Source organism: Boleophthalmus pectinirostris, unplaced genomic scaffold, assembly GCF_026225935.1.
Source record: "Boleophthalmus pectinirostris isolate CB_2022bp ecotype Guang Dong unplaced genomic scaffold, ASM2622593v1 HiC_scaffold_10, whole genome shotgun sequence".
NCBI classification, from domain to species: Eukaryota; Metazoa; Chordata; class Actinopteri; order Gobiiformes; family Gobiidae; genus Boleophthalmus; species Boleophthalmus pectinirostris.
In genome coordinates, this window is record NW_026570971.1 from 2998727 (window position 1) to 3070815 (window position 72089).

General features: G+C 41.1%; 2 protein-coding genes across 3 annotated transcripts in view; both read left to right on the forward strand.

Moving 5' to 3' along the window:
- The first annotated feature begins 23137 nt into the window (after positions 1–23137).
- Positions 23138–44808, forward strand: vgll2b (vestigial-like family member 2b). The gene is made up of 4 exons (XM_055160348.1): positions 23138–23224; positions 26705–27059; positions 40049–40477; positions 44645–44808. The coding sequence occupies exons 1-4, from the start codon at positions 23138–23140 to the stop codon at positions 44686–44688; spliced, it is 915 nt and encodes a 304-aa protein (XP_055016323.1). The 3' UTR covers positions 44689–44808.
- Positions 44809–71379: 26571 nt separating this feature from the next.
- The window catches only part of ctsl.1 (cathepsin L.1), a 13493-nt gene continuing 12783 nt past the window's right edge, over positions 71380–72089 (forward strand). For both annotated transcript variants that reach the window (XR_008632691.1, XM_055157013.1), the window contains exons 1-2: positions 71380–71435; positions 71602–71702. Coding sequence is in view for 1 of the 2 variants with exons in the window: in XM_055157013.1 (XP_055012988.1) it covers positions 71603–71702 (100 nt within the window). In the remaining variant the exon portion in view is untranslated. The remainder of the gene's footprint in view (positions 71436–71601; positions 71703–72089) is intronic.

A 72089-nucleotide genomic window follows, 5' to 3' on the forward strand; every position in this document is an offset into this window, starting at 1 on the left:
TGATTATACAGTATCGATATATCACCAAGAGTATTTTTACGTGTGTTTTACTAAATTATTTTGTTACAGAGCTACAGTTTTGTTTCTTGTGGAGTGAAAGGAAACTCATTTATGTGACAGATTTGACATTTTGACTCTGTTTTGATGATTAAAATGTTTGTGTTTCATATGAACTTTGCACAAGAAGTGGTTTAACAAAGACTTTAGCCTTTATTTTTTACTCACCTGTATCAAATCGATTTGGAATACATCATATCGAATCGAAAGTGCACTGTATCGAGATATGTATCGTATCGTGGCCTGTGTATCGAGGTATGTATCGCATCGGCAACTTCTTAAAGGTTGTATGGAGGATTTTTTTTTGTTTCAAATTGTCAGTGATAGATTATAGATACAGTAGCCTTGTAATTATGATGACCAAAAAAAAGAGAATAAAAATTCATCAACTCTGGACGTGGTGGGGCTAAACATTTGCCAATAGATAACGACACTGCCTCGTTATCTGTGAGCTGACAGGCTGTCAATCAATCTCCCTACGTTTCTAGCGTAACTGACTTGCCTGCGCCGCCGGTACGTGGTTTACGTACGACTGTCACACAGTCCACAGACGCAAGACGCACAGACGCTGTTTACTCCACCAACGCAACAGTTCTTTTTTTGACCTATATCTTCCTCGCAGTTCGCACAAAGTTTGTTGCGATGGCGACAAGAATCCAGGAGCAGTTCGCCGCAAAAGAAAGTCCGTTTTTGAGGTCGCTGAAAGAAGAAGACAAGGGGAAAAGCAGCGAAGCCAAACTAAGGTGATTCTTGTAGATTCATTCCAGCGATGGCGCAACTGAAGCAGACGCAGGGTCTAAAGACTGAAGCACTGGTCCACAAATTACTCCTGGACAGGAAACTTCTGCTTATTATGGAAACGTACTTTATTTCCAAGAGCTACACAAACGTTTTTCAGGACACGAAAGCGATATCCTATGTCTGAAAACGTAATTTTCAAGGCAAAGAAAGAGTCCGCTTGCTGCTGCGTGTTGTAGCTAGTTCATTCACACTGAATCTCCGCGCAACCTTCTCTGCACCCCTTTCCTGCTCCTCTCCTCGCTCCCTGCTCCGCTCTTCCCCCTGCTCCTCACTTCTTTTCCGCGCACGAAATGTCCACGCACCGCTCCCCCCGCTCCTCACTTCTCCGTCTTGCCTAACCAACACTGTAGTTAGTTGTTTACAAGTCATGTGCAGCGCACCAGCTGTAAACAAACCTGTTTCTGGCGTAAAGAGGAGGCGGGAGAAGGTGTTTCTACGTAGGAGCTGTAGGGGAGGGGAGGTGGTTTCACGCATGCGCAACATTTGAAAAAGGACAAACAGTCGCTGGATTTCTCGTTCCTTGGAAAATCCTCTATACAACCTTTAAGGATACCCAGCCCTAATGGACAGTTTTAATTATGTAATAAATGTCCATTACTCTAAAGTGAATTTGTCAGCCGTTTGAGTCTTACTGAAGTAAAGTTAAAGATCTCAAAACACACATTTGAGTCTTGGTGCAGTAAACTCGGTGTACAGTGCGTCCAGTACCCAGGTCGTGCAGGCGGGTGGTCCCTGACAGAGCGCCGTTGTCTCGAGCAGGAGAACAGTGCCTCTTTCCCTGGAGGATTTGAGCACATGTGTTCCTGAGCTGTTCCTGGGTGGGTTCCTGACCTGTCCATGTGTCTTTGTGAGGCCTGTGCGCTCTGACGGCCCACGGCAGCTGAGAGCAGTGTGGGAGAGGACAAAGGCAGCTGGACACACACACTACACACACACTCTACACACTCTACACACTCTACACACTCTGCTGCCCTCTACTCTCTCTCCACACACATACACGCCTATTGGGTTTACAATGATTTACTTTCAGTTCCTGGAGACCGACCCTAACCTCCCCACAGCGTGATAATGACGTGACCAAACATTCACACACAGGGACAAAACAAAAGCGACGTTCAGACTGCAGGACTTAAAGCTAAATTCGGATTTTTTTGTGAGTTGTGAGTGTGTTTTTGCGAGGTCGTTCACATTTCCAATTAAATGCGACTTGTATGAACATTAAACGCCCCAAAAGTATCAGCGAGCGTGCTCTGTGTTAACGGAAGTCGACTGAACATGGACGAAGCATTGAGCACCTGGAGATTTTAAAGTTCCTCTCGTACCAGAGCCAGAACATGAACAACTTGTTTTAAGGAGGAGATTGAGAAGGAGAAGGACGAGGTGTTTTGTGGGGAAGCGGCAACAACGTCCGTAGAAAGAAGGAGCGTGTGAGTGCAGAGTCGAAGCCAAGAGTGGAGGGATTTACATGTGCTTCACTTCTGCTTCACTGACACGGAGTTCAGACACGATTTTCATCTGACGAGAAGAAAGTTTGTGAACATTTGTGAGCTCCTGCTTGTACCACTCTCGCGTGTAGGTGGGATGAATGTGACCTGAACGTTCAGACTGAAGTCGTGTGTCAAAAGATCAGATATGTGTCGGTGTTAGGAGCACATGTCCAAGTGTCCTGGGTCACATTTGAAAAAATCTGATCTGTGTCATTCAGACTGTCATTAAAAGATCAGATACAGGAACATAGGGGCGAAAAAATCTGATTTGGTCACTTCAGGCTGCAGTGTCAAAGATGAACATTTGATATTAAACATTTGAACTGTGTTGTGTTGCAGTCTTGAGTTTAGTTTTATTCACATTTTGAGTTTTCCCTCAGACTCTCAGGTCATTTCCGTTCACTCTGAGCGCGGTGCTTTGGCTTGTGTGAAAACAACAGTCACATTCTGATCCACAGTAAATGCTCTGAGAGTCAAACAGGAGGTGACAGAGCTGCTCCTCTCCCTGTGGAGCGAGGTGAGTGTGAATGAAGGATCACCTACACTAGTACTGGATAAATGAACTCTGCAGAGCTTCTGTTTGACACAATCGTCTGATGTGGTCTCCTCCTGGCTCTGTCTGCGCAGGTGAGTCCGGCTCTGTCTGCGCAGGCGAGTCCGGCTCTGTCTGCGCAGGCGAGTCCGGCTCTGTCTGCGCAGTCGTCTGTCTCGCAGGCGAGTCCGGCTCTGTCTGCGCAGGCGAGTCCGGCTCTGTCAGTGCAGGCGAGTCCGGCTCTGTCTGCGCAGGTCTCTGTCTGCGCAGTGAGTCCGGCTCTGTCTGCGCAGGTGAGTCTGGCTCTGTCTGCGCAGGTGAGTCTGGCTCTGTCTGCGCAGGTGAGTCTGTCTGTCTGCGCAGGCGAGTCCGGCTCTGCGCAGGTGAGTCCGGCTCTGTCTGCGCAGGTGAGTCTGTCTGCAGTCTGTCTGTCTGCGCAGGTGAGTCCGGCTCTGTCTGCGCAGGTGAGTCCGGCTCTGTCTGCGCAGGTGAGTCCGGCTCTGTCTGCGCAGGTGAGTCTGGCTCTGTCTGCGCAGGTGAGTCCGGCTCTGTCTGCGCAGGTGAGTCTGTCTGCGCAGATGTTGTAGCTTGGTCCAATGAGATTCATTTGGTCTTCCAATATTCTATGTTATTAGGTTCTTTTTTTCAGACCTAGACTGTTATTTCATACCTGACAGTTTCGACTGCTCACGAGCGTCTTCCTCAGGGTCACGTGATGTTGCTGTGACGTGTCTGGTCAGCTGATTTAAACAGGTGACCACTCTGAGGAAGACCCTAGTGAGCAGTCGAAACTGTCAAGTATGAAATAACACTCTAGGTCTGAAAAAAAGAACCTAATAACATAGATGTTGTAGCTTGTTGTCGTGGAAATAAGTTTGCTGCTCACCTGCTGCTTCTCATGTGGCTCATGGTTTGAGTTTGGGCTGAGTGATGCTCACGTGAACAAGACCAACCCAGAAGTAAAGACGACAGAACTAAGGATGCACTAGGGATTACTCATTTTTTTATTTTATTTAATTTATTATTATTATTTGTGTGTGTGTGTGTGTGTGTGTGTGTGTGTGTGTGTGTGTGTGTGTGTGTGTGTGTGTGTGTTGTGTTGTGTGTGTGTGTGTGTATGTGTGTGTGTGTGTTGTGTGTGTGTGTGTGTTTGTGTGTGTGTGTTTGTGTGTGTGTTTGTGTGTGTGTGTGCAAAAATGGCTTTATTTTCTTTACAAAAATCTATTTTATTTAAAAATTATTTTCCAGACATGATCTGATTATTCCAGCATAAAAAAACACTTACTTCAAATCATCTGTTCTGACTTTGATGCTGTAGATGTTTTTTATCGTCATATGATCTTCACATCTTTACAAACTGAAGCTGAATCCACTGCTCAAGTTGCTTCCACAACTTTGTATTAAACAAACATAATCTCCGTCTCACATGAGTCCTGGATTAGTCCAATGATGAGTGTATAAATGCTCTCTCGACTCTCACACTGTGCAGAGTTTTGACCTGACGGTAAAGCTAAAACAACTAGCATGCTAACACACACTTCCTGAAAAATGCTTTGTAATTAGACTCTGGCAGCACAGAGTGGAGTTATTTTAACCTCAAGAGCTGCTTAATAAAGATATCTGTACTGGGGCAAGACAAAGCTCAAACACATGGAAGCTACTGACTTTTAAGTCGGTCAGAGGTTGGAATTATAAAAAGCATTTACTCAGGTGATATAAAAGGTAAAAAGGTTGTGATTCATAATAATTAAATTTGATTTAATTTAACACAAAATAATGCACACAAAGTCTGGTATTTTCAAGTGATAAATCATAAGATCAGTGCAAGTAGACGCGTAAACTCACCAACCAAAACTTTTACTCAAACAATAATGTAAAATTTATTAAGCAGAAATATTAAGAAGTATGAAAACTACTGGAGAAGTACAAGTAAGTGCTGGTGAGTATGAACAGTTGTTGAGCAGGTGCTCCACAGGGACGCTTTTCCTGAGGAGCTGGATGTGTGAGAAGTTTTGTAGTAAGCCATCCCATGTCCATAATTATTATTTTTAAGCCTCTGCGCTTGGATCTGGTTTATGGGCCATAAAACAGCGGGCGCACACTTGTAGATATTTCTTTTATGTGCTTTGGTATTTCCAGCATAAACTATTAATGTCGCTGTTGCAATGTGAATAGGGCTCTAAATAAAAACCAGGTTGTTGTTACTACCCCAACCGTTCGCTCGCTCTCGGCCAATCAGGCGGCAGGACTGAGGAGTGATGTCATTGCGAGTATTTTCAGCAGTCAAACGTACATGTAGAGCGCACATACTGTCCAGGCCACTGCACAGGACCAAGCTCTCTGTTTCAGCTCTGTACGGGGCAGGATCAAAGCCGGACCGGGGCCTCCGCAGTCACAGGACGTTTCAGTCAGTATCACCGTGTCTGTCCTCGAGGAGCACGTGAAGCGCACTGAGCACTGACACACGCAATAAATATAGAAAACACAGAAGCTCCAGCAAAAGCCTCGGTGCAGCTCAACAGGTCGAGTCATCAGATCAAGTGTCGGGGCAGTGTGAGGAGAGTAACAACCCTCAGGACAAAAGTGCCCGTCCCCCGTGTCCTGCACCGTCACAGCAGCCGAGAGCCAAGGGGAACCAGGTGAACTCTGGACACACAACAGTAACAGAAATGTATTCGAAACTGCTCAAATCACACAATCTAATGCTCCTTAACTTCTGTCCTGCACTTTGGTCAAAATCCCAAATATTAGATAAAAAACTAGAAAAGCAGTCAGAGAGCGCAGACCTCCGCCAAGGACTACCCCCATTTTTTATATAAATTGCGATAAAATCAGTCTTCTGGATCAGATCCGGATCAGCCTTTGGAATATGAAAGAGGATCCCATTGTCCATCCCTGAGTCAAATTTCATGGGGTTTGGTCAATAATTAACCCAGATATTGAGAAACAAAAAATTTTGGCCCCATTTACCACAATGTTAACTAAAATTTCAAAGTGATCCAGAATCCAGGATTTCTTCCGGATCAGCCCCAAAATGAAATCAGTTCTTCCTTTTCACATTTCCAACAAATCCTGAAAATTTCATCAAAATCTGTCCATAACTTTTTGAGTTATGTTGCTAACAGACAAACAAACAAACAAACAAACAAACAAACAGACAAACGCCGGCAAAAACATAACCTCCTTGGTGGAGGTAATAAACATTTTAAGTTGGCAAAGCTTACTTATTTAGTTTGCTTATTTTAAATTCTTAGCTCTATGGACTTGAGAACAGTGAGAGGAGGTTAAGGAAACCTAAAAATGTCCTCTGCATTTGACCCGACCTTCCATGCAGCTGCTGGGGCAACTTCTCAGGAGCAGCGGGCAGGGACCCGTCTTCAGATCCCTCAGGACTACTTCAGATGGACGATTTGACCGATTGTGCATGTTGTGGGTTGATGGGGAACTGGAGAGCCCAGAAGAAACTCACTCAGACACAAGGAGAACATGCAATCTCCACACAGAAAGGCCTGACTTAAAGGTTGTATAGAGGATTTTTTTTTTTTAAGGGAAGAGAAATACAGCGACAGTCCTTGTGCGCATTCAGAATTACTGTTGAAGTTTCCTGTCTAGAAGTAATTCAGCGACCGACGCGTCAGTTTTTAGACCCTTCGTCTGCTTCGGTCGCGCCATCGCTGGACGAGATCTCCAAGAATCACCTCAGTTTGGCTTTGCTCCTTTTCCTCTTCTCTTCTTCTTTCAGCGACCTCAAAAACGGACTTTCTTTTGCGGCGAACCGGTCGTGGATTCTCGTCCGCCGTCGCGACAAACTTGGTGCGAAATGCGAGGAAGCGACAGTTCGAAAAAGCCTCTAAGAACCGCTGCGTAAACCACGTAATCCCCGCGCTCCGACGAGTCAGTTATACTAGGGAGTTTGATTGACAACCCAACAGCCAATAGAAAATGAGGGAGCCTCGTTTTCTAATGGCTGATGTTTATCTGGCCTCAACACGTCCACAGTTGATAGATTTTCGTTCTTTTTTTTTTTGATCATCATAATTACAAAGCTGCTGCGTCTCTGTAATGGTATTTTAATCTTTCACTGACAGTTTGAAACTAAAAAAAATCCTCCATACAACCTTTAAGAATTTAGCCCAAAACCTTCTTGGTTTGAGGCCACTCATCCCCTGTGCTGCATAGAAGCCAATCCTCCTAAAAACCTGCCCTGACCAAGATTGGCTCAAGATATGAACATGTTTCTTCGTCTTTTGACAGGCTGCTCCAGCTGTACTGAAGGCAAACGCACGGGACGAGTTTCTACCATGAAGAATGTGCACATAACATCACGTCTCCTCGTCAGTTGAGTGTCGTCGACTCTGTACACAGTGATTCAGTGAAACTCAACAGGGTCAGACTTTATGACGATGTACAGTTCATGAAGACACCAGCAGGTTAAGTTAAAGGGCACGAGTTTCATTTAAAAAACTTAAAATGTCAACTTAAAATTTACATGAAAGTCTTACTAAAAGTCAACATGGGGACAAAACACAAACTTCGTCAAACGTCTCTCACTGATGCTTTTGTCTCGTCTCTAAAAGGTTTTGGATCAGGCTCCTCACTTTCCTGTTTGTTAGAGTTTTTAGAGCTCAGAAACTACCAGAACAACCAACAAAGTGACGCTGTGCAGCTTTAAATTCTGCAGGATCATGTGGAATTTCAGTGTTTGTTTTTAGTAGTAGGACTGTAGTTGTTTAGTCCAAGAATCGGTCATATTTTGGCCTTGTGTGAAACTGAAAACATTCTGGACACATGTTGGATCAACAATTGGACAAATAAGCGGTTTCACTCTTACTCAGAATGTGATGACACTTTACACGGGGGATGTACCTGATTTACCAAACAGTGTCAGATATTTATTCAAAATCCTTTGTGCCTGTGCAAAAAAGACAATTACACGTAAATATCTTCAATCAGATCCACCTACGCTAAAAGACTGGATAAAAATTGTTGAAGAAACTCATAAAATGGAACGTCTGACACACATGCTAATGCTTCAACCTGATGTTTATTACGCAAGATGGGTTAAACGGTCTAAATATCGGAGTGTTTAGTTTAGTTAAAGGTTGTATAGAGGATTTTTTTTTAAGGGAAGAGAAATACAGCGACAGTCCTTGTGCGCGTTCAGAATTACTGTTGAAGTTTTCTGTCTAGAAGTAATTCAGCGACCGACGCGTCAGTTTTTAGACCCTTCGTCTGCTTCGGTCGCGCCATCGCTGGACGAGATCTCCAAGAATCACCTCAGTTTGGCTTTGCTTCTTTTCCTCTTCTCTTCTTCTTTCAGCGACCTCAAAAACGGACTTTCTTTTGCGGCGAACCGGTCGTGGATTCTCGTCCGCCGTCGCGACAAACTTGGTGCGAAATGCGAGGAAGCGACAGTTCGAAAAAGCCTCTAAGAACCGTAACTGCATAAACCACGTAATCCCCGCGCTCCGACGAGTCAGTTACACTGGGGAGTTTGATTGACAACCCAACAGCCAATAGAAAATGAGGGAGCCTCGTTTTCTATTGGCTGATGTTTATCTGGCCTCAACACGTCCACAGTTGATAGATTTTCGTTCTTTTTTTTTTTATCATCATAATTACAAAGCTGCTGCGTCTCTGTAATGGTATTTTAATCTTTCACTGACAGTTTGAAACTAAAAAAAATCCTCCATACAACCTTTAATAGACATGTACTTACTTGTTATATGGGTGTACACATATATGCAGTGTTGGGAAGGTGACTTTTAAAATGTAATCCCCTACAGATTACAGATTACACACCCCAAAATGTAGTTTGTAACAGAATCCATTAAATTACTTAAAGTGAGTAATGTAATCTGAATACTTTGGATTACTTGATTTGCTGTAGAGAAACAAAGACGAGGAAATCGTAACAGAAGAAGTTTTGTCTGATAAAAGAAAATAAAAAGTCCAGATTTTACTGAACCAAATTAAAAATATTATTGATAGAAGAAGAAGAAACACGTCCACACAGCAGGATTTAGTCCTGTTAAATCCTGTTTTAGTCCTGGTTTAGACCTGGTTTTAGATCTAGTTTAGACCTGGTTTAGACCTGGTTTTAGTCCTCTTTTAGACCTGGTTTAGATCTAGTTTAGACCTGGTTTGGACCTGGTTTAGTCCTGGTTTAGACCTGGTTTAGTCCTGGTTTAGATCTAGTTTAGACCTGGTTTTAGTCCTGGTTTAGACCTGGTTTTAGACCTGGTTTAGATCTAGTTTAGTCCTGGTTTAGACCTGGTTTTAGTCCTCTTTTAGACCTGGTTTAGATCTAGTTTAGACCTGGTTTAGACCTGGTTTAGACCTGGTTTAGACCTGGTTTAGTCCTGGTTTAGACCTGGTTTAGATCTAGTTTAGACCTGGTTTTAGTCCTCTTTTAGACTTGGTTTAGACCTGGTTTAGACCTGGTTTTAGACCTGGTTTAGATCTAGTTTAGACCTGGTTTAGACCTGGTTTTAGTCCTCTTTTAGACTTGGTTTAGTCCTGGTTTAGACTTGTTTTAGTCCTGGTTTAGACCTGGTTTAGACCTGGTTTAGACTGGTTTAGTCCTGGTTTAGACCTGGTTTAGTTTCTGGCAATGAGTGGAATTACCAAAAAAAAAAAAAAAAAGAAAAAAAAAAGGGGGATTTAGCCCAAAATGTGAAAACAGTAAAATCCCTCTGTGTAATCCATTTATTTCAACAAAGTAACTGTAATCCAATTACCACTCACTGAAACAGTAACTGTAACTGAATACAGTTACTCTGGTACATGTAATCTGTTACTCTCCAACACTGTGTATACATATATGTGTGTATATCATAATATATATTCCTTGTTTTTTTATATATATGTAATTTTCCCACCTCGACATATGTTAAATTCCTTCCTTGTACCTGTTAAAATACTTAAATAAAAATAAAAAAACAAAAGAATGAGTCAGTGGTGTTTTTATTGCTCAAAAACATTTTATTTAAAGTAGAAGCAGAGTCTTGTGAGTAGTTTGAAGAGTTGTTGTCACACCTGGTTTTAGTCCTGGTTTAGACCTGGTTTTAGTCCTCTTTTAAGACCTGGTTTAGTCCTGGTTTAGTCCTGGTTTTAGTTTAGTTTTAGACCTGGTTTAGACCTGGTTTAGTCCTGGTTTAGACCTGGTTTTAGTAGTGGTTTAGACCTGGTTTAGATCTAGTTTAGACCTGGTTTTAGTCCTGGTTTAGTCCTGGTTTAGACCTGGTTTAGACCTGGTTTAGATCTAGTTTAGACCTGGTTTAGACCTGGTTTAGTCCTGGTTTTAGACCTGGTTTTAGTCCTGGTTTAGACCTGGTTTAGATCTAGTTTAGACCTGGTTTTAGTCCTGGTTTAGACCTGGTTTAGACCTGGTTTAGACCTGGTTTAGATCTAGTTTAGACCTGGTTTAGTCCTGGTTTAGACCTGGTTTAGTAGTGGTTTAGACCTGGTTTTAGATCTAGTTTAGACCTGGTTTTAGTCCTGGTTTAGTCCTGGTTTTAGACCTGGTTTTAGACCTGGTTTAGATCTAGTTTAGACCTGGTTTAGACCTGGTTTTAGTTTTAGTCCTGGTTTAGATCTTTTAGACCTGGTTTAGTCCTGGTTTAGTCCTGGTTTAGACCTGGTTTAGATCTAGTTTAGACCTGGTTTAGACCTGGTTTAGTCCTGGTTTAGACCTGGTTTTAGTAGTGGTTTAGACCTGGTTTAGATCTAGTTTAGACCTGGTTTTAGTCCTGGTTTAGTCCTGGTTTAGACCTGGTTTAGACCTGGTTTAGATCTAGTTTAGACCTGGTTTTAGACCTGGTTTTAGTCCTGGTTTAGACCTGGTTTTAGTCCTGGTTTAGTCCTGGTTTAGTCCTGGTTTAGACCTGGTTTAGACCTGGTTTAGACCTGGTTTAGTCCTGGTTTAGACCTGGTTTAGGTTTAGTCCTGGTTTAGACCTGGTTTAGTTTAGTCCTGGTTTAGACCTGGTTTAGTCCTGGTTTAGACCTGGTTTAGTTTAGTCCTGGTTTAGTCCTGGTTTAGTCCTGGTTTAGACCTGGTTTAGACCTGGTTTAGTCCTGGTTTAGACCTGGTTTTAGTCCTGGTTTAAGACCTGGTTTAGTTTGTGTTTAGTAGACCTTGGTTTTAGACTGTTTAGACCTGGTTTTAGTCCTGGTTTAGTCCTGGTTTAGACCTGGTTTAGTCCTGGTTTAGACCTGGTTTAGACCCGGTTTTAGTCCTCTTTAAGACCTTTTTATTGTATTTAAAGTAGAAGCAGAGTCTTGTGAGTTTGAAGACTTGTTGTCACGCGCCTCTTTGTGAGTCGCTCAGCAGGACGCGTCTTCAGTCGCTCTTTAGTCTCTGCACACGGCGTCGCTGCTGCTGCACTCGCTCTCTGACCAAAGCGATCCTGACCCGCTGGACCCGTCGCTCCGGCCTGTCCTAGTTTGGTCAGCGCGGGACAAGTGTGCGTGTCACTTTTAGACGCGCGCTCACACATGTGGGTCTGGCTGTTCCGGGGGGCGCGGGGCAGACGGGCGAGAGGGCGGGTGGTTCTGGCCTCCTTCTTTCCCCTCAGCTGCAGCTGTTGATCACGTCTGAAACTCAGTCTGTGTGAGCTCAGGCCGTTGCATCACCGCCTCACTGCCCCGGCCCACTTACCCCCGCCCCCCCCCCCCCCCGCGCGCGCAGAGCCGCACCGAGCTGCACCGAGCTGCGCAGGACAGTCGGAGTTTTCAGATCCGACGGCGCAAAGAACCGTTTCCAAAGAGTTTTTACGATTTATTTACACAACAAAAGCCAACGTGAGGTTTTTATCTACAAACTAATCACAGAGAAAAACGGCTCAGATTAGTTTAGAATTTTGGACTAAAGTAAGACTGAAACAGGACTGAACCAGGACTAAACCAGGACTAAACCAGGTCTAAAACAAAACTAAAACAGGACCAAACCAGGACTAAAACTAAACAGACTAAACCAGGACTAAAACAGGAAACCCAGGACTAAACCAGGACTAAAACAGGACTGAACCAGGACTAAAAACAGGACTAAACCAGGACTAAAACAGGACTAAACCAGGACTAAAACAGGACTGAACCAGGACTAAAACAAGGACTGAACCAGGACTAAAACAGGACAGAACCAGGACTAAACCAGGACTAAAACAGGACTAAAACAAGACCGAACCAGGACTAAAACAGGACTAAAACAGGATCGAACCAGGACTGAACCAGGACTAAAACAGGACCAAACCAGGACTGAACCAGGACTAAACCAGGACTAAAACAAGACAGAACCAGGACTGAACCAGGACTAAAACAGGACTCAAACCAGGACTAAAACAGGACTCAAACCAGGACTAAAACAGGACTGAACCAGGACTAAAACAGGACTAAACAGGACTAAAACAGGACTAAACAGGACTGAAACCAGGACTAAAACAGGACCAAACAGAGGACTAAAACAGGACTGACTCAAACAGGACTGAAACCAGGACTAAAACAGGACTGAACCAGGACTAAAACAGGACTCAAAAAGGACTGAACCAGGAGTGTCAGGGTGGGTCTGGAGGTGCACCTTGGACTGTCAGGTGATCAGGAATGAGACCGGCAGCAGACCGGGACCAGGGCCAGGACTGAGATGGTTTTAGTCCTAGTTAAACCCTGGTTTAGTCCTGTTTTAGTCCCGTTTTCGTCCGTATGTGGTGCAAACTTCCGGCATCGCAGTTTAAGTCACGGGAAACGGTCGTTATCTGTTTTTTTCAAAGAAAGAACCGTTTCTAAAGACGGGCTCTTTTACGATTTATTTATACAACAAAAGCCAACGTGAGATTTTTATCTACAAACTAATCACAGAGAAAAACGGCTCAGATTAGTTTAGAATTTTGGACGTAGGGCCTCATTTCCTCGTGATCCAGAGAGTTGGAGACGTGTGGAGACACTTTTTAAAATATTTCAATCAGTCCTTGTATGTGCAGAGTCACTGGTGTTAGACTGGTGCATGTCAATGGTCATAGTTTATCCTGCCACTAAAAATAGTCTGACCCACTCCACAAAACCACAAAAAAAATAAATAAATAATGTCTTCCTTATTTGTCTCCAAAACCAAAATTAAAAAATCAGATAATGATTTGTTTTTTTCAGTTTTCAATTTTGTGTTTAAGAGAATAATGTAAAAAACAGATAACAGGCGTTTCCTGTTTACGTGACTTAAACTGAGATGTTGGACTGAACCAGGACTCTAAAACAGGACTAAAACAGGACTGAACCAGGTCTAAAACAGGACTAAAACAGGACTGACCAGGACTAAAACAGGACTAAAAGAGGACCAAACCAGGACTGAACCAGGACTGAACCAGGACTGAAACAGGACTAAACCAGGACTAAACAGGACTAAAACAGGATCAAACCAGGACTGAACCAGGACTAAAACAGGACTAAACCAGGTCTAAAACAGGACTAAAACAGGACTAAACCAGGACTAAAACAGGACTAAAACAGGACTAAAACAGGACTAAACCAGGACTAAAACAGGACTAAAACAGGACTAAACAGGACTGAACCAGGACTAAAACAGGACTGACTCCAGGTCTAAAACAGGACTAAAAACAGGACTAAAACAGGACTGAAAACAGGACTAAAACAGGACTGAACCAGGACTAAAAGAACCAGGACTAAAACAGGACTGAAACCAGGACTGAACAGGACTAAACCAGGACTAAGGAGGACTAAAACAGGACTAAAACAGGACTGAACCAGGACTAAAACAGGACTGAACCAGGAGTGTCAGGACGGGCCTGGAGCCTTGGACTGTCAGGTGATCAGGAATGAGACCGGCAGCAGACCGGGACCAGGACCAGGACTGAGATCGTTTTAGTCCTGGTTTAGTCCTGGTTTAGTCCTGTTTTAGTCCTGGTTTAGTCCCGTTTTCCTCCGTATGCGGTGCAAACTTCCGGCATCGCAGTTTAAGTCACGTAAACGGAAAACGGTCGTTATCCGTTTTTTTTTTTTCCATTTTTCATTTAAACACAAAATCGAAAACTGAAAAAACAAATCATTATCTGTTTTTTCATTTTGGTTTCGGAGACAAATAATGAAGAAAATTGTTGTTTTTTTCGTTTTCTTATTTTTGGTTTTATATTGAAAAACGAATGAACGAACGACACACGGATTTTCCCGCTCATACTTGACTTGAGTTGAAAAGATCTTGTATCCAAAAGAAAATTCACTGTTTAGCTCCTCGACGTGTGACCGACCTGAAGCTCCAGTCCCTCTTCTGCCCCTCCTCCACCTGAAAGTTTAAATACAATTTGACTAACAAGCACTAAGTAGCTGATCTGTTTCTGTCCGATCGCGCTTAACACCGTCCGCGCTTTTATTATTCTGGCCGTCGCATCACTGATCTGCTTTGATTCCTCGTGCGCCGCGTCTGAAAGCCGCGGAGCTGAAAGTGAATCCTCGTCCTAAAACAGCCGTCGGTTGCCAAGTAAACCTCCGAGTCATCTCAACTATTTAGTGTGTTCCCAGAAGCACGTAGGTGTCAGCTACAGGCCGCAAGCAGCGTTCATCCCCGCGCGGGAGAGAGGCCCTGCACAAATCTATGGCAAATTATCACCTATCACCAAAGCAAACAGGGCCCATGAACCACGTGCGTGTGTGGACGAGGCTCAGCGCGGCTCCGCAGGACGAGTGTGGGCAGACGGCGAGAGAATCCACTCACCTTTTTAAAGATATTGTACTTTTCTAGCAGCGTACTTTTACTTTATACTCTAATACTGACAGTGTTGGGGAGTAATAGATTACATGTACCGGAGTAATCAGAGTACAAATGATGAGTAACCTGTATTCAGTTACAGTTACTGTTTCAGTGAGTGGGAATTGGATTACAGTTACTTTGTTGAAATAAATGGATTACACAGAGGGATTTTACTGTTTTCACATTTTGGGCTGAATCCCTTTTTTTTTTTTTTTTTTTTTTTTTTTCCTTGGTAATTCCACTCATTGCCAGAAACTAAACTAGGACTAAAACCAGGTAAAACCAGGTCTAAACCAGGACTAAAACCAGGTCTAAACCAGGACTAAAACCAGGTCTAAACCAGGACTAAAACCAGGTCTAAACCAGGACTAAACCAGGACTAAAACCAGGTCTAAACCAGGACTAAACCAGGACTAAAATCAGGTCTAAACTAGATCTAAACCAGGTCTAAAACCAGGTCTAAAACCAGGTCTAAACCAGGACTAAACCAGGACTAAAACCAGGTCTAAACCAGGACTAAACCAGGACTAAACCAGGACTAAACCAGGTCTAAAACCAGGACTAAAATCAGGTCTAAACTAGATCTAAACCAGGTCTAAAACCAGGTCTAAACCAGGACTAAAATCATGTCTAAACCAGGACTAAACCAGGACTAAAACCAGGTCTAAACCAGGACTAAACCAGGACTAAACCAGGACTAAAACCAGGACTAAAATCAGGTCTAAACTAGATCTAAACCAGGTCTAAAACCAGGTCTAAACCAGGACTAAAACCAGGTCTAAACCAGGACTAAACCAGGTCTAAACCAGGACTAAAATCAGGTCTAAACAAGATCTAAACCAGGTCTAAACCAGGACTAAACCATCCTCATCTTTGCTTCTCTACAGCAAATCAAGTAATCCAAAGTATTCAGATTACATTACTCACTTTAAGTAATTTAATGGATTCTGTTACAAACTACATTTTGGTGTGTGTAATCTGTAATCTGTAGGGGATTACATTTTAAAAGTCACCTTCCCAACACTGAACACTGATACTGAAGTAAAACTACTCTTATTTATTAAACGTTTTGTTGACTCTTTCCACTGTGAGTAAAAGTCTAAAAGTGTCAAAAACTTCACGCTGAAAATATAAAATGATTGGAACATTTGTGTTTCTTGTGGCTCCGTCAGTCAAATGTTCATGTCCGTCATTTGAAAATCTGTTTAATATTTCCTACAAGTGACAGAAAGTTTAAATTACCTCAGATCAGATCAGATTACATCCCGACTCGTTAAATTACTCGTACTTGAGGAGTAGTTTTTCCAAATATTTCTTTACGCTTGAGTAATAATATTTAGATTGTAATGTTGAGTACTGTTTTTTGATTACTTTTGCTCTACCCGACATCGTTAACGAACCATTACACACGGAACTCATTCAGAATTCCTACAATTACGTTCATATTTACTTCAGAACAGCTAAAATTATTGTAATTTAAGTTGATGTTCTTGAGAGTTTTTGAGTCTGTTGCCAACTGAAACAATCCGGTTCAACATAAATCTGAGTTTACACTTCCAGAGTCAAAAACATGAAACAAAAAACAGCACAATGTTTGATTTCTTCCTTCAAACTCAATCTAAAAGGTCGACTAACTTTTCTGGAACTTGTTTCTATTGTTGCTTTGCCTGTAATGTTCCGTAGTGTGGCATTAAGCTGACCTAACTCCATGGAGTCAAGTTACAGGTCAGATCTGTGGAGTGGTAAATGCAGAGCTCGCTGAGACGGCCGATGTCCAAAAGCTTTTTTTAATTTTCAAAATAATGTTTAATGCAAAAAAAAAAAAAAAAAGCCTTCATCAGATATTGGTTTGTATTTCACTTTTGTCTTGCTGCTCCTTGAACTTGCAGCTCTACAAGAATTTTGGTGTGTATTGCCGGTCTGGAGCTGGTCTGGAGTTCTGCAAGTGCTGGTCTGGAGCTGGTCTGGAGCTCTGGAGCTGCAGGAGCTGGTCTGGAGTTCTGGAGCTTCAGGTGCTGGTCCGGAGTTCCGGAGCTGCGAGTGCCGGTCTGGAGTTCTGCAGGTGCCAGTCTGGAGCTGGTCTAGAGTTCTGGAGCTGCAGGAGCTGGTCTGGAGCTCTGGAGTTCTGCAGGTGCTGGTCTGGAGCTCTGGAGTTCTGGAAATGCAGGTCCTGGTCCGGAGTTCCGGAGCTGCGAGTGCCGGTCTGGAGTTCTGCAGGAGCTGGTCTGGAGTTCTGGAGTTCTGCAGGAGCTGGTCTGGAGTTCTGCAGGTGCTGGTGTGGAGTTCTGCAGGTGCTGGTCTGGAGTTCTGCAGGTGCTGGTCTGGAGTCGGTCTGGAGTTCTGCAGGTGCCGGTCTGGAGTTCTGCAGGTGCCGGTCTGGAGTTCTGCAGGTGCCGGTCTGGAGTTCTGCAGGTGCCGGTCTGGAGTTCTGCAGGTGCCGGTCTGGAGTTCTGCAGGTGCTGGTCTGGAGTCTGGAGTTCTGCAGGTGCTGGTCTGGAGTTCTGCAGGTGCCGGTCTGGAGTCTGGAGTTCTGCAGGTGCTGGTCTGGAGTCTGGAGTTCTGCAGGTGCTGGTCTGGAGTCTGGAGTTCTACAGGTGCTGGTCTGGAGCTGGTCTGGAGTCGGTCTGGAGTTCTGCAGGAGCTGGTCTGGAGTTCTGGAGTTCTGCAGGTGCCGGTCTGGAGCCGGTCTGGAGCTCTGGACGTGCCACTCTTTTTGACAGGCACTTCAGAACAGCCTGGGGAATAGTGAGGGAGATGTGCTGCATTCCGAGGCCGTGTGTCAGGTGAGGTGGAATGTCTCTGAGGCATGTGAGCGTGGGGAGCTCCGGGCCGGTCCTGGAGCCAGTCCCGGAGCCGGTCCCGGAGCCAGCGCTGAGGCCCGCGCTGGAGCCTGCCGGGGGGTCAGGCTGAGCACATAGTCGGCATAACTACAGCGGCTCTGCGGCGCGCTAATCAATCGAACATGCCTCCCTCTGGCAGCAAATAAAAATGCCATGACAGGCATTTCAGCGGCGAGCTGTAGGTAAACTGCTCTAATGACCCAGAGTCAGGGCAGTTTACCTAAGCCCCAGAACACTCGGAGACTTCAGGGAGGCTCTAAAGACGACTGACGCTGCGAAAGGTTCCACATTACTACACGATTGTCTCACCTGCTGCAGTTTCCTCGTCACAAACACTAACCCAAACTGGAGTCGTGTTTTGTTTTCGTACACTAGATCAGGAGTCTCCAAACGTTTTCCTCCAGTGAGCTACACTACCGGTCAAAAGTTTTAGAACATCACACTTTTTCCAGTTTTTTTTCTGTTTACTGTCGACTAAAACGTAAACTTCTGGTTCATGAAAGTGTCGACCTTTGGCAGATAAAACAGCTGAACACACTCGTGGCTCGTTCTTTCTACAATAAAAATCAAATATTGTTCTGAAAGTTCTTCCCAAGTCTGTTGCAGAAGTTTCCATAAATGTCGCTTCACTCTTCAGTCCAGTTCATCCCAAACCAGCTCCATGGGGTTTAAGTCTGGACACTCCAGGTTTTCAAACTTTACCGTCTTGTTCTTTTTTCCTGAGGTCGTTTTGGCAGAGCTTGGACTTGTCTTTTGTTCTTTTATCTTTTTTTTTTTTAACCTCTGTCTGTTCAGTTTTTACCTTTGTACATTTCAAGCTCTTCACTGGACTTGAATTTCAATAAATAACTGGAAAAATGAGGGTGTTCTAAAACGTTTGAGCGGTAGTGTGCCTTTACGAAACAAAAACGAAGAAAGAGTGCGAGACTTTGAGCGCAGTTAGACGTCTATAAAACATAAACCATTGTCGAGTTATTAGTGCACAAAATTGGGCTTCAAATTTATACATTTACAAATGGTAAGAGGCATTTAATTAACTTTTTGTTTTGTTTTTGTTATTCAGCACAGTGGTATAATTCCGAAATCCCTTGGCGAGCTGCTTGGAAGGGGATGAAGAGCTACTGAAAGCTCCTGAGATACAAGTTGGAGACTCCTTCACACACTTCACGGGAATAATATGGATCATTTTACTTCTACAATCTCTACTGATCAAAAAGTAACAGTTTTGAGCTTCATGTTGAGCTTTGTGGAGACGTAGACAGACTAATAATGCAGGATTACTCAAATGAAACAAAACACAACTCGTGGGATTAGGGACGGGCATTCGATGAAATTTTCTTAATCGATCGTCGGAAGAATTAACGATCGATTATCGATTAATCATTAACGTGTTTATATAATAATAATAATAATAATAATAATAATACATTTTATTTATATTGCACTTTACATAAAATAATCTCAAAGTGCTACAGGTAAAAACAATGAGTAAAAAGGTGCATCAGAAACAGTGGATCAAGCTAAAACCAGTGCAGGAATTTATAAGATAAAACAAGAGTAAAATACAATTAACAAAAGGCTTTAGTAAAAAGGTATGTTTTAAGATTTTGTTTAAAAACAGAAATAGATTGTGGGGCTCTCAGGTGGTCGGGGAGAGTGTTCCAAAGCCTTGGAGCAGCAGAGGAGAAGGCCCGATCTCCCATGGTGCAAAGTTTGGTTCTGGGGGTTTGGAGAGTGTTGGTGGCTGCAGAGCGGAGGGAGCGTGAGGGGGTCTGGGGAGTGAGGAGTTCCTTAAGGTACTGGGGGGAGTGACCATATTAAAATGATCATCATTATTATTACTATCTGCACTAATCTGCATCAATAAATTCAACTTTACGACATATAAACATAACGACTCTAGATCCACATCAGCTGTTTGACATTATAATGTGTTTAATTCAGTTTTGTTCAAATCTCACAGAAACAAAACTTAAAACCACATCACTAATTTACATAAACTAAGTGAAGATAAAACTCCAGCTCTTGTGTCGCTGATGTGGTTCAACTTGTGTTGGATTAAAAGACATGACTCAGGTGAATACAGGTCAGTGTGACCAGATTTGTGTTTGTCAAAACCAGGACAGCGTACGGGGGGAGGGGGGCGGGGCCTCGTCATCCACATTGAGCGACTCTCACCTGGAAAAACTTTTTCCCACTGGACACAGAAACATATGTGCTGCTTTATCCACTGTGCACATGGACTCACACTTGTCCCAACGCAACGGAAAGTGTGGAATTTCTTCTACAAATCCTGGTTAAATCCACATTTGTGCTTCGGTTCGTTACAGACTGACCCACTGTTTGTGTCTCGCTCCTTCTGATGCAGAGACACATGTACACACCTGTTTGGTCACGACACACACAGAAACATACATTCGGTTTGTCGATTAAAATGAACGTAATCGATGAAATTCTTAATGATCAATTATCGATTAATCGATTAATCATGCCCATCCCTACTTGGGATGTTTCTGAAACTTGTCAAGTTCAGATGACTTGAATTAAGAAAGTTTGATCATGATTTGAGTCAATTTCACTTGAAAAGTAAAATGATCTAGACTCATTCATCAGCCGGTTTCACTTCGTACAAACCGTGTGACCTCGCAGCTTTAGATTTCGTTCGCTCGACGGTAGAACAGTGTTGGGAAGGTGACTTTTAAAATGTAATCCCCTACAGATTACAGATTACACACACCAAAATGTAGTTTGTAACATAATCCATTAAATTACTTAAAGTGAGTAATGTAATCTGAATATTTTGGATTACTTGATATTGTCCTGCTTTTTAAAACTACATGAATGAACCAACCACATCCTGAAAATTCTTGTTTGTTTTCTTCAAATTGTCTGTTGAGCCCAAGTCTCCATGAACAGACTTTTGTTTGTTGCTGTAGAGAAGAAAAGACGAGGATCTGAACACGAGCTGTTTTGTTTTGTCTGCAAAAAGAAAATTAAAAGCCCAGTTTTTACTTATTAAAAATATTATTGATAGAAAAATGATTTTTATAAGAGACACTGCTGCTTTAAATTATGTCCATCTACTGTTAGTGTCATATTGTTTAATCCTGGTTTAGTCCTGGTTTAGTCCTGATTTAAGTCCTGGTTTAGTCCTGGTTTAGTCCTGGTTTCAGTCCTGGTTTAGTCCTGGTTTAGTCCTGGTTTAGTCCTGGTTTAGTCCTGATTTAAATCCTGGTTCAGTCCTGGTTTAGTCCTGGTTTAATCCTGGTTTAGTCCTGGTTTAGTCCTGATTTAAGTCCTGGTTTAGTCCTGGTTTAGTCCTGGTTTAATCCTGGTTTAGTCCTGGTTTAGTCCTGATTTAAGTCCTGGTTTAGTCCTGGTTTAATCCTGGTTTAGTCCTGGTTTAGTCCTGATTTAAATCCTGGTTTAGTCCTGGTTTAATCCTGGTTTAGACCTGGTTTAGTCCTGGTTTAGTCCTGATTTAAGTCCTGGTTTAGTCCTGGTTTAGTCCTGGTTTAGTCCTGATTTAAATCCTGGTTCAGTCCTGGTTTAGTCCTGGTTTAGTCCTGGTTTAAGTCCTGGTTTAGTCCTGGTTAATCCTGGTTTAGTCCTGGTTTAATCCTGGTTTAGTCCTGATTTAAGTCCTTGCTTTACAAACCTCCTTGAATCAGAGTCAAAGAGGCTTGAACACTCTGTATGTCACCGTATGTCCACGTTTGAAATCACACTGTTCATTTTTCAAGTTTCCCCGGCTCGTGTTATTGATGGTAAATAAACTTCTCCTGCGTAAGACATCGCCTTTTACTTCCACTCTTTTCTTGGACAAGCTGAAAACTTCGACAACAGGCATTAAAGTCTTTCCCCTTGATAAAAATTCACCAAACATTCTTTTTGTTCCGGCTTTAAATCCTCGATCTCGGGAATCGTTGCCAACACAGAATGTATGTCTCTTCGCTGATTGGCCGGTGCCCGAACTCGCTCTTCGGGGTTTTTGTGAGCCGTCTGGTGTATTCTGATTCCTGATCTAGTCGCTGGAGAGAAATGAAATTGAGCGGAGGCACTAGGGGGCGCCAGACGGGCTAAAAATTATCTGACTTTTTGTACTTAAAATATGAAAATACATCTTGTTGCACTTAAAATAAGAAAAAAAAAATCACATTCACATTCACAAATTCACATATTTTTTTTATTTTTTGTCAGTCATGTCAAGTAAATTTGAGTATATTAGTGCATATTACTAATGTATAGCTTTTATATTAGGTCTGCAATGATAATATTAAGTAGAAATATAAATAAAAACAATACTTGTGTCTCCGGAAATATGCGATTAAAAACGATCTGCCAGTGGAACAAGACTTTTTGTAGTTAAAATCTGAAAATACATCTTGCTGCACTTAAAATAAGAAACAAAATCGAATGTTGCTTGAATTAAGAAAAACACACTTATTTTTAGGGATGTGCAAAAATATTGAAATATCCATATATCGTATCGAGTATTTTTGGTGTATTTTACTCAATTATTTTGTTACAGCGCTACAGTTTTTTGCTTCTTCAGAGGAAGGAAACTTTTTTTTATGCGAAACATTTTGACATTTTCACTATTTTGATGATTAAAATGTTTGTGTTTCATATTCACTTTGCACAAGAAGTAGTTTAACAAAGACTTTTTGTATCACAGCCATGATTTACACATAATTTTTCTTTGAACCGTATCAAATCGATTTGAAATATATCGTATCGAATCGAAAGTTCACTCTATCAAGATATATATCGTATCGTGGCCTGTGTATCGATGTATGTATCGTATCGGCAGCTTCTGAATAACACCCAGCCCTACTTATTTTACTGGTCGATAATTTCACTTGTCAAGTTGAATCGACTAAAATAAAGTCAAATGTTCGTAATTTAAGTCATTTTAACTTAACTAGAAACTGCTTTTTTTCCCAGTGAAGTGTGAAATTACCAGCCTTTTCTCCAAACTCCAGTGTTGCGACACACAGTTCGAGAACAGCATGAAAATAACAACACAGGACACTTTAACTATAACATATGTAACCATAAAACACAAAACCGGGGAGGTGCGGGGAGTGAACGATCTGATCTGATCTTTACACCGGATACTCGTCCTGATGCAACTGGAGTTTGGAACCCACGCGGGGCGCTGCGAGTCCTGTGGGTTTGTTTTCTAATGGGAATTCAAGACGAGGCCAAAACTCAAAGATAAACACTTGACTGGAGGGAAAAAAGATGAGCCCGAGTCGCACCTCAGCGTGATGGTGTAATGCCCCGAACGTCAACATTCTGACACTCTGTTTGCCTACAGCGTAATTGCCCCGTGTCATTAGTGTTGTGTAAGGATGAGGAGGGGGTTTGAGGAAGAGGAGGGGGGTAGGAGGGAGGGCTCGCGCTCTGGACAGGACCCTCGTGCCTGCTCCATAAACTTGCATATGCGCGTTGGCAGCTGCCCGGAGCGCACCGTGGAAGGGGAAGAGCGCTCGGACACGCCAGAGGATTTTTTTTTTTGGGGTTTGTTTTTGGTTTTCCAGCGAATCTCCCGCGACTCCTCCCGCTGTTTGCTCCGTGGGAAACGCGGATGGTGAGCGCGCGGGTCCCTCTTTGAGCTGAGGTCGCTATCACCGCAGCTGCAGAGTCCGCGCCCGTTTACCATGAGCTGTTTGGATGTTATGTACCCAGCCTATGGACATTACGCACCGTACGCACCGAGCGCTCCTGCCTTCATCAACAGCTTACAGGTACGCCGCGGCTTTGCAACTAAACACGGTGTCAAAATGTCGAAATGGATGCCAGAAATCGGTTATGTTTAAATGAAAAATGTTTTGATTTGCAAAGATTTGGTTTTGAGCGGCTGCGCGTAAAACTCTGGATTTACGCACGAAGATTGTCTTGCACATATTCACATATTTTTCATTTTTTTGCAAGTTACCTCAAGTAAATTTTAGTATATTAGTGCATATTACTAATGTATAGCTTTTAAATTAGGTCTGCAATGAAAATATTAAGTACAAATATAAAAAACAACACTTAAGTCTCTGGAAATCTGCGATTAAAAAGACAAAGACAAGCCTTTAATATGGAGTGGGTGACGTACTGTGACAGGTTATAAGTCTGTTTTTATAGAGCAATGGACCCCTAAAAGTGCAAGTATCCCTGCGTAAAATCTGTGATAGTTGCGTAAATGCAGGTGGATTTGCAGCGAGCTCGTTGGCGAAAAAGTTCGTGCGCAAAGTTGGCGTTATTGGGTGAGTATTAGCGCAGAATCGATTGCGTGTTTATGAGCAGCGGCATGTGTTATGTCTGTAGAGTAAATATAGCAGGGTGCTGTAACTGCGCGGACAAGCCAAGCAATGACTTCATTTGGAAAGGCACACAGCGCGGCACAAGGTTAGCGCAGACGTGCTCCAGGAAGACCAAATCCGAATCATCTGTTTACAAGTCATGCGATAATTGCTTTACAGTGAGCAGCGAGGGATTAAAAAGGAAGGAAACTAAACTATAATACAACTATTTAAGTATTTTAATATGTATTATTAACAGAAATAGCGGTGTAGCTCTGCAGGTCGAAAATATGAACAAAAATTTCAGCTCAATCACGACAAATTACTACAGGAATGCACAACTAATACACAATAAATTAAAATAAAAAAAAAAAGTATAAATGTATAAAAGTCTCATTTCAAACTGACAATGTGAAGTATTCCTAGAAGAATTCCTCTGTAAAATCTTTAAAGCAGATTTCTAAGTAACTACAGTCAACTACAATCGAATGAACGTTTACGATGCTGTAAATTGTTTGTCTGGAGATTTTGTGCCTGAAATATTCCGCAATGTGGCTTTAAATTTGCAGAAAACAAGCAGGTGATGCAACCGGGCCGAGTTACAAGCCATATCTGCGGAGAGGTGGCTTAACTCACAGGAAGAAGTAACGCTTTTTGGATAAATATTAGATAAATTTGATAAATAAGACACATATATTTGATTAAAATATTGGATTAACGTTTCTTGCAGCGTCTTGCGTGTTAAAGAACCTGATTTGAACTGATTCTAATTTAGATAAACACTCTTTACGTCATACATTATTTAGTAAAAGTAAAAGTAAATATGAAATGTAAGGCTGTCGTATATAATCTGTCCATTTTATGAAGCATTTTGTAGTGCATAAAGTCGTAAACTAATGCATAAACTACTGGCAGATTCACCTTTTTTCTTTCAGTCTGGTTCACGCTGCTTAAAGACAAAGTATTTTATTTCTGTTTGGTATTGACTTCTATCATACAACATATTTAGATCATCATGTTACCTTTTATAGTTTTAAGAAGAGTTTTTTTCACGTTTCATCTCACTAACGAACCTAATGCACATCACGTCGGGTTTGTGAAGTCGGCGCGTGCAGTTTTGTGTCATTTCGTGCTTGTATTTTGATGGAGAACTGTCGGCCGGGGGTGGAGCCGTGTGCAGGATCGAAACGTGCCTGGGAGAGATCTCTAGATTACTCAAACATGCATGGATAAGAAAACCTCTTCATGCTTTTGATTAGAATATGACATTATAACATGGTAGAAAGTAAAAGGAAACACCTCCTGTTTAAAATAGAAAGAAAGATTGGAGAACTATAAGGAAACAAATGTGTAGTGGGGAAACTTTCCTTGTGCCGGGTCTGCTGTGGTTGCAGCGTGTGTGGTGTTTTGGACGTGTGTCTTCCATAAAAGAGACTCAAAAATACTGTGTTCCTCGATAATTTATTGGCATACTTTATAACCACCCAAAATACACAGATTCAGCCTCCACAGACGACGGTCAAAAGACGCTGCGACACCTGTGTGCACCTTTTCCTCCTTTTTCTAGAGCAGGTAACATGGATCTATTAAAATAACTGGAGGTTGTTGCTGTTTGTAGCTTTCTCCAGTTGTTGTAGTGACACTCACTGTTGCTTCAGCGGAAAAAATTTCCTGGGCTAAGAAAGGATTTTTGTCATAGAGGCAATGTAATCACAAACTGCTCGTGTTCGGCCCTGTCAGCCAACCAAATCTCCACAAACAAAATCTCCACAAACAAAATCTCCACAAACAAAATCTCCAGGCTTATTCTGCATTAAAACTGCTGACTGATCTGTACAAACGTTTTCTGAAATGTGTCGCGGACGTGTTTCAAATGCGAACTTAGAACAGAGTGTCAGAAAAAAGTATGGAGTATAAAAGCGTTCAGAAATATTTGTGTGCAGAGGATAGAAATCCGTAGCCTGATTCATCAGACGGTTTCACTTTGTGGAAACCGTCTGACCTCACAGCGTTAGGATTTGTTCGCTCGATGGTAGGCGGGTACTTTTTTTATTTAACCAATCGCTGCTATTTGGTCGTGACGTATGTAATGCACCGCTAATGGGATTAAATGGTATATTAAACTTTTCCCAAATCCTGTAGGAAGAAGGACAATAACGTCTTTCCTCTTCACCAAACATTCTCTTTGTTCCGGCTTTAAATCCTCGAGCTCAGGAATCATTGCCAACACAGAATATCTGGCTCTTCTCTGATTGGCTGGTGCCCAGGGTTCTTGCAAACCGTTTAGTGTATTCTGATTCCTGACCTAGTCGCTGTAGAGAAATTAAATTGAGCGAAGGCACTAGGTGGCGCCAGACTGACTATGACATGGCACCTACAGCTTTCAAAAATGTTGGATTTTTTGGTGATTTTAGATCATAAATGTTTTCTCAGCTCAAAGTCCTTCAGTTGCCTTAAATATGTTAAATTTTTTTTTTATATCGTTAGCTCTGGCTCAGCTCTGCTCTAGATCCTCTCGCTCTGATTGGTCAAAGTGATCACATGATACACGAGGCTGTGCTCTGTGCGTGCATTTGCGTTGGCACAGGCCCACAGGAAATAAGACACTACTGCACATGATCAATCGACCCACAGACACCGGAAGAACCTCGTCGGGTTCAAGGTGAATCTGGAGTCATGCACCGTTGAGCTCGGACCATTGACCTTTTAAAACCCCGGGGCTTGGCAGGTCATTACATTAGAACATTAGATCTAGCGCCTCACGGTGGTGGGAGGTACAAAGGTGTAAAATGGCTCCAACGAACTCCAGACACTCTCGCACACGGCTGTTTCTGTGTCAAAAAGTTCAAACTAAAACATGGTTCAAACTCAGGTACGAGCCGTTCAGTGTGACTTTTCTCAGAGATAAACCCGTGTCCTCCTGCCCGTGTCCCCCAGGCCCCCGCTGCTGTGACGCCCTCTCACTGCAGAGATCGCATGGACACCTCCAGGGGCCCCGACGGTCTGCCCGGGGGCCCAGGCGCTTCCTCCTCGTCCTCCTCCTCTTCCACCGCCTCCTCGCTGTCCTCCCCGGCCCCGTCCTCCTACACCCCCGCCGGCCCCAGGTCAGAGGAGGGCCCTAAAGACAAACCGGCGGGGGCCCCTGAAGCCGAGTACCTGAGCTCCAGATGTGTGCTCTTCACGTACTACCAGGGGGACATCAGCAGCGTGGTGGACCAGCATTTCTCCAGGGCCCTCAGCTCCTACATGGACGGAGAGGGCAAGAGGCGGGCCCCCGAGTCCCACGGAACAGGTACAGCAAACACCACTCGCAAGCAGGGCTGAAGGATTTGGGATTTAGTTTTTTTTGACAGACTTATGTTTTAATAAAAGGATTCAAATTCAAAAAGTCACATTTTAAAAGTGTCCACAAGAATTGGTTAAAAGACAGAAGCATGAATAATCCGTGTATCATTCAGTCATTTGTTTTTCAATATAAAACCAAAAATAAGAAAATGAAAAAAAAAAACAAAAACAGTTTTCTTCATTATTTGTCTCCAAAACCAAAATGAAAAAACAGATAATGATTCGTTTTTTCAGTTTTCGATTTTGTGTTTAAATGAAAAATGGAAAAAATGGATAACGATCGATTCCCGTTTACGTGACTTCCGTGACTGCGATGCTGGACTTTTGTGCCGCATATGGACTGAACCAGGACTCATCCAGGTCCGGGACCAGACTGGGGCCAGAACGAGACCAGAGCAGGATCAGAGTGAACTCCGAGTTTTGACTCCTGGTCCCGGTTTCAGTTCTGATCTCAGTCTCGGTCTGGTTGCGGTCTGGTCCCGGTCTCAGTAGCGATCTGGTCCCATTCTGGTCCTGGTCTGGTCCCGGACCTGGATCAGTCCGTATGCGGCACAAAAGTCCGGCATCGCAGTCACAGAAGTCATGTAAACGGGAATCGATTGTTATCCGTTTTTTTCCATTTTTCGCTTGTGAGCAGTGAAAACTGTCAAGTATGAAAACAAACTCTTGGTCTGAAAAAGAACCTAATAACATAAATGATCAGAAGACCACATGAACCTCATCGGACGGTTATTTCAATGTGTTTATGATTAATCTTGCAGCCCTGTTCTGAAGTCAGGAGTTTAAGTCAGTTTTAAGAAATGACATGAGGTTCCTCGTGGTTCCTTAGACGAGACTTAAAACCAGGGAGGACAGGACCTTCTCTGTGGTCGGTTCCAAACACTAGAAAACTCTGCCCCCACAGTGGAGAGTTTTAAGTCTCGTTTTAAGACCCACTTTTATTCTCTGTGGCTTTTTACACTGTGTTAGTCTTGTGCTCCTCTGTGCCTTTTATTTTATTGTACTACTTTACTGCAGTTTTATGATTTTTATGGTGTTGCTTTTATTGAGTTTACTGGTTTTATTGTTTTGGGACTGGACACATGGTCACTTTTTGCTTTTTGAAAATCTAGAAAAACTTGAAAAAGTAGGGCTGGGTGTCATTAAGAAGTTGCTGATACGATACAGACCTTGATACGATACGATACACACCTCGATACGATACGTACACACTCGAGGTTTCGATTCGATTCGGTACGATATATTTCAAATCAATTTGATACGGTTCAATAAAAATAAAGGTTGTGATACTAAAAGTCTTTGTTAAACCACTTCTTGTGCAAAGTTAAAATGAAACACACAACATTTTAATCACCAAAACAGTGAAAATGTCAAATGTGTCACATAAACAACAAAACTGTTGCACTGTAACAAGATAATTGAGTAAAATAAACCAAAAAATACTCTTGGCAATATATCGATACAGCAGCCCACAATATCGATACTGAATCATCACATTAAACAATACAATATATCGATATTTTTGCACACACCTACTAACAACTAGCCTGATTCATCAGCCGGTTTCACTTCGTTTTACTTTGTAGAAACTGTCTGACCTCACAGTGTTAGAATTTGTCCGTTCGACAGTAGGCAGGTACTTTTTTAATTTAACCAATCGCTGCGATTTGGTCGTGACGTCTGTAATGCTCCGCTAACAGGGTTAACTGGGATATTAAGCTTTCCCCAAATCCCGTAGGAAGAAGGACAATAACGTCTTTCCCCTTCATAAAATTCACCAAACATTCTCTTTGTTCCGGCTTTAAATCCTTGATCTCGGGAATCGTTGACAACACAGAATGTCTGTTTCTTCGCTGATTGGCTGGTGCCCGGACTCACATTTCTGAGGTTCTTGCAAACCGTCTAGTGTTTTCTGATTCCTCATCTAGTCGCTGGAGAGAAATGGAAATTGAGCAGAGGCACTAGGTGGTGCAAGCCTGGCTAAGAAATTCGTGCATATTTGGGAAATCTGTGCATATTTGTCTGTAGTTGAGCATTTACTGTTTTAGTCCTGGTTCAGTCCTGGTTTAGTCCTGAGTCCTGCGGAGGCACAAGCTGGTGACAGTCTGACTAACTAACAACCCTGAATGAGACAAACTTCCCGTCAAGTCCGGACTCACATTTACCTGTGCATGAGCCTGTCACGATCACGCCAAATACAGACAACACATGACAACTCTGAAACCAAACCATGAAGCAGAAATACCTCCCAAAACTTTTCTAAAGGTACAATATAGTTAAAAATATGAGCTGCAACAGTGAAGTAATTTGTTTGTATTTATAATGAGGCGAAGAAGTACATTTTTCAAACTTCTTCAGCTCAAATCTTAGTGTCAAATCTTACTGTGATCGTGCAGAAAAAGAACCAGAGTAAGAACAAAGAAAAAGTACCTGGGTATTTGAGCGCAGTGAGTTTGGACATTTGGTTGATGGACAGTTGGACATTTGGACAGTTGGACAGTGGGTGAGTCTTATTTTAGGGCCACACAAGATGAGCCGACACTTCAGACAGAGACAGGTGATGGTCAGGTGACAACTGCCGTCCAATCAGAGGTCAGGGCAGGGGTCAGCTGGTAAACAGGTCAGGGCTGCAGACAGAGGGTCGCCCGGCTGTGGGCACGAGGCACGAGGCGGCTCACGGGGCATGGGACGGGTTTGTTATTCATAGAGAAGAAGCGCTCACCATCTTTGACCAGGATGAGACTAGACCAGGACTTTAACCGGGTCTGAACCAGGACTAGACCAGAACTGGAGTAGATTTGTCATCGTATTTAAGTTTCGTGAGATTTCTAATCGGTATAATTCAGATAATTTACCTTGACTATGATTATATTCCACTTGCAAATGTTTTGTCTTGAAACTAGATGTAATTTCTTGAAGCAGGACAGAAACTTCAATGAACTAACAATTTAAAATCATGTCTTAATTCGAGAAATATGTTTTCTTACTGTCTTTACTTATTTTATAGCAAACATAATGAGCTTGTGGTTGCTCTGTAGTTGCACTTTATGACACCCGTGGATCATTATGTCGTCATTTGCACATTTTAAATTGAAATACTGATCTAAAATGACTTAATAAAAGAAACAAGTCCATCAACTATCGTTTTTTATATCTGTGCAGTGTATAAAATAACAAATAATGAGATGTCATCACTCTCACTGGAAGCACAGAGCTTGTTTTGTGTCCACTTTGAACGCAGCGATTAAGGCTGCACGGTTAATTTCAATCTAATCAAGATCACAGTTTGAATGGACACAGAGGCTGCAATTTTTGAAGTACCATCATTTCTTCCACAAACAAAATCTCCAGGGTTATTGTGCATAAAAACTGCTCACCCTGTAGTTTAGATTTGTACAAACACAGTCTGAAATGTGACGTGGACGTGTTTAAAACAGAATGTCAGAAAAAAGTATGGAGCACTGTATGAAAACTTTCAGAAATATTTGTGTGCAGAGGATAGAAATCCATAGCCTGATTCATCAGCCGGTTTCACTTCGTAGAAACCGTCTGACCTCGCAGCATTAGGATTCGTTCGCTCGATGGTAGGCGGGTTTTTTATTTAAGAAGGGCAATAACGTCTTTCCCCTTGATAAAATTCATCGAAACATTCTCTTTGTTCCGACTTTAAATCCTCAATCTCGGGAATCGTTGACAACACAGAATGTTTGTTTCTTTGCTGATTGGCTGGTGCCCAAACTCACACTTAAGGGATTTTTTCAAACTGTCTAGTGTATTCTGATTCCTGACCTAGTCGCTGGAGAGAATTGAAATTGAGCAGAGGCACTAGGTGGTGCCAGCCTGGCTAAGAAATCCATGCATATTTGGGAAATCTGTGCATATTTGTCTGTAGTTGAGCATAAAATAAATATTCGTAAAAATCTGGAGTGAGTCCAGTCGTACATAAAATGTGTTATGTGTATTTTATCCATCAGAATACGAATTGAAAAGTTACGACGTCAAGAATTACAATCACGAAATGAAAATCTACGATTATTTACTGTTTTAGTTCTGGTTCAGTCCTTGTTCAGTCCTGGTTCAGTCTTGGTTTAGTCCTGGTTTGTTCAGTCCTGGTTCAGTCCATATGTGGTGCAAAAGTCCAGCATTTTGATCAATGTTGATGTTGTATTTTTTTTATATTTGCCGTAAATTCGTACTGAAAAAAGCGTAATCGTACATTTTCATTTTGTGATTGTAATTCTTGACGTCGTTTTCAATTCATATTCTGATGGATAAAATACATTTTATGTACGACTGGACTCATTCGAGAGTTTACAAATATTTATTTTATGCTCAACTACGGACAAATATGCACGAATTTCTATCTTATGCACGCAAATATTTCTGAAAGCTTTCTTACTCCATAAAAAAGCCCTTGTAGCTGTGGTCAGATGAGTTTCCGTGCGAGTGTGGGTGCATGCGAACAACACAATGCAGCGGACGAGAACAGAGCATTTGTCCGTGCACAGTGCGGCGCTGCTTTTGACAGCGCTGACCCTGCTCTCCTTGTAGGGCCAGGGGCAGGGGCTCCCGGCGTCCTACCCCACGCGTCCTGCCCCACAACAGGCTAAGTTTGAACACCGGCGTAAGCCCCCAGCCCCGCGCTAGTGTCGCCTTCAACACCCGGCCGCTCCAGCCCCGCTCCCACAATGCACTCCTCCTCCCTCCTCCCTCCCTCCTTCCTCCCCTCACACGTATAACACTGACATACTGTGCGATATAGGCGCGCGAGGAAACACTAGCCCGGTTTTCGCTGCTCTATCTAAATATAAAAGTATACGGCCAAAAAAGTGCAGAATGGCTCAGTGACATTCTGTTCAAGGGCGAGAGGGGAGGAGGAGGAGGAGGAGGAGCGGAGGGAGGAGGGGGCAGAGACAACAACAGGTGGGGACAGTAGAAGAGATTTGGGGTGGCGGGTGCACAGAAAGAGGGAGAGGAGCTGGATCAGAACAATTTCGTAATCGGTGTTGAGTATCGAGTCTGTTTGTCAGTGCTGAATTTGTGTTTTTAGAAATGTTAGTATCCTGACAGCGAGACAGTGCCCAGATTTCAGACTCTCCTCTTGCATCTGCGATCACCTACCTGAGATTTACTCCTCAGAGTCAGTTCTTGAGACGGTTGAAAGAGTCTTCGCGAGGTTATGTTCTGCACAGACCTGCTCACCTCACACGGCACCAGGTTTAAACGTTTTGCTCTTGTGGTGTTTTGCTCTGAGCCTGCAGATTGAGGCTTTAGTTTCTTCTGCATATTGTGCCACAGGTGATGGACAAAATATGACATTTCTTTATCGTACATTGTGTTGACAACAGTGGAGACACACACTGGTGAAACTGGACTGTGTGTGTTTGTGAATGAGTGAGTGGTTCTTTGATTAAAGCCCCTTCTGTGGTAGAAAAGATCTGCATAATTTAAGTCAAGTTGAGTCATTTTACTTATAGCACATTTAAAACCAACCATAACAAGTTGCACCAAGGTTCTTTACATCATGAAACACAACAAATTTAATATTTATTGTGATTTTAGCCGAGCGTGATGGATGAATTTAACTCATCGTTTATGGAACAAACCATTTTGCATTGGAGCTCTGTAACACTTTATTTTGTAATTGTGTTTTTATACGTGTTTTGTGGATGAATGAAATGTGAAATGTATAAACCAGCCTCTCAAATCTGCAAAGCAAATTTACCTACAGGTACGAATACAGCGACCTAACCTGACCTAACATCGTGAAACAATAACACAAATATAAAATATGTAAAATATGACGTAAAGGAGTGACTTGATATACAAAGATGAGAGACTAAAGTAGAGCTCGTGGGCTGTTGAACGCCATCATGAAAAAAAAAAGGGTTTTTAGGAGGGTTTTAAAGTGAGGTAAGGAGGAGCAAGATCTCAGAGGGCATTCCAGAGCTTAGGGAGAGAGAAAAAACAACAGAAAAATCTCGGCCTGCCTTGGTTTTGAGGCAGGACGGTGGACGGAGAGAGTTGAGAGAGTTAGGAGGAAAAGGAAGAAGGAAATTTGTCCTCTGAATTTGACCCATCCTTTTATGCCACTGGAGCAACGGGTGCTTCAGTGCAGCGCCTGAGGATCATCTCCAGATCTTGAGTTAGTCTTAATCAGGACGACCTTAAGCCCGATTTATGGTCGTGCGTCAAATTGTCTGGACTGTCAGGACGAGTCTGCGTCGCCGTAAACACAAACGCAATTCTAACCTCCAAGAAGTGTTGTGCTGCGAATTACTTTGAGGTGCACAGATCTCGACGCAGATCTGCAAATCAAAAACAACAGGTGACAAGGTGACGGCGGCTGGGAGTGTGCAAAAATATTGAAATATCATTATATCAAATCGTTTAATGTGATGATACAGTATCGATATCGCGGGCTGCTGTATCGATGTATCGCCAAGAGTATTTTTTGGTATATTTTGCTAAATTATTTTGTTACAGCGCTATGGTTTTGTTGACCAGAAGTGGTTTAACAGAGTTTTTCAGAATCACAGTGATGATTCAGCCATTATTTTTTTTATTGAACCATATCGTATCAAATTGGAAGCACACTGTATCGAGATATGTATCGTATTGTGGCCTATGTATCGAGGTATGTATCGTATCGGCAAATTCTTCATGATACCCAGCAACAGCAGCAGTGTGCGTTGAGTCAAATCAGAACTGTAATTCAGTCTTTACCTGGAGGATTTGACCTCTGGGTTGCTGGGTTGATCGGGGAAACCCACCCTGACACACAAACCCTGCACAGAAAAGCCCAGGTGACACATGAGTCGAACCTGGAACTGTTCTGCCGTGAAGCGAAGTGCTAAGCCACTAAGCCACCCAAGGCCAAATCAACACCCCAAAGCTGCGTGCGTGAGCGCCGACCCGATTAGAAGAGACTCTGGTGAGGGCGGCGGCGGGCTTCATTCCTCTGTGCATCTGGAGCTCTGCTGGACGGGTGTCATGTGTGAGGTGAAGGTCCAAACACTTCTCATGCTGAGCTGAATCCTCCTGTGACCCTCAGAACACAGAACGAGTAATGTGATCAGATTAAAGGGCCCATGTCATACAAAATAACTCTTTTCACATTGTATCTTCTGCACATAAACAAGCACAATTTGGGTTTTGGAACATCCATTACACCAGGGTGTCAAACTCATTTTGTTCCGGGGGTCGTATCCAACCTACTTTGATCCCAAAGTGTCTGGATCAGAAAACTCATGTCATATAAACCCCCAAAAATACAATAAGTTCAAATATTTGTGCAGAGAAACACAAATCTATTACAGAAATCTTTTTTAATTGATGAACTCTTTCTTTTACAAAATATTATAATATTATGAACAACCTGAAACTTTAAGAAAAATACAATTTCAACACAATATTTTAACATGAACTTGTTTGTAAATAGGAAAAAGTAAATTTTTGTTGTAAAATCCTGCACTCGGCTCCACTTTTCTCATGTTGAACATTTTTCTGATGAGGGTGTCACGGTCAACAGTCAAAACGATCGTCCTTTAAGAGCGTTTGGAAAGAGACAAGTCTTCATTTGTGCTGCTCTGGTGGGAGGGGCCACGTACAGAGACGCTGGAGATGCTGGTATGCTCAGCGCCGTAGAAAATTAACGATATTTTAATAGAAAATATAATTAGTAAATATTTTAGTAGAAAATCAGCCAAGGGCCAGTTTAAAGGTCTTGGAGGGCCGGATCTGGCCCCCGGGCCGTATGTTTGACACCTGTGCATTACACAATAGTTCTGAAATCACAGACCAGGAACAGCACAGGCTCCGCCCTCCAAACGTGACGTAGGCGACGAGTGAGCCGCCCTTCCTCCACCATCTCAGGGAGGGAGGGGGAGACAGACGTGACCCTGATAGCAGCAGGAATAAACTTTTAATCATCATGGAGATACAGCGCGTTCAGCCGCATGTGTTGGACCCGGAATCGGACGAGGACTTTGAGGAGCACGAAGCTCAAGCACCGCGTCCACGTCAGCAGAACATTACTGATTGGTAAAGTATTAATAAACACTAGTAGGTAAACTTATTATATCGTGGACACTGCAGTGTAGAACAATTAAAATAGAATAGAATAGAAAGTCTTTCTTGTCATTATACAGCAGGGGTCTCAGACTCGAGGCCCGGGGGCCAACTGCGGCCCTCGGAAGGATTTTTTGCGGCTCTCCACTTAATTCCAAAAAATAATGTCAATGTGGCCCACGGTAGATGTACACACAATCCCACCCCTCTACTGCAGGCCACACTGACAGATGAAGCTGCAATCGGTGCCTGTGCAGATTCACAACAACAGATTATTAACACAGCTTACATCCCAAAACTCATTTTACTGCAGTTGTGAAACAAGGAGTCTAAGGCTACGTTCAGACTGCAGGGCTTAAAACTCAGTTCCAATTTGTATGTGATCCGCTGTGTGAACATTAAACGGCCTGAAAGTGTCCCACATGTGACACTGGAGACTCAAGGACGTCAACCGCAGCGAGCGTCTCTGTGTTTACGAAAGTTGGTCAAACATGGATGTGAGCATTGATCACCTGGAGATTTTAAAGTTCCTCTCGTACCGGAGCCAGAACATGAACAACTTACTTGTTTTAAGGAGGAGATTGAGAAGGAGAAGGACGAGGTTTTTGGCCGTGGCGTTTTATGGGGCAGTGGCAGCGACGTCCGTTGAAAGGAACGTGTGGATGTGGAGACGGAGCCAAGAGTGGTGAGTGGAGATGTGCTTCGCTTCAGTGACAAGGAGTTCATTAACAATTTTCACCTACTTCAGCACAGAATAGTGACGTTTGTGTCTTGTTGATAACGTGTAGGTGGATGAATGCACTTTGGCCGTTCAGACTGAAGTCACGTGTCAAAAGATCAGATATGTATCAGTTTCAGGAGCACATATCCAAGTGTCCTGGGTCACATTTGAAAAAATCGGATCTGTGTCGTTCAGACTGTCATTAAAAGATCAGATACAGGAACATAGAGGCCAAAAAATCGGATTTGGGTCACTTCAGGCTGCAGTCTGAACGAAGCCTAAGTGGATCTGTTAATACAAGTACACATGCACGTACGGCGTTTTTTTTTGTGCAACCACTATTTATCGAATACTCAATGCAGCCCAGCCTCACTCAGACTTTATCTAATGTGGCCCCTATGTAATTTGAGTTTGAGACCCCTGTTAAAGAGTATAATGAAATTCAGAGCTGCTCCGTCAAAGTGCAAGAATTAATTAATACATAAAACAAATAAACAGTTCTCATTAAGTATGGTGAGAGCTTTGGGGAAGAAGATGTCCCTGAGTCTGTTGGTCTGAGCTGGAATTGACCTGAAGCTCCTGCCAGAAGGCCACAGGTTGAAGAACCATTAAGAAGTTGAAGCTTATGCTGTCGCTTTTGTTTAAGTGTTTATGTGGGAATTGTCAGACGATGCGGGGCAGAGGAGGTGGAGCGGGGGAGGGGGCGGGTGTGAAGCTCTTTCTGCTACGTCAAACGCGTCATAGGTGTATCTGCCGCGTCGTCGTTGTAGCAGCTTTAGTTCGTCGTCACGTGGGAGGGTGGCAGAAATACGCTGCAATTGGTTAAAAAAAAAAAAAAAAAACGCCGAATCAATCTAAAAACCACTTGGGCGACAAATACATCACTCTGAGAAGGTAGAAAGCTCTGAAAAGTTGATTTTGCATGAGATGGGCCCTTTAAGACCAAATACTGGAATGAGTGGATGAGAGATCACAAGCTTTTTCAGAAGGTGCATGACCACATTGCAAACAAATATTTATCGTTCATTAGTCATTAAGGAGGTCTGTTATAATCATCTTATGTTCATTTAGAGGAACTGTATACACCCTGCGCTCTCACTGTTTATAAAAGGCACAAGCACAACTGAGCCTGTGTCCCCAGAGCCTCGTCCTGCAGATAAAGACACATCCAAGTTCGTCTCATTCTCAGTTTATGTTCAGGCCTCGTGTGAAGATCAGAACCTCCAGAAGGCTGCACTAGCACTGACTCAGGACCGGCTGCAGGTGCCGGGGTTTAGATAGAGAACATTAATGCGCTCGTCTCACAGCAAGAAGGTCCTGCGTCTGATTCTGGAGCTTTCTGTGTGGAGTTTGGATGTTCTTCTTATGCCTGTGTAGGTTTTCTCTGGGTCCTCTGGTTTCCTCTACCACTAAAAAATGTACAACAAACTCTGTTCACACTTAACAAAACTTCACACAAAAAAATTAAAAACAAAAAATAAATAAATAATAATAATAATAATAAATTAATCAAAATAAATAAATAAAACTAGAAAAGCAGTCAGAGAGCGCAGACCTCCGCCAAGGACTACCCCCATTTTTTATATAAATTGCGATAAAATCAGTCTTCTGGATCAGATCCGGATCAGCCTTTGGAATATGAAAGAGGATCCCATTGTCCATCCCTGAGTCCAATTTCATGGGGTTTGGTCAATAATTAACCCAGATATTGAGAAACAAAATTTTTGGCCCCATTTACCACAATGTTAACTAAAATTTCAAAGTGATCCAGAATCCAGGATTTCTTCCGGATCAGCCCCAAAATGAAATCAGTTCTTCCTTTTCACATTTCCAACAAATCCTGAAAATTTCATCAAAATCGGTCCATAACTTTTTGAGTTATGTTGCTAACAGACAAACAAACAAACAAACAAACAAACAGACAAACGCCGGCAAAACCATAACCTCCTTGGCCGAGGTAATAATCGAGACCAAGACCAGTACGAGATCACACAGTCCCGAGACTAGGAAAAAACCAAGACCTCTGAGGGTCGAGACTGAGACAAGACCGAGACAAGACCGAGTCCAAATGTCCAAATGAGTCTGAGTCGAGACCAAGACTCTTCCTGTATAAAAACAAAGTTTAGTTATGATACTTATTAGGTCCGACTCATCCCAAATAGCGAGGAGAAATGAAAAATGCACACCAGACAAAAGCTTGGGTCTCAAGAGGTTAAAAACAAGTCTCAAGTTTTCTCAGGCTGGATCTAGACGACATGACGGCTGCAGCGACCAATTCCAACCAGTCCTCAGTTTTCATCATTTCCCCACTGACGCACAACTCCGAGCGACATCATCATGTGATTAGAAGAGACGAGACGCCAAATTCAAGATGATTCCAAACAGTCTTCATTTCACCACTGATCACATTTACTTCAGTGGGTTTGATCAGTGTCTAGAACCTCACTGGAAGTTGTCGTCACATCTTTCCAAACGTCTTCCTGATTTGTGAAAAAGAGATTCTTAACCACGTCCAGTGTTTTTGTCATGAATAGTATTTAAACATGTTTCTTGTGTCGTTTCTGGTGCTTCTGAAACAGTGGAGATATTTAAATGGCGCTGAAGTGTGAGCCTGTGCCGCTGGTGTATTGTTTCCGTGTCTTGGATGAGTTGGACAGTGTGTGATGTGATGGAGCAGATATGTGGGACACTCATGTGACTGGGACGCCCCTCTCACATGTGTCTCCATAAATCAGGGTGCGCTCCCCCCCTTCATCCCCCGCTCCCTGCTCTCTTTACCCCCTCTTCTTCCTCTCCTTCTCGAGCTGCTGCCTTGTCTCGCTGCCGTCTCGTCTCCTCCTCCCTCCCTCCCTCCCTCTGTTTCTCTCTGTTTCTCTCTGTTTCTCGTGACGTAGCTGAAAGAAGCTGTTGCGTTCCATCACATTAGGGCAGCTCTTCATGTGCAGCACGACTGTGACACATGTTCTGTCCAGGATTCTGTTCAAGTTCACGTCATACTCACCAACAGCAGTCTGTATCATTCACTCATTCGTTTTTCAAAATAAAACCAAAAATAAGAAAATGAAAAAACAGCTGTTTTCTTCATTATTTGTCTCCAAAACCAAAATGAAAAAACGGATAATGATTCGGTTTTTGATTTTGTGTTTAAATGAACAATGGAAACACTTCCATGACTGCGATGCCGGACTTTTGTGCCACATACGGACTGAACCAGGACTGAACCAGGTCCGGGACCAGACCGTGACCAGACCAGGACCAGAGCGGGACTGAGACCGGGACCACACCGGGACTGAGACTGAGACCAGACCAGGACCAGACCAGGACCAGGACGGGACCAAACCGGGACCAGACCAGAGTGGGACTTAGACCGAGACCGGACCGAAACCAGACCGAAACCAGGCCGAAACTAGGCCGGGACCAGACCGGAACCAGACCGGAGGCTCAGAGACCATGGCAGGGCCGGAGCTCGAAGCTGAGGCTCAGAGTCAAAGCTCCGGTCTGGTTTAGTCCTGGTTTTAGACCTGGTTTAGTCCTGGTTTAGTCCTAGTTTACACCTGGTTTAGTCACCTGGTTTAGTCCTGGTTTAGTCCTAGTTTACACCTGGTTTAGTCCTGGTTTTAGACCTGGTTTAGTCCTGGTTTAGTCCTGCTTTAGTCCTGGTTTAGACCTGGTTTAGTCCTAGTTTACACCTGGTTTAGTCCTGGTTTAGTCCTAGTTTACACCTGGTTTAGTCCTGGTTTTAGACCTGGTTTAGACCTGGTTTAGTCCTAGTTTACACCTGGTTTAGTCCTGGTTTAGTCCTAGTTTACACCTGGTTTAGTCCTGGTTTAGTCCTAGTTTACACCTGGTTTAGTCCTGGTTTAGTCCTAGTTTACACCTGGTTTAGTCCTGGTTTTAGACCTGGTTTAGTCCTGGTTTAGTCCTGGTTTAGACCTGGTTTAGACCTGGTTTAGTCCTAGTTTACACCTGGTTTAGTCCTGGTTTTAGACCTGGTTTAGTCCTGACCTGGTTTAGTCCTTTGTTGTAGCCTATGAGTTCTGTTCTGTACACCACTCTTCTTCTGTTACGGTGACGATGCAGATCTCCCACACGTGTCCTGATTGTCCTTGACTGACGTGTCCTGACATGAGTCTTTGTGTCCTCAGACGCCGCGTCCCCCAGCGGCAGGCGGAGCTTCCCCCCTTCCTTCTGGGACAGTAACTACCCCTCCCCTCAGCCCCGGCCGCACTGTGACCCCGCCCCCTCGTACGCCGTGGACCCGTACGCCTCGGGACTGCACCCGGGCCTGTCCCACCCGCACCCGCACGCCCACCCGCACGCCCACCCGCACCCCCCGGAGAGCTGGGGCTACGCTCAGCCTCAGTACGGCCCCCCGAGGCCCCTGCACGAACTCTACTCCCCGTCGGCCCTCGAGCCGCACTACGGGCCCCTGCTGATGCCCGCCGTCAGGCCGCCGCACCTGCCCGCCATGCCCAGCCACTACGAGGTCAGCAAACTGGAGCCGCCCGGCACCTGGCCCAGCCTCCTGCCCGCGGGGGAGGTGGGACAGAGCCTCGCCCTCAACATGGACACAGGTGAGAGAACAGATTTCACACTGCACACGGGTACACACACACACTACCGGTCAAAAGCCCTCATTTTTCCAGTTATTTATTGCAATTCAAGTGCAAGTTTCAAGTCCACTAAAGAGCTTGAAATGGTCCAAAGGTAAAAACTGAACAGACAGAGGTGAAAAAAAGCATAATGACCCAAAACACAAGTCCAAGCTCTGCCAAAACTACCATATTTTCCAGGCTCTTAGTCGCTCTGGATTATAAGACGTCATTAAATGGTCTATTTTTGAACTTTTTTCACAAATAAACCGCGTGGGACTTTAAAAAGATGCCTGTACCTCACAGCCTTAACTAGGTTGCATGCTCCAGTTGAACCACTCCTTGGGCTTGTGTACAGCTGTGTCTCATTTTCATGCATGCACTACTGACTGCATACAGCAGGGGGCAAGTTTTTTTTTATTTTTATAAAGTGTCTATTAAAGGAAACCCAACAGTGTGATGGGTGAGTGGTTTTGTTTGTTTGTTCGTTCACGGTGACTCTGGGCTTTGTTCAGTTGTGGCGTGTAGGGAGGGTGTGTCTGTCACTGGATTGTCGGCGTGTTCGCAGTGACTCAGTTGTTCAGTCGTGTCTAGAAGCGGCACGTTGCACTCGCTTTTTCGGTTTGTTCCTCTGTTCTGTTCCTCGTCGGCGTGGAGTGATGAGTGTGTCTGTGGGTGTTTTTCGATGTGCGGCCTCTGTCTGCTCCGTGTGTGTTTGTGTGTTCTGTGTTTGTGGCTTTGTAGTTTACTGAAGTCGTGCTGGGACACCTGAGTGGATTCGTGTATGGGGCGCTCTGGATTGTGGCGCGCGGTCGTATTTTGATGGGGTTGGAGGTTTACGAGCGCGTCTAATGGCCCAGAAAATACGGTACCTTAGGAAAAAAGAACAAGATGATGAGTTTGAAAACCTGGAGTGTCCAGCAGGACAGTGTCCAGACTTAAACCCCATCGAGCTGGTTTGGGATGAATTGGACAGAAGAGTGAAGCAACATTTATGGAAACTTCTGCGACAGACTTGGGAAGAACTTTCTGAGCAATATTTGATTTCTATAGACGCATCAAGAATCTCGGACTTCCAGTCACTGCCCAATTCATACTGGGAAGGATTTTCCGAAAAAGTGAGCATCAAACCTCCATGTTTGTTTTCCCAGTTGGATGTGTTTATTGTCAAAGTCGAACTTTTCAAGTCTTTTGAACCATATCACTTTTGTTTCTGGTTCTGATATTGTCATATTTTAGTTTTGGGATTCGGACATCGTTAATTGTTGTGGTTGTTGGATCCTAACAGCAGAAAACGGCTCGAGAAATTTGTTTGCGAACTCCATAAATGCAAAAGTGAATCAGATGTGTGTGACTCAAACCTCCGTTCAAACTGTTTCTCTTCCCAACGGAATTGAAAAATAGTGAAAGGTGAAGGCGAAGGGCAGTGGGCTCACTTTTTCGGAAAATCCTTCCCAGTATGGATTGCGCAATGACCGGAAGTCCGAGATTCTTGATGTGTCTATTGTAAAAAGAACGAGTCACGAGTGTTCAGCTGTTTTATCTGCCAAAGGTGAACACTTTCATGAGTCAAAAGTTTAGAATACGTTTTGGTTTATAAATTCATTCCATGATTTCTTTTTCAGCTAAAATTACTTATTTGTTCTATGCTTTCATTTCAGAGTGTAATGGCACAACATACTGAATAATTTTCAGTCAAAAACTGGAAAAAGTGTGTTCTAAAAATGTTTTACCAGTCGTGTATTTATACTTAGAGACACAAACACAGCCAGGTGAAATTTTGGACAAAACTCTTCCAGGTTTTTGCTTTATAAAACTGAAATGCTGACTCCCCGTGTTTAGTCCTCAGGTCCCTCAGGTCCCTCTGGTCCCTCAGGTCCTCAGAGTGCAGATGGTTGGAGAGGGCAGGTGTGGCTGAGAAATGCCTTTTTGAAAGAAGAACTAGATTATCATGAGCTGTAGATGCTCTTTAGCACCAGGAGGACTGTTCTGTCTCCATGGAAAAAGAGAAGGTCTAAACACAGCTTACATAAATAAACCTGTAATATATCACAATTAAATCTAAATCACACTTTGGGTTGGCACAGTTATTACTTCACAAAGGATGCAGTTATTTACAGATTAGAATGTCCTCTAAAAAGAACTAAATACCCTGTGTTTTTAGGTGTTCATGCCACAGAAAACCAGACGAGACCAAGCGCCGGCTCTAAACTCTGGAACCACTGGCCTCTTAGTATCAGATTGGCTCAGACTCAAAACTTTTTTAAAAACCTCAGTGAAAACCCATCTTTTTGCACTGGCGTTTAAAACAAATGAAGATCCCCGCCTCCTCCTCTTTATGTTTTGTACATTTGTGCAGAACTTTAGGCTGCTTCATCTCTTGTAAATGCGCTGTAAAAATAAACACTTGAGCTGTACTTTAAAATGAAAAGTTTCAGGCACTCACGAGTAAATTTGGTGAGTTACTGAATGAACTGAACCAAACTCTGATGTTTGCAACGTGAAAATCACAATTGCAACGCATTTTCGTCCAAACCCTGCAACCCCAGACCTTAAACACTTTACTCGTACATGTTGACTGAAACGTGATCTGCTGCTGAACAAGAATCACGTGTATTTATGGACACAGAGGTCTAACTACAAGGTTAGCAGGTATCTTACATAACACACAGGAGATTTTGTTTCAGATTTATTTGTAATTAATCTTGCTGCACTGATTGGCTGTGTTCAATGAGGCCGAAGGGGCAGTGTGGGAGTCCGACCCAGGGCAGATACGGCTACAGAAAGGTGTTCTCCAAACTGTTTTATAAATGCAAACATATACTACTTATATCATTTTTTTCCCCACTTTTTATTGGGTCATTTTGCAGCGCTACGAAACAAAACTTAGACCACAACCCCATGGATCATGACCGAACGGGTTTAGGCTGAAGTAAAAAGTACCAAACCCTTTTAAACAACGACAGAATTCCAAGAAAGAAAAGCGGCGCATGAGCAGCAAGTTTGCATTTACAATTTCACTTACAACTTACTGTATATACACTGCCGGTCAAAGGTTTTAGAACACCACATGGTAGGGCTGGGTATCATTAAGAAGTTGCTGATACGATACCTCGATACACTAAGCTTTCGATTCAATACGATTCAATTTAAAAATAAAGGCTAAATCATGTCTGTGATACTGAAAGTCTTTGTTAAACCACTTCTTGTGCAAAGTTCATATGAAACACAAACATTTCAATCATCAAAACAGTGAAAATGTCAAATGTGTCACAAAAACAAGTTTCCTTCCACTAAAGAAGCAACAAAACTGTAGCTGTAACAAAATAATTTAGAAAAATGTATGAAAAAATACTCTTGGTGATACAGCAGCTCATGATATCAATACTGTATCATCACATTAAATTAAATGACATATAGATATTTCAATATTTTTGCACACCCCTAGTTTATTGTGTCACTACACTCTGAAATGAAAGCTTCATAAATAACTGGAAAAATGTGGGTGTTCTAAAACCTTTGCCCGGTAGTGCACCTTTACAAAACAAAAGCGAAGGTTTTGGGGACATTTAGACGTCTATAATACATAAACCATTGTCAAGTTTTTAGTGCACAAAGTTTGGCTTCAAATTTGTACATTTACAATGGTAATAGGCATGTAATAATTGTAATGTAAATGTAGTTTTGGTTCAGTTCTTTCCTTTGTACCATTTTAAGCTCTTCATTGGACTTGAATTGCAATTTTAAAAAAAAGAAAAAGTGTGGTGTTCTAAAACTTTTGACTCGTAGTGTATAAGAGACAAAATATTAATTAAAACAAACAAAATTTAATGCGTAATTGAGTCATTTCAGAGCTCTATATCTTTCAAAACTTTATATTTTGTTAGACTTTTAAAAAATAACCACTGTGATTGTCCCATTTACTGACCCGTCTTCTTATATAATTATGATAATATAAATATATGAAGTTATACACGCCTCGGTCACATCGCTCGTGGTCATCAGAAACTGCTAATTGCCTGGTTCTTCTTTCTTCATCCTCCTCCTCCTCCTCAGCCTCTCGTCTCTTGTTCTACCGCGGCTCTGGTCCAGGATGTTTTCCCCGAAGCCGCCATGACAACCCGCCTGACCATTGTTCTCTCTCCTCAGGCCTGCCGCAGCACAAGAAAGCCAAGGAGCTCTACTGGTTCTAACGAGGCCCGGACCACCAGCCAATTAGCCCCCCCCGCCGCCTCCTCCTCCTCCCCCTCCAGATGTGTGCGCCATGGAGATAAAGAGCCGCATTACGCCCGTGTCACCGGAACAGACTTGGCACAGCGCGGTGACCTGGTTGGAATGGACTCGTATTGGACAAACGGGGGGTTGGTTCATCTCATGGTGTTATTTCAAAGATGTTTTTTTTTTTTTCTTTGTTTTTGTTGTTGTTGTTTTGTTTCCCATGTGAATTTTATTGCTTTTCATGTTTTTGTTGTTCAGATTATTTATTGCATTTTTGTGAAAATTGGTGCCACTTCGCAGTAAGGCCGGGCTGTTTGAGCGTCCCCACACGATCGAGTATTTATTTATTATCTGTTGAGGATTATTGACTGTTTTAACTGGAGAATATTCTTGGAGTAAAGAAGGGTGAAGTACGGGCAGTATGAATGTTTGCGCTATGAAAAGTCTCTGGTTCAACTCTCATCTAGAGCAAAGATTTAGGTTCTTCTTTCTTTAATTTATCTTGAATCTAAACCAGGAGTGTCAAACTCATTTTGGTCCGGGGGTCGTATCCAACCGACTTTGATCCAAAAGTGTCCGGATCAGAAAACTCATGTCATATAAACCCCAAAAATAACAATAAGTTCAAATATTTGTGCAGAGAAACACAAATCTATTACAGAAATCTTTTTTTTAACTGATGAACTCTTTCTTTTACAAAATATTATATTATTATGAACAACCTGAAACTTAAAAAAAAAAAAAAAAAAAATCCAGTTTCAACACAATGTTTTAACATGAACTTGTCTGTAAACAGGAATAAGTCAATTTTTGTTGTAAAATCCTGCACTCGGCTCCACTTTTCTCATGTTGGACATTTTTCTGATGAGGGTGTCACGGTCAACAGTCAAAACGATCGTCCTTTAAGAGCGTTTGGAAAGAGACAAGTCTTCATTTGTGCTGCTCTGGAGACACTGTTATGCTCAGCACTGCAGAAAACGACCAATATTTTAATAGAAAATATGATGAGAATATTTTAGTAGAAAATCAGCCGAGGGCCAGATTAAAGGTCTTGGAGAGTCGGATCCGGCCCATGGGCCAGTTGTTTGACACCCCTGTTCTAAACGATCTTTAAATGTAATATTTGGGATGTTGCTGGATTTAAAGCCACAGTATGTCACTGTTAAGCAAAAAAAATGTCATCTTCACTCTCAAAGCCCGTAACAGCTTTCATATCCCAGGCTATTCTTCCCAGTAAGGACTAAACCTGGACTAAACCTGGACTAAAACCTGGACTAAAACAGTTCTAAAACAGGACAAAAACAGTCTAGAAATCTAAAAAATCAGATGAAGTTGCACAGTTTCATGAGAGTGACCCACCAGAGACCTTTTGCTCTGGTTCAACTCTCATCTAGAGCTAAGGTTAAGGTTCTTCTTTCTTTAATTTATCTTGAATCTAAACGATCTTTAAATGTAATATTTGGGATGTTGCTGGATTTAAAGCCACAGTATGTCACTGTTAAGCCAAAAAATGTCATCTTCACTCTCCAAGCCCATAGCAGCCTCCATATCCCAGGCTATTTTTCCCAGTAAGGACTAAACCTGGACTAAACCTGCACTAAAACAGGACTAAAACAGTCTAGAAGTCTAGAAAATGAGATTAAGTTGCACAGTTTTCATGAGAGTGAAGCACCAGGGCCCTTTTGCTCCGGTTCATCTCTCATCTAGAGTTTAGGGTTAAGGTTCTTCTTTTTTTAATCTATTTTTAATCTAAACTCTTTAATCTTTAATATCGTGGAGATTTTGCCCGGGTTTGGAACTGGTCTTGGTCAGGACTCCCTTAGCTGGAGCTGGAGGATTGTGTTGATGTTTTGTTTTGATGAGGGGAACAGAACGCCAGGAGAAATCCCACCCAGACACAGAAATCCATCTTTTTTGCTCAGTATGACGGCTCGTGCTGTTGAGGAAGGGCATCTGGTCAATTCATTTCATATAAGATAAATATTGCAAAAATAACAGGTGATTAATTGCTAAAATGGCTTTTACGTAGATTGGATTGAAGTAGATTTTGATTACATTTGCTCTCAAATCAAGATTTACAGGTCAAAGTCATTTGAACATCATTAAAGAGGGAGGATTACGCACAAACATTTTTTGAAGAACCATTGTTTCCTCATCAAAAACCTGCCTGAAGAGGTTTTAGAATCATCCACACACGTTTGAGTCATTTTGTGATCTCTCCTGGGCCCTCTCGATTCTGTACAAAGCCCCGCCCACAAGTCTACGTCACCCATGCACCAATAAGACAATTTTACATAAATATACAAAAACATGAGCAGGTCGCTGTGTGGGACCATCGTGGTGAAGAGGAGCTGAGCCAAAAGGTGAAGCTCTCGATTTACCGTCAGTCTTCGTTCCTCCCCTCACCTTTGGTCACGAGCTCTGGGTGACGACCGAAAGTACGAGAGGAAATGAGTTTCGTCCGCAGGGCGGCCGGGCGCTCGGTCACAGATCTGTTCTGATGCCTCCTGGACGTCTCCCTCAGGAGGAGCACGTCCCACCGTAAGTCCTGGTTTAGACCTGGTTTAGACCTGGTTTTAGTCCTGGTTTAGACCTGGTTTAGACCTGCTTTTAGTCCTGGTTTAGACCTGGTTTAGACCTGGTATAGACCTGGTTAAGATCTAGTTTAGACCTGGTTTAGACCTAGTTTTAGTCCTGGTTTTAGACCTGGTTTAGACCTGGTTTAGACCTGGTTTTAGTCCTGGTTTAGACCTGGTTTTAGTCCTGGTTTAGACCTGGTTTTAGTCCTGGTTTAGTCTTGGTTTAGACCTAGTTTAGATCTAGTTAGACCTGCTTTTAGTCCTGGTTTAGACCTGGTTTAGACCTGGTTTTAGTCCTGGTTTAGACTGGTTTAGACCTGGTTTAGACCTGGTTTTAGTCCTGGTTTAGACCTGGTTTAGACCTGTTTTTAGTCCTGGTTTAGACCTGGTTTTAGACCTGGTTTAGACCTGGTTTAGTTTTTAGACCTGGTTTAGACCCTGTTTAGTCTGGTTTAGACCTGTTTTAGACCTGGTTTAGACCTGGTTTTTCCTGTTTAGACCTGGTTTTAGTCCTGGTTTAGACCTGGTTTAGTCCTGGTTTAGTCCTTGGTTTAGACCTGGTTTTAGATCTAGTTAGACCTGCTTTTTAGTCCTGGTTTAGACCTGGTTTAGACCTGGTTTAGACCTGGTTTTAGACCTGGTTTAGACCTGGTTTTAGACCTGGTTTAGACCTGGTTTAGACTGGTTTTTAGTCCTGGTTTAGACCTGGTTTTAGACCTGGTTTTAGTCTGGTTTTCTGGTTTAGACCTGGTTAGACCTAGTTTAGACCTGGTTTTAGTCCTAGTTTGGACCTGGTTTTAGTCTGGTTTAGACCTGGTTTAGACCTGGTTTTAGTCCTGGTTCACCTTTAGACCTGTTTAGACCTGGTTTTTGGTTTAGACCTGGTTTTAGTCCTGGTTTAGACCTGGTTTAGATCTAGTTTAGACCTGGTTTAGTCCTGGTTTAGATCTAGTTCAGACCTGGTTTAGTCCTGGTTTTTCCTGGTTCAGACCTGGTTTAGATCTAGTTCAGACCTGGTTTAGATCTAGTTCAGACCTGGTTTAGATCTAGTTCAGACCTGGTTAATATACCATTTTTAAAACAATATAAGATGATCTAATTCTGCTTTGTGTTTGCAGAAATGAAGTCCTCCTCTTTAAGACGCACTTGCTTTAATTAGTCCCATTTTGACTCAGCCTCAGTAAAGTAAACAGAAGCAGTGAACACGTATCTCAGGCAGTGAATGAAATAACGAACTTCTCCGTGTACAGTGTCGAGCGGCTCTTCTGGCTCGTGCGGACGCGTCGGTCACAGCTGATTAGAAGGTCCGTTGTGAAGGACCTGCTCCGTCCATAATGAGCCTGTGTGTCCGAGCCTTTTACTCTGCCGTGAATGAGGCTCTAATGACCGTCTTCCCTCCGCGCTCACGCCTCCCCGCGCCGTCAGAGCACGAGCTGAAACCTCATCTGCTGTCATCAAAACGCAATTGTCGAATGTTTTGTAACAAGACTTCATTTTGTCAAGTATGTTTTTTAAATGAAGGTTTATGAGTGAAGTGGACAGGTGATTATAGCCACGATTTAATGGACCATTGCACGATTTATTTTCAGTGTCGGGAAGGTGACTTTTAAAATGTAATCCCCTACAGATTACAGATTACACACCCCAAAATGTAGTTTGTAACAGAATCCATTAAATTTCTTAAAGTGAGTAATGTAATCTGAATACTTTGGATTATTTTGGATTTGTTGTAGAGAAACAAAAACGAGGAAATCTTCACCTAAGATGTTTTGTTTGATAAAAGAAAATAAAAAGTCCAGACTTTACTGAACCAAATTAAAAATATTATTGATAGAAGAAGAAGAAACACGTCCACACAGCAGGATTTAGTCCTGTTAAATCCTGGTTTAGTCCTGGTTTAGTTCTGTTTTAGTCCTGGTTTAGTGCTGGTTTAGACCTGGTTTAGATCTAGTTTTAGCTCTAGTTTAGACCTAGTTTTAGTCCTGGTTTAGAACCTGGTTTTAGACCTGACTTTAGTCCTGGTTTAGTCCTGGTTTAGACCTTGTTTTAGTCCTGGTTTAGACCTGGTCTAGACATAGTTTAGATCTGGTTTTAGTTCTGGTTTAGACCTGGTTTAGACCTGGTTTTAGTCCTGACTTTAGACCTGGTTTAGACCTGGTTTAGTCCTCGTTGAGTCCTGGTTTATACCTGGTTTAGTCCTGGTTTAGACCTGGTTTAGACCTGGTTTAGTTTCTGGCAATGAGTGGAATTACCAAAAAAATAAATAAAAATAAAAAAGGGGGATTTAGCCCAAAATTTGAAAACAGTAAAATCCCGTCTGTGTAATCCATTTATTTCAACAAAGTAACTGTAATCCAATTACCACTCACTGAAACAGTAACTGTAACTGAATACAGTTACTCATAATTTGTACTCTGATTACTCTGGTACATGTAATCTGTTACTCCTCAACACTGTTTATTTTGTACTAATAAAAACTTGGGGCAGGTTAAACAGGATCATTTATTTATCACAAAGAGGAAACTAAAGTTATTGAATGTTTTGGGGCAGAATTTAGAGATGATCATCGGCGATATCGGAGGATATTATCAGTCCGATATTGAACATTTAGCTGTTAATTGTATTTATGAGAAGATAAATTTTGTCTTTTTGTCTTTCCATGTAGAATCTTTGAGTTTTCTTCTAAGACAAATGTTGTAAAAAGATGAATGGCTTATTTCCGTGACGTGTTTGCGCGGCAGGACTTTGTCTCGGTCAGAGTTGTCAGATGTCAGGTGACTGCTGTGACGTGTCTCTGATCAGCTGCTGTTCAGCCGCGCTCAGATCAATCAGACTGATCGTCACACGACCGTCACGACAGTCACCTGACGCCTCGGACAAAGGCACAAGTTCTACTGCGCCGCACTACGGACGTGTGCTCGCGTGTCATTCCCTGTTTGTCCTTTTTCGAACAGACTCCCAGAGAAATGAATTTTGTTATTATTTTTACAGAAGAGATATTGGTATTGGCAAACATCGTTTATTGTTAGTGACGGGCGAACGGAGCCTCGTGAAGCACCTCAGTCGCAATATTGTCTCGTGTCTGAGGCCTCGGAGAAACACTGACCTCTAGTGGACAAATTTAACAATAAGACAACACTTGTGTGCAGAGCAACACCGTACCTAACAACAACAACAACAATAATAATAATGATGATTTAAAATAATATGTAAAGAGCAACATAAACAACATGCTGTAAATAAGAAAATTGTTTTCCTTGTTCGGTGGAATTAGACCAAAGTGATCCCAAACCATGGATCGCTTTTTTCCACTTGTAGACGCCATCGAAAATGAAACAAATGCCAAAAGTCGACAAAATCACCACTAACGTCACACAATCCTCCTCACTACCCAACATGTTTAACAAATATTGCTGCATCTTTTATACTGTAGCAGTTTAGCTTTCGTCAAACCACAGACGTGCGCTGAACACTCTGAAGCTCTGAACCAATCGCAGAGCGGAACATTCGCCGAGCCAATGAAACGCTTCGATACATTGGAGCGAAGCAGCAGACCGACACTTCCAAACTTTGGTCACGTGAGCGGCTGCTGCGAGACGAGCTCTGAGGCAGAGCTTTAGAGAAATTTGTTTCAGAAAGAACGAGACGCGCTCCGGAGCTCCGTCTCATTTGCCCGTCACTACTTATCGGCATTGGCTCAAAAAACCCATATCGTACCATCCCTAGTGGATCTGAGAGAGAATTTGCGACATTTGGGACATTGTTGGATTTAAAGCCACAGTATGTAAGCCAGGCTGGCCCCACCTACTGCCTCCACTCAATTTCATTTCTCTCCAGGAATCGAAATACACTAGACGGTTTGCAACAACCTCGGAAGTTGTCGACCGCGTACCAACCAATCAGTGAAGAAATGAATCGACCAAAGTATAGTGAGGAGAAAATTCAGTTTGTCGACTAGACAAAAGTTAGTTTGGTTGAAGATGTTTCGCTGATGTTGTCTGAAAATCCTCTGTAGTTTCTGGTGTTTCATGGTGTTTCTGAAAAACTACAGAGGATTTTCAGACAACTTGAGGTCCATTTCAAACCTACGAACTCTAAGACAGAAACTGGTCCAACCAAAGGACAAAACACCGAGACACAAACAAAACAATGTGGTCTCCTCCATTCAGTGCAGTGAAGACTGAAGTGAGAAACTAAACAGACACTTCACAAGAGGATGAACCAACACAGAGGAGAGAGCAACACAGGACCTCAGTCTGCTGTACATCTCCACTTAAAAGCCACGAGCCGCTCGTTTGAGGACAGCGACGTACAGATTTTAGCCAGAGGAAAGAACTGGTTTAAGAGGAGAGTGAAAGAAGCTATTTTTGTTAAGAAAGAGAATCCTTCTCTAAACAAAAATGGAGACTCAGACACCATCTATCTCCTATTTACAACTCCATCCTCAAACCTAAAACAAAACAAACAAGAGAACAACAGGTGTATCCAGGTCAGGTCCAGAGGTGTGGAAGCTCCATTATGGACATGAACTGTTCTGTTAATTAGACCTCACACCCTGCACAGGTCAATAGGCCGAACTAACAAACAGAAACTGTAAACAAGTGTGTGTGTTAGTTTCAGAGTAGTTTCAGTGTCGTTAGCTCCTCCCTGCAGACAGATATAAGGAAGTGTCCACCAGCGTCTGACCAGAACTGAAGGAGCAGCTTGGACGAGCTGAGAAACGTCTTCAACCAAACTAACCTTTGTCCAGTCGACAAACTGAATTTTCTCCTCGCCGTGGATTCTACTTGGACGACTGAGGGATTCTTCACACAACCCAAGTATCGACAGCAGACTGCAGACGCTCTCTTCCTTTGGACTTCCTTTGTCAAATACAAACTTTGCATTTTTTATCGCATCTTTAATTCACAAGTTCATCTCGCAGAAAGACAATGATCGTTGACAGACATGTTCAACCTCTGCCAGAAATTACTTGGACTCCACTGAGCGTTCCGGCGCATTACATACGTCACAACCAAACAGCAGCGATTAGTTAAATAAAAAAAAAATACCCGCCTACAGTCGAGCGACCGAATCCTAACACTGCGAGGTCAGACGGTTTCCACAAATTGAAACCGTCTAGCGAACCTGTTAAGACGAAAAATGTCATCTTCCCTCTAATATCCCAGGCTATTTTCCCAGTAAGGACTAAACCTGGACTAAACCTGGACTAAAACAGTCTGGAAAATCAGATTATGTTGCACAGTTTCATGAGCGTGAACCTGTCATGTCGTGATTTATTTTTATGCCAGATGCCTTTCCTTTCACCACAGGGACTGGAGCAGGAATCAGGGCTCGTGTTTTTACCCAGAGACAAACTCAAAACAATCTTTGCCCAGACTTAAACTGCCCTGAATGTTTTTTGGTTTTTTTTTACAAAATCCCGGTAAACTTGTCATAAATTATGTCATGAGTCAAGTCATTGTTTTTTCGTAATGTAACTGTGAACGCCGCCTTACGGTGAAGTGGCGCCTGAGCTGGGGCTGCACAACTTTGGACGATTACGAAAAAGTAGAATTCCTTGGTATTGTTGTCAAAAGGATCGAAAATCAGACACTAACTGAGAGTAAATTTTGAAATATTGAAATCAGATCCTCATCGGAGCAAGTGTCTCGAACTCGCACGACAGAAATGAACCTTTCCTGAATCTTTAGAAAGATCACAGATATAAAACCACATAGTGATAATATCCTCCTGCGACCCGAAGGAAAAAAGTGTATTGCAATATTTATATTTTTGTGATTTTCTTTGGATTTCGAGGTACCCGTAAATGAATACTTCAGGATTTACATCTTGTTAATTTTATTTTTATTTATAATTTTATAACATGTCCTCTGGAGTGGACGCCGGGGACATGTGAAGTTAAAAAACTGACAAACTTTCACAGTCACCTCAGAAAGTCGCACTTTTAATTTGTTCTTCTATTTCTTCTTTTTTTTTTTTTTAATCATTGTGCTGGTTTTAGTCCTGGTTTAGACCTGGTTTTTGATTTCCTGGTTTTCACCTGGTTTAGACCATGTTCAATTCCTAGTTTTGGTCCTACCTGAGGCCATAGTTAAGGGTTTGGTTAGAGTCCTGGTTTAGTCCTGGTTTACACCTAGTTTAGACCTGGTTTAGATCTAGTTTAGACCTGGTTTTAGTCCTGGTTTACACCTAGTTTAGACCTGGTTTAGATCTAGTTTTAGACCTGGTTTTAGTCCTGGTTTACACCTAGTTTTAGACCTGGTTTAGATCTAGTTTAGACCTGGTTTTAGTCCTGGTTTAGTCCTGGTTTACACCTAGTTTAGACCTGGTTTAGATCTAGTTTAGACCTGGTTTTAGTCTTGGTTTAGACCTGGTTTAGATCTAGTTTAGACCCGGTTTTAGTCCTGGGTTTAGTCCTGTTTTAGTCCTGGTTTACACCTGGTTTAGATCTATTTTAGACCTGGTTTTAGTCTTGGTTTAGACCTGGATTTAGTCCTGGTTTAGATCTGATTTAGTTCTGATTTAGTCCTGGTTTAGACTTGGTTTAGACCTGATTTAGTCATGATTTAGTCCTGGTTTAGACCTGGTTTAGACCTGATTTACTTCTGGTTTAATCCTGGTTTAGACCTGGTTTAGACCTGATTTAGTTGATTTAGTCCTGGTTTAGACTTGGTTTAGTCCTGGTTTTTAGTCCTGGTTTTAGACCTGGTTTAGACCTGATTTAGTCATGATTTAGTCCTGGTTTAGACTTGGTTTAATCCTGGTTTTAGTCCTGGTTTAGACCTGGTTTTAGTCCTGGTTTAGACCTGGTTTTAGTCCTTGTTTAGACCTGGTTTTAGTCCTTGTTTAGACCTGGTTTTAGTCCTGGTTTAGACCTGGTTTAGACCTGGTTTTAGTGAATATATCTCAAAACACTTCAAAATACAGAAATAGACTCAGCGTCCACTGTAGTGGACACAAACGAATAGTCCGGGTTTCAGGAGGATATAAAAGAAAGTCCAGTGATTTATCGTTGAAAATGACTCTGCTCCGACTCGATTAGTGACTTGAGTGTTTGTGCAGCCCTGGTCAGAGCTGTGTTTTTGGCCAGTGTCCTGACTCGGTGCCTCCTGACGTACCTCGAGTCCAACAGTTCTCCTTTGTGTCTGTGAGGGACATAAACACATATCAGGTGTAAGAATGTGGTGTTCAGACTTCATCACGGTGGCGTCGGACGTTCAGGATTTGGAAAAGGTGTTCGTGTGATATTTTTGATGAGGATTGTCATGTCAATAAATATTTTTATGGTACATTTTACAGTGTGTCTGATCATTGTGAAGCTTAAACCGGGGAATTACGCACAATTTAACTTTGTACCACGTTTTAATGTTGTTCATTGAGTTGGCTGATTTAGACCTGGTTTAGTCCTGGTTTAGACCTGGGTTAGACCTGGTTTTAGTCCTGCTTTAGTCCTGGTTTAGATCTAGTTTAGACATGGTTTTAGACCTGGTTTAGACCTGGTTTAGTTCTGATTTAGTCCTGGTTTAGACCTGGTTTTTAGTCCTGGTTTAGACAGTGGTTTAGACTGGTTAGACCTGGTTTAGACCTGGTTTTAGTCCTGGTTTAGATCTAGTTTAGTCCCTGGTTTTAGTCCTGATTTAGACCCTGGTTAGACCTGGTTTTAGACCTGGTTTAGACCTGGTTTTAGACCTGGTTTAGTCCTGGTTTAGTCCTGGTTTAGATCTAGTTTAGTCCTGGTTTTAGTCCTGATTTAGACCTGGTTTAGACCTGGTTTTAGACCTGGTTTAGACCTGGTTTAGACCTGGTTTTAGACCTGGTTTAGACCTGGTTTTAGACCTGGTTTAGTCCTGGTTTAGACCTGGTTTAGTGTCCGGCAATGAGAGGAATTACGAAGAAAAAAAAAAGGGATATAGACCCAAAATGTGAAAACAGGAAAATCCCGCCGTGTAATCCATTTATTTCAACAAAGTAACTGTAATCCAATTACCACTCACTGAAACAGTAACTGTAACTGAATACAGTTACTCATAATTTGTACTCTGATTACTTAACTCCGGTACATGTAATCTGTTACTCCCAACACTGTCTACAACACAACAACAAAAACGTGATTGTGGTTATCAGTATAATTTATTTTACAATAACTGTTTTAAGATGAGAGAGAATATTTTTTATTTAAAAATGACTTGAAAATTATATTTGTTTAGATCAAATACAGATATAATACTTTGAAAAATGACATAAACAGGTCACAGTGCACTTTTATTAATTCTCTAGAGAAAGTTTGTAGACATATTGTTTTTAATAAATCATTAACAAACCTGGATTAGATTATTTTATAACTAGAGACTGATTTGTTTATCATCCAGGACAAACTTCAACACAAATGTCACGTAAATAGAGACACATTGTAAAAGGCATTATCCAAGAAAATGCTGCCATCTAGTGGTGACATTAAAACACTACACAGCAGAGAACCTCCTGATTATTACCTCTGCCAAGGAGGTTTGTTTTTGTCGGCGTTTGTCTGTTTGTTTGTTTGTTTGTTTGTTTGTTTGTCTGTTAGCAACATAACTCAAAAAGTTATGGACCGATTTTGATGAAATTTTCAGGATTTGTTGGAAATGTGAAAAGGAAGAACTGATTTCATTTTGGGGCTGATCCGGAAGAAATCCTGGATTCTGGATCACTTTGAAATTTTAGTTAACATTGTGGTAAATGGGGCCAAAAATTTTGTTTCTCAATATCTGGGTTAATTATTGACCAAACCCCATGAAATTTGACTCAGGGATGGACAATGGGATCCTCTTTCATATTCCAAAGGCTGATCCGGATCTGATCCAGAAGACTAAGGCAATTTATATAAAAAATGGGGGTAGTCCTTGGCGGAGGTCTGCGCTCTCTGACTGCTTTTCTAGTTTGTGTTGCATTTGTGTTCTGGAACCATATTAAAGGCACGAGAGCACAAACTGACTGTGTCATTCAAGACTATTCAATCTGTACATTTAAATATTTATGTGGGTAATCTATAAAAATTTGAATATCATGAAAAAGTTACATTTTTTTGTCAGTCATTTCAGAAAATCAAAACCGTAGATTATAGACTCATGACACATGGCCGACACAGAGCGCAGCAAATTGCCCACAGTGCACTGCAACTTTTGGTTTTTACGAACTTTATTTAAGCAGTAAAATGCATTTTAATAAAACAGAACTCATTACACAATAAAAAGAAGAACACATTTTGCTATTTAGCCAGATTGCTGCAGATCACACTGTTATCAGATCGAAAACTAGATTTAAATAAATAAATAAATTAATATAATATAATATAATATAAATCTATAACATTAATCTAGATCAAAATCTTTGAAACACTGTTGATATTTTCTGGATCTATGAGTATTTCTCGTGTTTTTGAATGGATCTTACGTAAATAGCAGCCTTGATTTGATCACTTTTCAGCTGCCTTCAGAGAAAGTTCTGAGTTTTTTTGTTTGTTCTTTAATAAAATTTGCTGCAAATTTCCTCTTGAAGGAGAATCTTACAGTCAGACTGAGCGAGGATTGTATTTGCTTTTCTTCTGCGTGTTTTAATTCCAGTTCTAGTTGTTCCCACTTTCTTTTTTATTTATTTTTTTCCTTCTTTTTGAATTTTCAAATGAGATGATGTATCCTCTCATAATATTTAGTGTTTCAAAAAAAAAATAAATATTACTGGGCATTAAACATGAAAGCATTGACCTACTGACAAATGGGAAACGTTTCAGTGTGGCCCCCGTGTGGTCACAGTAGGAACTGCACTCACTAAACCACATCATTATTTTCTCTGCTTCTACTATTAATGGATAAACCACAGTTTAGTTGTAAGAAATAATAATAAGTCATTAAAATACTATGCCCCAAAAAAAACAAAAAAAAAACAACAAAGACAAAATAATAATAATAATAAATCCACATCCACCTCGATCTTTATGGTTAGGATCTTCAGGTAAAAATACAATCTCTCCCAATCCAGTTTGTTCCAACCTGCCAAATTTAAAACTATAAAACGAAAAAAATCCATTACCAAAAACTTTAAATTTACCATCCACAAGTAAAAAAACTCATTTCAAACATGCCGACTGTTTCTTTTTCACAACCACATTGACAGATCGTCTCAAATCTGCTTGGGAAAAGGAACTGAAAAAAAACTACTACCACACTGGAACAGATAATACTCCCTACAACTGTACAACTCACTCTTATGTAACAGATAATACTCCCTACAACTGTACAACTGTACAGATAATACTCCTACAACTGTACAACTCACTTTTATGTAACAGATAATACTCCCTACAACTGTACAACTCACTTTTATGTAACAGATAATACTCCCTACAACTGTACAACTCACTCTTATGTAACAGATAATACTCCCTACAACTGTACAACTCACTTTTATGGAACAGATAATACTCCCTACAACTGTACAACAATTCACTTGTATATAACAGATAATACTCCTACAACTGTACAACTCACTTTTATGTAACAGATAATACTCCCTACAACTGTACAACTTCACTCTTATGGAACAGATAATACTCCCTACAACTGTACAACTCACTTCTTATGTAACAGAAAATACTCCCTACAACTGTACAACTTACTTTTATGTAACAGAAAATACTCCTACAACTGTACAACTCACCCTTATGTAACAGATATACTCCTACAACTGTACAACTCACTCTTATGTAACAGATAATACTCCCTACAACTGTACAACTCACTCTTATGTAACAGAAAATACTCCCTACAACTGTACAACTCACTCTTATGTAACAGATAATACTCCCTACAACTGTACAACTTATTTTTATGTAACAGAAATACTCCCTACAACTGTACAACTCACTTTTATGTAACAGATAATACTCCCTACAACTTTACAACTCACCCTTATGTAACAGATAATACTCCCTACAACTGTACAACAATTCACTTTATGTAACAGATAATACTCCCTACAACTGTACAACTCACTTTTATGGAACAGATAATACTCCCTACAACTGTACAACTCACTTTTATAAACAGATAATACTCCCTACAACTGTACAACAACTCACTCTTATAACAGATAATACTCCCTACAACTGTACAACTCACTTTTATGTGTCTGCACGTGTGTAACAATTGTGGGGATTATTTTTTAATGTTTAAAATTCCAAAACATACATTTATAAAAATATATATCAATAAATACATGTATATGTTATATATATAAGTTTTACAACACACTTTTCCCAGTATTTGACTAAAAATGATTCAGTTTGTTGTGTCATTCCACTCTGAAAAGAAAGCATAAAAATCTTTAGCAATTTGAGTTGATAAATAAATCACAGAATCAAGTTTATAGACTAAACTGTTTTCTGAACTTTTGACTCATGAAAGTGTCCACCTTTGGCAGATAAAACAGCTGAACAAACTCGTGACTCTTTCTTTCTACAACAGAAATCAAATATTCTTCAGAAAGTTCTTCCCACGTGTGTTGTTGTCTGTTGTTCCCAGAAATGTGTGACACTTGTCGGTTGCTTCACTCTTCTGCTCCCCAAACCAGCTGGATGGGTTGAAGTCTGGACACTGTGCTGCTGCTGGACACTCCACGTTTATTTATTTATTTATTTATTGAACAGGGACAGTGCAGATTAATGAACATCTACGTCACTGCAGAGTAAATATGACGGATTATAACAAAAATGCTCATTTCCATCTGTCGTCCCTCGGCAAGAAACACCACAAATTTAACAGAAAAAAAACAAAAACAAGTGACAGATATAAACTAAAAGTGTCCACAAGTCTGTTTTTCCTTTAGCCGCTGTAGGACTTGAAAGTGTCTCGTGTTGGAGTTTCTCTTATTGATAATGGGAGAATGTTTCAAAATTTTGTGCCTTGTTTATTTATTTCATTCATAAAGCATAAAAAGACGTCGACAGTGTCACAACATCAGACACACAAGAAATGAATGAAAAGGAGCAGAAAGAAGAAAAAATCGTATCTGTTTGGGAGCTCACAGTTCCCCCGGACTGTGGCTCTAGTTCCCATCCCACTGAGAGTCTTTATTTTAATAAAATTCTGTAACGGAGGAGGGGCAAGTCCATGCTAAACTTAAAATCAACAAAATGATTAAAATGAAGCAGATTGTACTTATCTAAAATAGTGCAGCAATGTTTTCAATCTTCACCATCTTGTTCTTTTTTCCTGAGGTCGTTTTAGCAGAGTTTCGACTTTTGTTTTGCTCTTTTATCTTTTTTTTTAACCTCTGTCTGTTCAGTTTTTACCTTTGTACATTTCAAGCGACTCATTGGACTTGCACGACTTGAATCACAATAAAAAAAAATGCTAAAAGTCTGCTGTTGACCGGTAGTGCACACACATAAATAACATATAAAACAAACATGTCAAACCAAATATTTGTCCCACGATATAATTATATTTGTCCTGCGAGATCATATCAAATCTGTATTAGAGCTGCTCACCGACTACAAATCGACTATAGAGACGTTATTTATTTAAAATTGTGATTTAAAACCTTTATTTTTGTATGCATATATATATATATATATATATATTGTGTTGTGTGTGTGTATATATATATATATATATATATATATATTATATATGTGTGTGTGTGTGTGTGTATATATATATATATATATATATATATATATATATATATGTGTGTGTGTGTGTGTGTGTGTGTGTGTGTATATATATATATATATATATATGTGTGTGTGTATGTACGTATATACTTTTTTTTGTATGTACGTATTGTATTTATTTAATTTTTTAAATATAATCTCAATTTACTTAACTTAATTAATTAATTTTATTATTAGGGCTATTATGATTAACTTTTTTTTTTGTATGTACATATTGTATTTATTTAATTTTAAATATAATCTCAATTTAAAGTGGGAAAAAAACTGAGGCACTCAAAAAGTACAAAATAATTAAAAGCCTTTAATAGCACATGGCAGATAAAGTTAAAATACGCCAACGCGTTTCGGCCCTTCGGCTTCATCAGGGCAAACTCCAGATGTTTATCACAGTGCAGATTTAAAGTCATAGGTGTAGGTCACATGTTCACAGTCCCCTGGTGCATGATGGGACATGTAGGCCTAACAAACCTTAATTATAGGCTAAACAAATTCAAATACAATAATACAAGACATAAATGGTGCAAATCCCAACAACCAATACATAGAAAGATACATTATATGAAAATAGTATAAAATAGTATAAAAAGATACATAGTGTAAGGATATATGTAGAGCGATAACTCAAAAGTGCTTCAGCTATAGTTTGTATAATATAGTTAGTCTTGAGCATAAGATATGAGCTGTAGATTCAAAAACAGAGGCTAAACAGACAGTACTTTGTCTTCAGTTTACAACCAAGCCAAAAGTCTTAATCTGAGAAGAACTATTGACTCAGAAACCAAAGAAAAATGTGAGAGTACTAATCAAGTGTATTTTGTAACTGAATATGGCAGTCTGAAGCAAACCGAATCAAACAAATAATCAAACAGAACTGGAGTATATTAAGAAGCGACAGCACCTTAAGAGATGCTCTCCCAGAGACGCCCACCATCACCTTTAGAAAAGCCAACGCTCAGTGATCGACGAGTGAACAGTTATCTCCCTCCTTTGAAACAAAAGACATGGTTGGACACTAAGGCTGGTTGTTACAGATTTTGGTAACTGCACCTTTTGTGAACATGTACAACAGACGAACTTATTCATGGACATTAACTCAGGTCAAAGTTTTTATATTTAGAACATTCATTAATGTAACACTACCTATGAGTATACAGACTTGAATGCCCATGTGGTCGTTTTTACGTAGGCCGAACAAAACACAAATCTGAAAAACAGACTGGCTGAACATAAACAGGCTATAAGGACATATAACCCCCTGTATCCTGTGGCCGTGCATTACAAAGAAGCCAACCATGGCAGCTGTAAAAGCCTAAAAGTCTGTGCAATTGAACATATTAAAGAAACAATAAGAGGAGGAGACAGACTGAAAAAACTATTACAGAGAGAAACCGACTGGATCTACACTCTCAAGGCCACACAGTCTTCCAGGACTCAGTGGAGAGTTAGATTTCTCCTCTTTCCTTTAAAACTACAAGCTTTAAATGTGTAATCGATCCTTGTTCTATATCCCTGTCTTCATGAAATTATTTAAGACTAACCCTTAACTATATTATACAAACTATAGCTGAAGCACTTTTGAGTTATCGCACTCTATATATATCCTTACACTATGTATCTTTTTATACTATTTTATACTATTTTCATATAATGTATCTATCTATGTATTGGTTGTTGGGATTTGCACCATTTATGTCTTGTATTATTGTATTTGAATTTGTTTAGCCTATAATTAAGGTTTGTTAGGCCTACATGTCCCATCATGCATCTAGGGGACTGTGGGCCAGCCCACTGTGAACATGTGACCTGCACCTATTACTTTAAATCTGCACTGTGATAAACATCTGGAGTTTGCCCTGATGAAGCCGAAGGGCCGAAACGCGTTGGTGTATTTTAACTTTATCTGCCATGTGGTATTAAAGGCTTTTAATTATTTTGTACTTTTTGAGAGCCTCAGTTTTTTTCCCACTTTGTATTTGAGATGCTCCCTACACTGAAGACACCAAAAGGACATTTCTTCACATTTTTTGCATATCCAAGTAGGACTCCTGCCTCCAAAGCCTTGCATAATCTCAATTTACTTAACTTAATTAATTAATTTATTTATTTTAGTATTAGGGCTATTATGATTAACTTTTTTTTTTTTTTTTTATCATTATAATATATACCACACACTTAATGGGATTTGTATAGTGCATTTGTATAAGTAATATTTTATACTCTTGTCTCAGGGAAAGTTGTTATGTTCCTTTGAAAAAGAAAAAGAAAATAAAAAGTAAAAAAAAAAAAAACCTTTATTTTTATACGTTTGGTCCTCGACTTAGTCCCAGTTTTGTTCAATGTGAGTTTGACTCTCCTGGTATAAAAGTTTGGAAAAGAGCTTAGAAGAGAAAAAGCTGTAACAAATAAGACAAGTAAGAGAGTAAAGTCGGTTAAGTCAGTCGAGAGAAAAAACAAAAACAACTCCAAATACGTAATGACTCATCATGTGTTTCATCAGATGTTAAAAGGAGAAGTGAGAGTGAATTTGTGGATGACTGCAGCTGTGTCATGAACCAAACCACAGTCCAAAACACACACGAAAACTCGTCAGAAAAGTGTTTATATCTGTGTGTCGAGATGTAATGTAGAGGTCAATAATATATATATTTTTTTTTTTAACTTGATTTACTTTTTAATACAACAGTTTCGTTCAAACCTCATACTTTTTCTTGACTGGGATCCAGAACACACACATCTATGAATGTGAAACGCCAACAAAACAAAATCCCGTTTGTTAATGTAGAGGAGCAGAAAACAAACAGACTGAGCTGCACTTTCTTGTTCTTGTGGTTTTACAGAAACATCACGTCTTGGTCTCTTTGCAGTGGAAGGTGTTTCTTGGTGAACAGTTGGTGCCTTTCGCTTTGGCGTTGACTTTTTAAATTCGTAACCAAGTTCGAGCGCTCCACATACAAAAATGTTCTCTGTAAACTCGGCAGACAGTCAAAGGTTTCCTTTTTGGTTCTTCCTGTGGATCAATCCTGCCCATCACCTTCACCTTTCACTATTTTTCAATTCCTTTGGGAAGAGAAACAGTTTGAACGGAGGTTTGAGTCACACACATCTGATTCACTTTTGCACTTATGGAGTTTGCAAACTTCCGAAGCCCGTTTCTCGAGCCGTTTTCCGCTGTTAGGATCCAACAACCACACAATTACGATGTCCGAATCCCAAAAACTAAAATATGACAATATCAGAACCAGAAACAAAAGCGACATGGTTCAAAAGACTTGAAAAGATCGACTTTGACAATAGTCACATCCCACTGGGAAAACAAACATGGTGATTTGATGCTCACTTTTTTTGGAAAATCCTTCTCAGTATTTATTGCGCGATGACCGGAAGTCCGAAATTCGTGATGCGTGTATCGTCAAACTGAGGCACACACAGAAGCCGTTTCTGTCACACTGTCTATTTTGACAAACATTTCTGTGCTTTTGAGATCCAACGGCATCCAGACAAAGTTATAAAAGAGTTAACGGTGAACAAGTTGTGTTACTATAAACCAGGAATCTCTGACCTGTAATTCAGGAGCTACCAGTAACTCTCCGCCTCTTTCCAAGAAGCTCGCCAGTGGATTTCTGATTACACATATTGCGCTGAATAAGTAATTTGTTGAATTAAATGCCTTTTACAGTTGCACATGTATCATTTTAATGCCTAACTTTGTGCACCAATAAGTGGATAATGGTTTATGTTTTACAGACGTCTAAGTGTGGCTCATCCAAGGCTCGCCGCGGCTCTAAATTTCTTGTGACATTTTTGTTTTGTAAAAGCAGCTCACCGGAGGAAAAAGGTTGGCGACGCCGGCTACAAGCCATTTAATGTTCAACTGAAGTGTGGAGCATTAGATTCATCCAAGTATGTCGTACCTTACTGTCATTTTGTATTTTAGGTCAATGTTTTATTTAATCTATTAATTAAACACTTGCAAGAAGAGTCGCAGAACAGTTGAAAAGTCTAGAACACAGGTGTCAAACATAAGGCCCGGGGGCCAGATCCGGCCCTCCAAGACCTTTAATCTGGCCCTCGGCTGATTTTCTACTAAAGTATTTTAATTATATTTTCTATTAAAATCTTGTTAATTTTCTGTGGTGTTTATCACAGCAGCGTCTCCAGCGTCTCTGTACGTGGCCCCTCCCACCAGAGCAGCACAAATGAAGACTTGTCTCTTTCCAAACGCTCTTAAAGGACGATCGTTTTGACTGTTGACCGTGACACCCTCATCAGAAAAATGTCCAACATGAGAAAAGTGGAGCCGAGTGCAGGATTTTACAACAAAAAAATTGGACTTTATTCCTGTTTACAGACAAGTTCATGTTAAAACATTGTGTTGAAATTGCATTTTTCTTAAAGTTTCAGGTTGTTCATAATATTATAATATTTTGTAAAAGAAAGAGTTCATCAATTAAAAAGATTTCTGTAATAGATTTGTGTTTCTCTGCACAAATATTTGAACTTATTGTTATTTTTGGGGTTTATATGACATGAGTTTTCTGATCCGGACACTTTGGATCAAAGTAAGTTGGATTTGGCTCCCGGACCAAAATGAGTTTGACTCTCCTGGTCTAGAACAATAGATACAGACAACAGATAGACAAAATAGATAAACTCAAAACAGAAATATTCTCCACTGGGGGCAGAACATTTAAATTTATATTTGTAATTTGTGGTTTTATTTATCTAGTAGCGAAGTGAAATTTACACGACTCAGTTAGTGAAATTAACTCCTGCAAGAGTAAATATGATGATTCAGTTTGATCCTTACAAAGAGTTATTTTTACTCTCTGTAGTGTTATATGTGTTATTAAAATCACTCTAATAAGTGTCATTATTAGCACCACAACAGAGTAAAAAGTGATCACTACTTTTAGGACACTATTCACTCTGTGTAGATCAGGGGTGTCCAAACTTTTATCATCAAGGGCCACATATGTAAACACAGATGAAGCAGACGACTGATCGAGGGCCACAGACTGATGCTCAATACAGTGAATCATTGAAATATGTGCATGTTTAACACGTTAGAATGAACAATCAGTCTTTATTCCTGCTAAAATCCTTAAAACCACACACTAAATATTCAATATGAGCTTCATCAAGGTAGATTTAAAAAAAACTTGCAGTAAAAAGTAAATTTTTAATTGATGCAAGGTCATTTGGGTCAAGTCACCTGGAAGCCTGAGGGCCAAGAAAATTTGTCCGAGGGCCGCGTTTGGCCCACGGGTCGTAATTTGGACATGCCTGGTGTAGAGTAAATAATCTAATCAGGCTGGTGCCACCTAGTGCCTCCACTCAATTTGATTTCTCTCAGGCAACTAGGTCAAGAATCAGAATACACAAGACGCTTTGCAAAAGCCCCGGACGTGTGAGTTTGGGCACCAGCCAATCAGAGAAGAGACAGACATTCTGTGTTGTCAACCAAGATCGAGAGTTTAAAGTTGGAACAAAGAGAATGTTTGGTGAATTTTATCAAGGGGAAAGACGTTATTGTCCTTCTTCCTACGGGATTTGGGAAAAGCTTAATATACCAGTTAACCCCGTTAGCGGCGCATTACAGACGTCACAACCAAACAGCAGCGATTGGTTAAATAAAAAAAGCACCCGCCTACAGTCGATGAATGAATCCTAATGCTGCGAGGTCAGACAGTTTCCACAAAGTGCAACTATGAACCAGGCTAGACATAATCTGCTAGAGTAAAATTCTGAAAACACTTCAGTTTACGCTATAAGTATAAATTTGACACAGAATTTTTTTACTCTGAAACTAGAGTAAATCTAACTCTGTACAGATAAGGACCATATACACTCGGAAACAGATTAAATTGTATTATAAGTGTTAATTTGGCACTTTTTACGTGCAGGGCTTTATGAGGATGTGAGTCTGGTCACAGGTGAATCTCCTGAGTGCAGATGGCTGTGATTGACAGGTGGATTGGCCAATCAGGGACACACATGGTCCATCTGTAACAAAACACGTACGACTGCTGAAGAGTCAAAAATCTCACAGGAAAATGAAAAAACATGACGGATTTCCACAGAATCAATGAGCAAAGATCAAACTGTGTGAATCAGGTGAGTGAAACATGATTTTTTTTATAAACGATGGTGACCAATGAGCTCGTTTGTTTCACATGTATCACTCAAACAAGTTTACAGTTAGAGTATATCTTTACTTTCTGGAAGCTCCGCCCCCTGGATGAATCATTTATGAAGTCGACGCTTTAGTGAGGCTCCCACACAACAATAGGTGATGTATTGTTCCTGACTCATTACTGCTGAGATCATGTGCAGATGTACTGACCACATAAAACTGTGGCGTCCCTGTTTAGACCGATGCCCCCGCGACCCGGCCTCGGATAAGCGCAAGAAAATATGGATGGATGGAAATATTTTGTCTGTTTTTTCCCATTGTTCATGAGACACGCACGTCTTAATTTGGTGGATTAGAAACTTGTCTTAGTTCGGTCGCCAACTACAAAACCAGAGCTGAAAGTAGTTTTGTGTTTTTTGCTGGTACATTTACATTTTTGTTTACATCCATTACATATGATTATGATTCTGTATGATTCTGTTCAGATCAGAGTCAAGCTGATTTGTTCATTCTCACGTAACAGTTCAAATAGATTTGACAATCAGATTCTATTTTGATGGTGTTTTCTTGTTTAAAAGTAAAACACTCTCAGTTACTGTCATATGGAGAGAAAATCTATTTGCTCTGAGGCCTTGGCCTGTAGTAGCGATGAGGGCAATTGTTTGGGGGCCCCTCTCGGTTCAGGGGCCTTGGCCAGTCTCCTACTGTTGCCTAATGGCAGCGCCGCCTCTGGTTCTAACTTTTCCTCAGTGTTTTTTACATTGGACAAAGTTTATGACGAAGACGAGGCTGCACAATCAGTCACATTCAATCAAAATAGAAAAGCAAAATATAATTGTGTTATTTAGTTTGATTTTTTATGGTAAAATCTTGCAGTACCTGTAGTTTAGACCAGTGGTCCCCAACCTTTTCTGCGCTACAGACCGGACCGGGTTTATGTCCGACAATATTTTGCGGATCGGGGGGCGGTGTATTGAAGAAGCAAGGTGCACACGCGGTGCGCAGTCCATGCGGCATGATTTAGTCCTGGTTAAATCCTGTTTTTGTCCTGTTTTTAGACCTGGTTTTAGACCTAGTTTAGTCCTGATTTATTTCTGGTTTTAGTTCTGCTTTAGTTCTAGTTTAGTCCTGGTTTTAGTTCTGGTTTAGTTCTAGTTTAGTCCTGGTTTTAGCTCTGGTTTAGTTCTAGTTTAGTCCTGGTTTTAGTTCTAGTTTAGTTCTAGTTTAGTCCTGGTTTTAGCTCTGGTTTAGTTCTAGTTTAGTCCTGGTTTTAGTTCTAGTTTAGTTCTAGTTTAGTCCTGGTTTTAGTTCTGGTTTAGTTCTAGTTTAGTCCTGGTTTTAGTTCTGGTTTAGTTCTAGTTTAGTCCTGGTTTTAGTTCTGGTTTTAGTTCTAGTTTAGTCCTGGTTTTAGTTCTAGTTTAGTTCTAGTTTAGTTCTGGTTTTAGTTCTAGTTTAGTCCTAGTTTTAGTTCTAGTTTAGTCCTGGTTTAGTTCTAGTTTTAGTTCTAGTTTAGTCCTGGTTTTAGTTCTGGTTTAGTTCTAGTTTTAGTTCTAGTTTAGTCCTGGTTTTAGTTCTGGTTTAGTTCTAGTTTAGTTCTAGTTTAGTCTGGTTTTAGCTCTGGTTTAGTTCTGGTTTTAGTTCTAGTTTAGTCCTGGTTTTAGCTCTGGTTTTAGTTCTGGTTTAGTTCTAGTTTAGTCCTGGTTTTAGCTCTGGTTTTAGTTCTAGTTTAGTTCTAGTTTAGTCCTGGTTTTAGCTCTGGTTTTAGTTCTAGTTTAGTTCTAGTTTAGTCCTGGTTTTAGTTCTAGTTGTTTAGTTTAGTTCTAGTTTAGTCCTGCTTTTAGTTGGTTTAGTTCTAGTTTAGTTCTAGTTTAGTCCTGGTTTTAGTTCTGGTTTAGTTCTAGTTTAGTCCTGGTTTTAGTTCTGGTTTAGTTCTAGTTTAGTCCTGGTTTTAGTTCTGGTTTAGTTCTAGTTTAGACCTGGTTTTAGTTCTAGTTTAGTTCTAGTTTAGTCCTGGTTTTAGCTCTGGTTTAGTTCTAGTTTAGTCCTGGTTTTAGCTCTGGTTTAGTTCTAGTTTAGTCCTGGTTTTAGTTCTGGTTTAGTTCTAGTTTAGTCCTGGTTTTAGCTCTGGTTTAGTTCTAGTTTAGTCCTGGTTTTAGTTCTGGTTTAGTTCTAGTTTAGTCCTGGTTTTAGCTCTGGTTTAGTTCTAGTTTAGTCCTGGTTTTAGCTCTGGTTTAGTTCTAGTTTAGTCCTGGTTTTAGCTCTGGTTTTAGTTCTAGTTTAGTTCTAGTTTAGTCCTGGTTTTAGTTCTAGTTTAGTCCTGGTTTTAGTTCTGGTTTAGTTCTGGTTTTAGTTCTAGTTTAGTCCTGGTTTTAGTTCTGGTTTAGTTCTAGTTTAGTCCTGGTTTTAGTTCTGGTTTAGTTCTAGTTTAGTCCTGGTTTTAGTTCTAGTTTAGTCCTGGTTTTAGTTCTGGTTTAGTTTCTAGTTTAGTCCTGGTTTTAGCTCTGGTTTTAGTTCTGGTTTAGTTCTAGTTTAGTCCTGGTTTTAGCTCTGGTTTTAGTTCTGGTTTAGTTCTAGTTTAGTCCTGGTTTTAGTTCTGGTTTAGTTCTAGTTTAGTCCTGGTTTTAGCTCTGGTTTTAGTTCTAGTTTAGTTCTAGTTTAGTCCTGGTTTTAGTTCTAGTTTAGTCCTGGTTTTAGCTCTGGTTTTAGTTCTGGTTTAGTTCTAGTTTAGTCCTGGTTTTAGTTCTGGTTTAGTTCTAGTTTAGTCCTGGTTTTAGCTCTGGTTTTAGTTCTGGTTTAGTTCTAGTTTAGTCCTGGTTTTAGCTCTGGTTTAGTTCTGGTTTAGTTCTAGTTTAGTCCTGGTTTTAGTTCTGGTTTAGTTCTAGTTTAGTCCTGGTTTTAGCTTCTGGTTTTTAGTTCTAGTTTAGTTCTAGTTTAGTCCTGGTTTTAGTTCTAGTTTAGTCCTGGTTTTAGCTCTGGTTTTAGTTCTGGTTTAGTTCTAGTTTAGTCCTGGTTTTAGTTCTGGTTTAGTTCTAGTTTAGTCCTGGTTTTAGCTCTGGTTTTAGTTCTAGTTTAGTTCTAGTTTAGTCCTGGTTTTAGTTCTAGTTTAGTTCTAGTTTAGTCCTGGTTTTAGTTCTGGTTTATAGATGCGGCCCGTGCGGTGCACAAGAGGAGGTGTGGTCCATGTGGTCATTTTGAAGGGAGGGTTGTGCTTTCAGGGTATGAAACGACCCAGGGGCCAGTACCTGTGGTTCTTGTATTAGTTTGACAGATCATATGTCAATCTTCTCTCTAATATTGAACATTATAAAACATTATAAACTATATCAATAGTTTATAATGTGAACGTTGTAACATTGAAATCACAAATCTAACCACAATCGCAATTAGATCATTTGACAAAATTGTGCAGCTTTATTCAACTACACTATTTTTATTTTTTCATGTTACCAACCAGAGCAGAACTTTGACTGAGACGCGCAGCTACAGAAACATTGTGCTGCAGCAAAACTTGAACTTCCTCCTGGATCCATGCACATCCCTGTCGCTCTTATTTACTTCTGTTTGATCAAATCTTTTTTGGGCTACACAAAATAACTGACCAAAGGGTTTTGACAATGTCACAGTCACACAAATCCACACTCAAAAAACAAGTCACACATACATCACCAGTGTTGGGAAGTAACAGATTACATGTACCGGAGTTAATTAATCAAAGTACAAATGATGAGTAACTGTATTCAGTTACAGTTACTGTTTCAGTGAGTGGGAATTGGATTACAGTTACTTTGTTGAAATAAATGGATTACACGGCGGGATTTTCCTGTTTTCACATTTTGGACTAAAATCAGGACTAAACCAGGTCTAAACCAGGTCTAAACTAGGTCTAAACCAGGACTTAAGCAGGACTAAACCAGGACTAAAATCAGAACTAAACCAAGTCTAAACCAGGACTAAACCAGGTCTAAACTAGGTCTAAACTAGGTCTAAACTAGGTCTAAACCAGGTCTAAACTAGGTCTAAACTAGGTCTAAACCAGGTCTTAAGCAGGACTAAACCAGGACTAAAATCAGAACTAAACCAAGTCTAAACCAGGACTAAACCAGGTCTAAACTAGGTCTAAACCAGGTCTAAACCAGGTCTAAACTAGGTCTAAACTAGGTCTAAACTAGGTCTAAACCAGGTCTTAAGCAGGACTAAACCAGGACTAAAATCAGAACTAAACCAAGTCTAAACCAGGACTAAACCAGGTCTAAACATTATGACACTAACAGTAGGTAAACATAATTTAAAGCAGCAGTGTCTCATATAAAAATCATTTCTCTATCAATAATATTTTTTATCTGGTTAAGGAAAGACTTGAACTTTTTATTTTCTTTTAGCAGATAAAACGTCTTCGTCTTTTCTTCTCTACAGTAAAACAAAAGTCTGTTCTTGGAGACTTGGGCTCAACAGACAATTTGAAGAAAACAAACAAGAATTTTCAGGATGTGGTTGGTTCATTCATGTCATTTTAAAAAGCAGGACAATATCAAGTAATCCAAAGTATTCAGATTACATTACTCACTTTAATTAATTTAATGGATTACGTTACAAACTACATTTTGGGGTCTGTAATCTGTAATCTGTAGGGGATTACATTTTAAAAGTAATTTCCCAACACTGTACATTACATACATTCTTTTGCAGAGGTACGGTGAAACTAAACACTGTGCAAAAGAACGAGCTCTGTGCACTTTCACAGACTGTTCTCGTACGTGGAGTCGAGAGGAGCTGGAGATACCGGGGAAACCACCTTTCACATGTTCCTTCTACACTGCACCTGCTCTCTGTACAAGAAAGACTTTTGCAATATTCATTCCAGTGAAAGCAGGAAATGTTACTTGTGTTTCTCAGAAATCAAAAGCACGAAAAGGAGGGAAGTTAATTATGCTCTCCTACGTTAATTGTCTGAAAACACTATCTAAAGTTAAAATTTAGTTTGATTTGTAAAGCTTCATTTGACAAGAGGAGTCGCCCTGAACATGAACCAATGTTTTCAAAATCAAAACAATAAAGCAAACAAATGAAAAAAAAAAAAAACTGAGTCAGCTATTTTAAAAGTCAGTAAAAATGGAAGAGTAAATGATGAACATAAAGATACATTTATGCAAAGTCATGAGCATGTGCTGGTTTGTTTTATTCCCTGAGCAGCTGACTTCCACATGACCCGATGCACCGCAGGCAATAACACACAGGGACCTATATAAGAGCCCTGAGGGACGCCCCGAGACACTCCTGTTTCTGCACTACACTCAGGTAAGACACACACACACACGCAGACACACACGCAGACACTCAGAGCAGGTGCACTCTCAGATCACCGCTGACAATGAAGAGGAATAGATTAGATGATGCAGGAAGTGGTGGCTCCGTCTTGTGACTGATCTGCGTGTGGTTCTGTGCACCTGCTGTGGTCTGTCAGGATGAAGCTGCTGCTGGGCTTTGCTGCTCTTCTCGTCGTGGCCGGCGGCGCCAGCGTCTCTCTGGAAGACCTGGAGTTTCACGCATGGAAGCTCAAGTTTGGTAAGAGGTTTTTGGTTTTTTTTGACATTGTTCTTTCTTTGTTTTTGTGTCAGTGCAGCTGAAAACACATGGAAACTCTGTTCAAGTACTTGACATTTGCTCAATATGTTTTATTGACACAGCAACCTTTGCCTTTTTATGGATCTGTAAATACCCTGTAACAGTTCTATGCACATATATGTAGTAAATTATTAATTAAGTAAGTAGAGTTTTACTGCAGTAGTGCTCACAAAATATAGGTCACTTGTTGTAAAGCACGTTTTGAGGGACGTGTTTCCAAAGTTAAATCTTAAGACTCACTACAATTATGAATACTTTTACTAATACTTCTAATACTTTGGGACAACAGATGGAAATTAGCCTTAGGCTACAACCCGGTGTGTTTAC

Bases quoted from the DNA above. Each gene is read 5' to 3' on its own strand.
- vgll2b (XM_055160348.1), top strand. From the start codon at position 23,138: ATGAGCTGTTTGGATGTTATGTACCCAGCCTATGGACATTACGCACCG. The intron at 27,060-40,048 runs GTACAGCAAACA...TTGTGTCCTCAG, and splicing joins CCCCGAGTCCCACGGAACAG to ACGCCGCGTCCCCCAGCGGC. The intron at 40,478-44,644 runs GTGAGAGAACAG...CTCTCTCCTCAG, and splicing joins CGCCCTCAACATGGACACAG to GCCTGCCGCAGCACAAGAAA.